This window comes from Quercus robur, chromosome 6 (assembly GCF_932294415.1).
Source record: "Quercus robur chromosome 6, dhQueRobu3.1, whole genome shotgun sequence".
Lineage (NCBI taxonomy): Eukaryota > Viridiplantae > Streptophyta > Magnoliopsida > Fagales > Fagaceae > Quercus > Quercus robur.
Window position 1 is genome coordinate 53,409,041 of NC_065539.1, and position 60,200 is coordinate 53,469,240.

The 60,200-nt window shown below is 36.9% G+C and overlaps 4 protein-coding genes across 5 annotated transcripts; all 4 read left to right on the forward strand.

Moving 5' to 3' along the window:
- The first annotated feature begins 24,746 nt into the window (after nucleotides 1-24,746).
- LOC126689492 (uncharacterized) lies at nucleotides 24,747-31,856 on the forward strand. Of its 2 annotated transcripts, XR_007644536.1 has the most exons (3): nucleotides 24,747-24,951; nucleotides 29,400-31,500; nucleotides 31,600-31,856. XR_007644536.1 is itself a non-coding variant. In XM_050384705.1 (2 exons), the coding sequence occupies exon 2, from the start codon at nucleotides 29,488-29,490 to the stop codon at nucleotides 31,432-31,434; it is 1,947 nt and encodes a 648-aa protein (XP_050240662.1). In that variant the 5' UTR covers nucleotides 24,747-24,951; nucleotides 29,400-29,487; the 3' UTR covers nucleotides 31,435-31,856. The 2 variants fall into 2 exon arrangements, 1 of the variants encoding a protein (XP_050240662.1); XM_050384705.1 differs by having other exon boundaries at nucleotides 29,400-31,856.
- A 9,113-nt stretch (nucleotides 31,857-40,969) lies between these two features.
- Nucleotides 40,970-47,507, forward strand: LOC126689493 (protein tesmin/TSO1-like CXC 2). The gene is made up of 10 exons (XM_050384706.1): nucleotides 40,970-41,341; nucleotides 42,746-42,903; nucleotides 43,046-43,808; nucleotides 44,374-44,858; nucleotides 44,967-45,041; nucleotides 45,810-45,990; nucleotides 46,075-46,170; nucleotides 46,251-46,317; nucleotides 46,722-46,878; nucleotides 46,959-47,507. Exons 1-10 carry the CDS (start codon nucleotides 41,291-41,293, stop codon nucleotides 47,302-47,304), a joined length of 2,379 nt encoding a protein of 792 aa, XP_050240663.1. The 5' UTR covers nucleotides 40,970-41,290; the 3' UTR covers nucleotides 47,305-47,507.
- Nucleotides 47,508-51,087: 3,580 nt separating this feature from the next.
- LOC126689494 (early light-induced protein 1, chloroplastic-like) lies at nucleotides 51,088-52,515 on the forward strand. The gene is made up of 3 exons (XM_050384707.1): nucleotides 51,088-51,332; nucleotides 51,491-51,541; nucleotides 52,038-52,515. Exons 1-3 carry the CDS (start codon nucleotides 51,174-51,176, stop codon nucleotides 52,380-52,382), a joined length of 555 nt encoding a protein of 184 aa, XP_050240664.1. The 5' UTR covers nucleotides 51,088-51,173; the 3' UTR covers nucleotides 52,383-52,515.
- A 4,232-nt stretch (nucleotides 52,516-56,747) lies between these two features.
- Nucleotides 56,748-58,538, forward strand: LOC126689495 (early light-induced protein, chloroplastic-like). The gene is made up of 3 exons (XM_050384708.1): nucleotides 56,748-57,015; nucleotides 57,154-57,237; nucleotides 58,040-58,538. Exons 1-3 carry the CDS (start codon nucleotides 56,851-56,853, stop codon nucleotides 58,382-58,384), a joined length of 594 nt encoding a protein of 197 aa, XP_050240665.1. The 5' UTR covers nucleotides 56,748-56,850; the 3' UTR covers nucleotides 58,385-58,538.
- Nucleotides 58,539-60,200: the final 1,662 nt, after the last annotated feature.

Here is a 60,200-nt window from a genome sequence, read left to right on the forward strand (position 1 = left end):
CCGCATTTATGTGGAGAAGATCTCTAAACAGTGCTGCCTTGGCTACTGCAACTCACAGAAAGTCAAATGGGGTGTCTAATAGGACAAGTACTCAAGTAGGGGTTTAGATGATTAATAAGTGTAGGATCAAGATGACCCAAGGGGAGTTATATAATGTGAGAGACCCTCCATGAGAAGGGGATCGAAGAATAGAGGGAGAAAATATTATAGCGATCTAAATCATCCTAGTGTCCAATAGTGATTATTATATACAAGCCTGACCTCCTCAGACTAAAAGTCCATTGATATCAACCTCCTTTATTTATGTTCGATTGTCATGCAATTAAATACTAGTTATTGTTCAACTCATTATAACCTAGTTCTTTGACCCATTCTCTACAAATTTTTTGTATTGGGCTCATTGGGCCAAGAATCCATACGTTTTGAGCTTGGGCTACAAATTGTGACCCTACAATTAGTGCCGTCTGTGGGGAGAACTTGTGCATCAATGAGTGCAACGGTTAAACATGGTGAGATCAAGTCCACACCAGGCAAGTCCACACCAAACAGAGCCTGCAAGTTCTCAACGGCAGGACAATTTTCTTAACCTTGAACGGGAAAGGGATCGGGAGAGATATCGAGAGGGTAGTATGCGTACTACCCATACAAGTAGAAGCCATTCTAGGGTGGAAAGTCACGTGTCCCAAAGGCAAGATGGTAATAAAGCCCTGCAGCAGGAGATTGATAACTTAAAAAAGAAACTACGTCATGCGCAACAGAAGCGGTCCCCTTCCAATTCTAATACGTCCTTTAATGATGCAGGGGACGACAATTATAGGCAAAGGTCAAGAAATCCACCAAGAGAAACCTTTTCTTATGAAGAAGAGCACCACCATAAACGCAAACACAAAAGCCCGTCTCGTAAAGGCCTAGGAAACGATGCCATGAGTAAGGCCTTGGATCGGATCTCTAAGTCACCCTTCACACGCAAAATAGAAGGGGCTAAGCTCCCTCGGCGATTCCATCAACCTACATTTACCATGTACAATGGTCAAACGGACCCCATAGAACATGTAAGCCAGTTTAATTAGAGGATGGCCGTCCATTCCAGAGACGAGGCTTTGATGTGCAAGGTATTTTCATCCAGCTTGGGACCAGTGATGATGAGATGGTTTGATGGCTTGATGCCAAATTCCATAGGTTCCTCTAAGCAACTCACTCAAGCCTTTGGATCTCGCTTCATCATGTGTAGCAGGGTTTCTCGGCTCTCAGATTCTCTACTGTCTTTATCTATGTAAGAAGGGGAGACTCTGAAAGCATACTTGGACAGATACTGAGAGATGTACAATGAGATAGAGGTTAACTTTGATGACGTCGCCATCGGCACTTTCAAGAGTGGCCTCCCAACCGAGCGTAGTTAAAGAAAGTCCCTAACAGGAAAGCCTGTCACCAGCCTACGCCAACTCATGGAACAGATTGACAAGTATAAAAGGGTTGAAGAAGACCAGCAATTGGGTAAAGGTAAAGCAAAGATTGTCCCTCAGGAGAGGAGGGACTTCATGTCGGACCGATTTAATAGTAATAACCGACCGAGGAGAGACTTTGCAGGGCAATCCGGATCTGTCGACGCACAAGCAGTTAATGCTGTGTTTCGAGAGCCAGTACATCAGGTTTTGGAGAAGATCAAGAACGAGTCATTCTTCAAATGGCCAAATAAGATGGCAGGAGACCCTATGAGGCGCAATCAAAACCTATATTGCCAATACTACCAAGAACTGGGGCACACCACCGAGGACTGCAAGAACTTAAGGAATCACTTGGACCAACTAGTCCGAGAAGGAAAATTAAAGCACCTCTTGCATCATTCCAATAGTCAACAAGGACGGGCAAATCCGGAGTCTCGGAGAGACACCTCCTTAAGACCTCCTATAGGCACGATAAATGTCATTCTTGCTGCTCTGGAAAGGACCGGCTCTTGTCCTTCCAGAGTGATGTCTGTGGCTTGGCTATCCATCGAGGACGACGATTGAGAGTCAAAAAGAGCCAAGAAAGAGGCCCCACCGGTGCTGGGCTTCTCAGACGAAGATAAAATCAAAACCATCCAACCCCATGACAATGCTCTGGTAGTCACACTCAGGATAGGGGGATATGATGTGAAGAGAGTGCTGGTAGATTAGGGCAATGCTATGGAGATAATGTACCCCAACCTGTACAAGGGGTTGTGTAGGGACACGTTCCGCAACGAACCGCAGTAGTGTAGGGTTCGCACGTGAATGGGCCCAAACAATATCATTTGTAGAGAGTGGGTTTGAAAGGCTAGGCCTTGGTTACCCGGTGGTGATTCTTTCTTTTTCTTTAGTGGTGTTCATGCATGGCTCAGGTGTTTCACCCCTGAAGTCCCTTTTTCTTTTGGTGGGATGGGAGGCCCTGGTTTTTGGCCATTTTTCCCCCCCTTATCCAGATTACTTACTTTTTCTTTTATACTAGCCTGCGTTCGCTTTCCTTCGTCCACGTGTAGGGTCGACCTTTCCAAGACTGATACTTGTCTCGTCAGTCCCCACCCAAAGTCGTTGGGGCTAGTTGAAAAAGCCCAAGAATACGGCTCTATTAGGTGCAGAGTCTTGTCAGGGAAGTGTTGTAAGGGCAGCTTTTCCTAGATATTTTTAGATTTTTTTCCAAGTTCATTCCTATTCCGTTTTTACCCCTCTTCTCGGTGGAATTTTGGATCTGCCGAGGACTGAACTGTCCTCGGCAACATCTCCGGACTTTTTTGGGTTTTATGTTATTGGGCTTGGGCCGTGGCTTTCTTTGACTTGGGCCTTTGGACTCCACATGAGCAAGTGGGCCTAGCCCGTAAATTATTGGGCCCCACAATAGCCCCTCAAAACCCTGTTGTCTGACCTCCTGGTTGGAGAGGGGGGTTTTGGTAATACCGAGTCGTTATTATGGCTCATTTAATTCAGCCTCTCACTGGTGTTGGCGATTTTCCACCTGCACAGGAAATGTACCGGTCTACGAGAGGTTCCTCTTAATTCACTCGCGATACGCTCATGCCATTTGGTTATCCGAGGCGTGTCTTTAATGGTTTCCCTTCACGAGACCTCTCAGATTTAACGGTTACTGATGGTGTGGGGGAGCGGAACGGGCATATTCTTGTTTGCAGATTGCCATGCAGATCTGGATGCATTAATTACCATCCTCTTCGTCCCTTATATAAAAAGAAAAGACAGGAGTTGTTTTTCCATACATGAATCCCTTTAATCACCCTGAAATTTGAAACCCTTAGATTCCTTCCAGAGTTTACTTTTACTCTCTGGTTATACCTTAACCTGAAATACGTTCACCACAGTAATAAGCAATGAAGAAACCATTCCCCTCCCAAAAACACCATGTTCTAATAAAGCTCGAAATGGCTCAGTCAGGGCAAGGATGGCGGAGACTCAAGATTTGTCTCACCTTCCTTTCAGCCAAAATCCGAAGCAGGAACTCGTCACGTCTTACTTTCGGCGTGATTGAGCCGAGGACACCCATTATCAGTATCACCCGCTCTCTCACGAGCATATCTAACATGGCACCAGTGTGTTAGAAGTCAGGACTGGGGTAGGGACTAAGTGCCCTTGCTTCTTCCACTCTTCGTTCACTGGCGCCTCCTTTTGCCTCTCTTTCTTCTTCTTTCCACCACCAGATCCGTCCTGGTGCTTTTCCTTCTCCCTCTTTTGCTCCTTTTTCTTTCTTTTCATCTCTTCCCTCTTCTTCTCCTCCTTCTTTTCATTCACCTCCTCCATCTTCCTCATTCATCTCCTCCATCTTCCTCATTCATCTCCTCCATCTTTTTCTGAAGAAGGCCCTTCTCTCAATATGGGTGATACCGAGGCAGAGTTTGGAGGGACTTCGGAGACGAGTTTAAAAGACACCTGACCATTTACTTATCTGTATTGCTAATGTTTTTTGTTTTTTTATTATTTCCGCAGTTCACCTTTTGTATAGGCTTGTTTAAGCCTCTCTTTGTACGTTGTAATACATCTTTACATTAATAAAAATTGTTATCATTTTATTTCGCATGTTCTATTTCTATGTTTCCGACATGATAACGCCATGCAGAGACATACAAACTTGTACATTCGTTTTATTTTTAAACCGTGACCGACGTCTAGGACCAAAGTTACAGTTAATAGAAAGATCTTGCTCGGCGTTTGTAAAAATAGTCCTGCTCACTAATGTTGAATCGAACGAAAGATACTTAGGGCTGAATCACTTGCTAAGAAAAAGATGTCACCATTACTTTAATAGAGTTGTTTGGCATAACAATGCCGACCCGTGAAGAACGATACTTACCCCAAAACTAGCCGAGATGAGAATTGAATGCTCTATGCGGCGTAGGAAGTAACCATCCGAGGACATATCACCCGAAGAATGAACAGCCCCCTTAGGCTAATGAATAGTGGGGTGTTTTCGCCATCTTCTTAACACTCTTATTGGCCTTAACCTTTTACAGTATTTGAGCCGAGGACTTTCCCCACCCAAGTAGTTGGTTTCCCTATAGGCTTGAGTCCGAGGACCTCACAACGCCTTGGTTCTGCCCCCGAACCCAGTTTCTCCCTTTCCTCAAGTATTTCACGAGGTGCCGAGCAGGAGGTTGTCCTCGGCAGTGGTTATTCCTCGGCGTGGGCCGTAGCCCCTGGGCTCCCACGCAGAACGGGCCTGGGCCACGAATTCACCAGCCCCACAAATTAAGAGGCATTTCTGTAGTCTTTGGTCACGCGGTATCCTTTGGCGTCCCAGTGTTCGAGGTGCGCCTTCACGAGAATCCTTTAATCTCATGGTTGCAGGTGGCGTTGGAAATTGAGTCGAAGCCATTTTGTCTGTAGCGTTCCTTGGGACGTTGCGTGAATTAAATGCCACCACCTTATCTCTTTAAATAAATAGGAGAGGAAGTTGCTTTACCTGCACACAAATCCTTCAGTTTCCTCCCAAATCACAACTCCCAGATCTGGTGCTATTCTCCCGTAGTATAACATGTTTGAGGCGCGGGTTGGGGTGAAGGAACTTTCTCCGCCATAAAGGCGCCGTGTCCTCCTGAGACTCAAAGTAGTGAGGTATGGGCAAGGGAGACATAAATTCAAGAGAATATTCCGTTTTGACAAAAGGGAAACGGTGTTTCTCCTTCTTTTAGTCAAAATCCGAAGCAGGTTCTGTTCATGCCAGAATTTTGGTGTGTCAGAAGAAAGATTCTCCGCCATCAGCGCCTCTGCCTTGTTGTAGGCAAATTTTTGGTGAAGGCTCCTCAACTTCCGGCTCCCTGCACCTTTCCTTCAACGGTGTGGGCCTCAAGTTAGGTTCCCTGCACCTTTTCTTCGGCTGCGCTAGCCCGAAGCTGGGCTCTCCCTGCACCTTTTCTTCAACGGTGCAGGTCCCACGCTGGGTCCTTTTACTGCTTGAGTGATGGGCATGTAAAAGTATTGAGGAAGAACCGAGTCTCGAATTAGCAGTAGCCAACCTCTCGTCTGTGCTACCTCCTCGGCTTTATCTTATTCTCTTGTATCTTTCCCTTCGACTATGTAGTTAGCTCTAATATAAGCTGATTCCAGCTCTCCATTGTACGCTGTACTATTTCTTTATTTTAATAAAAAGGGAAATTTAGTTACTTGTTTTGGATACTTTTCTTTTTTGCGGCACTATTTTGTGAATGGGTGTATTCCGGGTGTGTTTTTCCTCAGTGATACTTAGAGCAAGAACCCTTGAAACACAATCCAACTAATTCTAATTTACCGACACTACCAGTCATAATAATAATAATTCATAGTAAGTTAAACTTAGGAAACTAACCGAGATAACAGTTGAATGTTCTGTAATAAGTGCGAGAATACTGTCCGAGAACGATAAACTCTAAATAATTCATCCGAGGGGGTGACTGAGTAGTGAGGGACTTCGATTGTGTTTTTGACAACATATTGCTCCATATTGCATTGATCCCTTTGGTGCTGAAGATCCGAGGGCAGACTTGAGAATCCATGTAATTCAGGAATTAACCCAATTGTTAATGGAGAGTCTTCCTCGGATAGATTCTAAGGTCCATGTAATGTAGTTTTTCCTTTTAAGTAGTTGGTTTCCCCAGAGGCTTGGGTCCGAGGACCATACAAGGCCTTGGTTCTGTCCAAAACTTGTATTTTCTTTGTAAGTAGTTGGTCTCCCCAGAGGCTTGGGTCCGAAGACCATACAAGGCCTTGGTTCTGTCCAAAACTTGTTTTTTCTTTGTAAGTAGTTGGTTTCCCCAGAGGCTTGGGTCCGAGGACCATACGAGGCCTTGGTTCTGTCCAAAACTTGTATTTTCCTTGTAAGTAGTTGGTTTCCCCAGAGGCTCGGGTCCGAGGACCATACAAGGCCTTGGTTCTGTCCAAAACTTGTATTATTGTCGGTAAGTAGTTGGTTTCCCCAGAGGCTTGGGTCCGAGGACCATACAAGGCCTTGGTTTTGTCCAAAACTTGTATTTTCTTTGTAAGTAGTTGGTTTCCCCAGAGGCTTAGTACCATACAAGGCCTTGGTTCTATCCAAAACTTGTATTTTCTTTGTAAGTAGTTAGTTTCCCCAGAGGCTCGGGTCCGAGGACCATACAAGGTCTTGGTTCTATCCAAAACTTGTATTTTCCTTATAAGTAGTTGGTTTCCCCAGAGGCTCGGGTCCGAGGACCATACAAGGCCTTGGTTCTGTCCAAAACTTGTATTTTCCTTGTAAGTAGTTGGTTTCCCCAGAGGCTCGGGTCCGAAGACCATACAAGGCCTTGGTTCTGTTCAAAACTTGTATTTTCCTTGTAAGTAGTTGGTTTCCCCAGAGGCTCGGGTCCGAGGACCATACAAGGCCTTGGTTCTGTCCAAAACTTGTATTTTCTTTGTAAGTAGTTGGTTTCCCCAGAGGCTTGGGTCCGAGGACCATACAAGGCCTTGGTTCTGTCCAAAACTTGTATTTTCTTTGTAAGTAGTTGGTTTCCCCAGAGGCTCGGGTCCGAGGACCATACAAGGCCTTGGTTCTGTCCAAAACTTGTATTTTCTTTGTAAGTAGTTGGTTTCCCCAGAGGCTCGGGTCCGAGGACCATACAAGGCCTTGGTTCTGTCCAAAACTTGTATTTTCTTTGAAAGTAGTTGGTTTCCCCAAAGGCTTGGGTCCGAGGACCATACAAGGCCTTGGTTCTGTCCAAAACTTGTATTTTCTTTGTAAGTAGTTGGTTTCCCCAGAGGCTCGGGTCCGAGGACCATACAAGGCCTTGGTTCTGTCCAAAACTTGTATTTTCTTTGTAAGTAGTTGGTTTCCCCAGAGGCTTGGGTCCGAGGACCATACAAGGCCTTGGTTCTGTCCAAAACTTGTATTTTCTTTGTAAGTAGTTGGTTTCCCCAGAGGCTCGGGTCCGAGGACCATACAAGGCCTTGGTTCTGTCCAAAACTTGTATTTTCCTTGTAAGTAGTTGGTTTCCCCAGAGGCTCGGGTCCGAAGACCATACAAGGCCTTGGTTCTGTCCAAAACTTGTATTTTCCTTGTAAGTAGTTGGTTTCCCCAGAGGCTCGGGTCCGAGGACCATACAAGGCCTTGGTTCTGTCCAAAACTTGTATTTTCCTTGTAAGTAGTTGGTTTCCCCAGAGGCTCGGGTCCGAAGACCATACAAGGCCTTGGTTTTGTCCAAAACTTGTATTTTCCTTGTAAGTAGTTGGTTTCCCCAGAGGCTCGGGTCCGAGGACCATACAAGGCCTTGGTTCTGTCCAAAACTTGTATTTGCTCGTTTATTTATTTACTTTCTAAAGGTTAGCTCCTCGAATAAGGTGGGGGAAGCTAGCCTGATGTTTGAAGCCCCTAGACTTGTCCATGCCATTGGCATTGCGAGGCGTAGCCCCTAGTGGGGACTCATGTTGGAACAACGACAGTGTGTCGCCGGTCATAAAGGCATCCTCATAGACCCTTGCTCGACAAAAGCTTAACTCCACCGCCGCCTGAACCAACGCGCAAGCCTCCCCATAGACGGCGCCAATTGTAGGGACACGTTCCGCAACGAACCGCAATAGTGTAGGGTTCGCACGTGAATGGGCCCAGACAATATCATTTGTAGAGAGTGGGTTTGAAAGGCTAGGCCTTGGTTACCTGGTGGCGATTCTTTCTTTTTCTTTAGTGGTGTTCATGCATGGCTCAGGTGTTTCACCCCTGAAGTCCTTTTTTCTTCTGGTGGGATGGGAGGCCCTGGTTTTTGGCCATTTTTCCCCCCCTTATCCAGATTACTTACTTTTTCTTTTATACTAGCCTGCGTTCGCTTTCCTTCGTCCACGTGTAGGGTCGACCTTTCCAAGACTGATACTTGTCCCGTCAGTCCCCACCCAAAGTCGTTGGGGCTAGTTGAAAAAGCCCAAGAATACGGCTCTATTAGGTGCAGAGTCTTGTCAGGGAAGTGTTGTAAGGGCAGCTTTTCCTAGATATTTTTAGATTTTTTTTCCAAGTTCATTCCTATTCCGTTTTTGCCCCTCTTCTCGGTGGAATTTTGGATCTGCCGAGGACTGAACTGTCCTCGGCAACATCTCCGGACCTTTTTGGGTTTTATGTTATTGGGCTTGGGCCGTGGCTTTCTTTGGCTTGGGCCTTTGGACTCCCCATGAGCAAGTGGGCCTGGCCCGTAAATTATTGGGCCCCACAGGTTGAATTTAAAACCTGAGGACCTAACGGCGTATGATTCCCCTCTGGTAAGTTTCAAGGGAAAGACCGTTACTCCAAGAGGCCAGATTAGACTGCCCATACAAACTGGTTCGGACGTGGTGGAGGCGGATTTCATTGTGGTTGACGCTTATTCACCCTACACAGCTATTGTGGCTAGACCTTGGCTTCATGCCTTAGGAGCTATCTCTTCTACCCAGCACCAGAAGGTGAAGTACCCGTCGGAGGGCCAGGTTAAAGAGATTATGGGGAATTAGTCCATGGCCAAACAGTGCATGGTTGTTGCCATCTCACACTGACCCAACGTTGAGTCCTCAGCCTCCACTGAAAGGGGCTTATAGCAATCAACAACCCCGGCATTGCCCGGTAATGGATCAACCGAGGAAGCAAAATGCAAGGATCTTGAAAAGGTTACTATTGGCAGTGATCCGAAGAAGTTCTTTCAAGTCGGCTCGGAATTACCTCCCCATGAAAGAAAAGAGATAATTGGATTTCTCAGAGAAAATATGGACATATTTGCGTGGAATGCCTATGAGGCCTCAGGGGTTAATCCGAGCTTCATCTGCCACCATCTAAATGTTAACCCATTCATTACTCCCAAAAAGCAACCACCTCGGCGCCCGTTGAAGGAGCATGCTGACACCGTTAGGGATGAGGTGATGAAGCTTAAAAGAGCAAGGGCTATCAAGGAAGGTTTTTACCCTGAGTGGTTGGCCAATACTATAGTGGTGAAGAAGAAGAGCGGAAAGTGGCAAGTATGTGTAGACTTCACGAATCTAAATAAAGCCTGCCCAAAAGATCTGTTCCCTATGCCTCGGATAGATCAGTTGATAGATGCGACCACGGGCCATCCTCGAATGAGTTTCTTAGACGCCTTTCAAGGATATCATCAGATACCACTGGCCGTAGACGACCAAGAAAAAACAGCTTTTGTCACTCCCATTGGAAACTACCATTACAAAGTGATGCCTTTTGGTTTGAAAAATGCAGGGTCCATCTACTAGAGGATGATGACCAGAATGTTTGAGCCGTAATTGGGTAGAAGCATTGAAGTTTGTATAGATGACATGGTGGTAAAGAGTAAGGTGGTGTCCGAGCACGTGAGAGACCTCAGAGACATCTTTGAAATTCTGAGGAGACACAAGCTGCGTCTAAACGCTTCCAAATGTTCATTTGGGGTAGGATCAAGAAAATTCTTTGGCTATATGGTAACCCACAGGGGAATCGAGGTCAGTCCTGATCAAATTAGAACTGTCAACAATCTACAACTGCCTCAGAATCCTAAAGAGGTCCAAAGGCTTACCGCAATGATTGCTGCCTTAAATTGTTTTATTTCTCAGTTGGCAGATAGGTGCAGACCCTTCTTCCTCTTGATGAATAAATGGAAGGGATTTGAGTGGACTGAGGAATGTGCTTTGGCCTTCCAACAACTTAAAGAATATCTATCTCGGCCACCAATCATGTCCAATCCTGAGGCCGATGAAGTCTTGTTCGCCTACATTGTTATGGCCCCTCATGCAGTAAGTTTAGTGCTAATACGAGTGGACGACGGTGTACAACGACCAGTTTATTACGTGAGCAAATCGTTGCATGAAGCTGAGATCCATTATTTACAACTAGGGTAGGCCATCTTAGCGGTGGTTCAAGCTACACGAAAGCTTCCCTATTACTTCCAAGCACGCACAGTTATCGTTCTAACCTAGCTTCCGCTCAAGTCCATACTTTAGAGTGTTGATTATACGGGGAGAATCGCTAAGTGGGGTACGATTCTATGGGCTTTCGACATTAAGTACATGCCTCATACTTCTGTCAAGGGCCAAGTCCTCGTAGATCTGGTAGCTGAATTCGTTGAACCCTCATTAGAAGAGGTAGCAGAGACACAAGACATGGATGAAAAATCAGTTGGCACAATCTCTCTGCAAGGACTTATATGTTGGAAAGTATATATTGATGGTGCAGCAAACCAAAGGGGCTCCGGAGTGGGGCTAGTTCTAAATTCCCCTAAAAGGATTACCATTGAAAAATCACTAAGACTGGGCTTCTCGGCCACGAATAATGAGGCCGAATATGAGGCCCTACTAGAGGGGATGTCCATGGTTCAAAAACTGGGTGGAAAAGCAGTAAACATGTTCTCGGACTCAAGGCTGGTTGTTAGCCAGGTGAATGAGGAATTGGAAGCAAGAGACGAAAGAAAGCAAGGATATATAAGCCAAGTTAAGCACCTACGGTCACATTTCGATTCTTTTAGCTTACTGCATATCCTTAGAAATGGAAACACACATGCCAACTCCTTGGCCACGCCTGCCACCTCCTCGGCTTAAAGTCTACCCCAGGTCATCCTTATAGAAGACTTAGTGACAATGAGAGAAGTGATCCATGTCCACTAAGTTAGAGTAGGGCCTAGCTGGATGGACCCTCTAGTACTGTTTTTGAAGGATGACATCTTACCCGAGGAGAAGACCGAGGCTGACAAGATACGGAGAAAAGATTCTTGCTTCTGGCTTTCCGAGGACCAGAAGCTGTATAAACACTCCTTTTTTGGACCATACTTGCTCTACGTACACCCTAAGGCCTCAGAACTAATCCTGGAGGAGTTACGCGAAGGGATTTGTGGAAGCCACATAGGAGGCAGGTCTTTATCTCATAGGACCATCACCCAAGGCTACTGGTGGTCGAACATGCAGAAAGAAGCACATGAATACGTGAAGAAGTGTGACCAATGTCAAAGGTTTGTACCAAACATACATCAATTAGAAGGAATCCTCAATCCACTGTCCAGCCCTTGGCGATTTGCTCAATGGGACTTGGAGATCGTTAAGCCCTTTCCCATGGCAGCAAGGAACAAAAGGTATCTGCTCGTCGGCATTGACTATTTTACTAAATGGGTGGAAGTTGAACCTTTAGTGAACATCATAAATATGGACGCCAAGAAGTTCGTCTAGAAAAACATTATTACCCGGTTCGGGCTCCCTCATTCCCTCATCTCAGATAATGGTCTTTAGTTCGATAGTAAGTCCTTTAGGAGATACTGCTGTGAATTGGGAATTACGAATATATATTCTACCCCAGCTTACCCCCAAGGGAATGGGCAAGCCGAGACTGTTAACAAGGTCACAGTGAACGGACTTAAGAAGAGGTTAAATGATACGAAAGGAAGATGGGTGGAAGAACTACCACATGTCCTGTGGACGTATCGAACCACACCTTGCAGATTAACAGGGGAGACCCCCTTTTTGATGACCTACAGAGCCGAGGAAGTTATTCCTTTAGAAACAGGCTTTCCAAAGCTAAAGACCAACTCATTCAGTCCAAGTAGCAACAATGAGCTGCTAGAAAAGATCTTAGACCTTATTGAAGAAAGAAGAGAAAGTGCAATGGTCCAATTGGCGTACTACCAACACAAACTCAAGCAAGGTTATGATGCCAAAGTAAAGCTAAGGCCACTAGTGCCTGGTGACTTGGTGTTGAGGAAAGTTCTGAGCACTGCAAAAAACCCAGTATGAAGAAAGTTATGACCCAATTGGGATGGACCATATCGCATCGCCTCAGTGGCTGGTATAGGGGCATATTTTCTAGAAGATTTAGATGAGCATGTAATACCACACCCTTGGAATGTAAACAATCTAAAAAGGTACTGTTATTAATGAAAATTTCCTTTATCAATAAGTTCTTTTGTTGTATAAAGGCCTCGTGCTTCCTGTCGCTCAATCTATTCAAGTATTAAACAGAACCCAAGTCCTACATGGCTCCTCGGACCACAGGCTTTAGGGAAATTAATTACTTCTGGCAAATATTCAAGTATTAAACAGAACCTAGGTCCTGCATGGCTCCCCGAACCACAGGCTTGGGGGAAATTAATTATTTATGTCATCTATTCAAGTATTAAATAGAACCTAAGTCCTGCATGGCTCCTCAGACCACAACCTTAGGGGAAATTAATTACTTCTGATAAATATTCAAGTATTAAATAGAACCTAAGTTCTGCATGACTCCTCAAACCACAGACTTAGGGGAAATTAATTACTTCTGGTAAATATTCAAGTATTAAACAAAATCTAAGTCCTGCATGGCTCCTCGGACCACAGGCTTAGGGGAAATTAATTACTTCTGATAAATATTCAAGTATTAAATAGAACCAAAGTCCTGCAGGCTCCTCAGACCACAGGCTTAGGAGAAATTAATTACTTCTGACAAATATTCAAGTATTAAACAGAACCTAGGTCCTGTATGGCTCCTCAGACCACAAGCTTGGGGGAAATTAATTACTTCTGTTATTTATTCAAGTATTAAACAGAACCTAAGTCCTGCATGACTCCTCGGACCACAAGTTTAGAGGAAATTAATTACTTCTAGTAAATATTCAAGTATTAAACAGAACCTAAGTTCTGCATGGCTCTTCGGACCACAGGCTTAGGGGAAATTAATTATTTCTGATAAATATTCAAGTATTAAACTAAACCTAAGTCCTGCATGGCTCCTCGGACCACAAGCTTAAGGGAAATTAATTACTTCTGGCAAATATTCAAGTATTAAATAGAATCTAGGTCCTGCATGGCTCCCCGGACCACAAGTTTGGGGAAAATTAATTACTTCTGTCATCTATTCAAGTATTAAACAGAACTTAAGTCCTGCATGGCTCCTCGGACCACAGGCTTAGGGGAAATTAATTACTTCTGATAAATATTTAAGTATTAAACAAAATCTAAGTCTTGCATGGCTCCTCGGACCACAGCCTTAAGGGAAATTAATTACTTCTGGTAAATATTCAAGTATTAAACAGATCCTAAGTCCTGCATGGCTCCTCATACCATAGGCTTAAGGGAAATTAATTACTTCTGACAAATATTCAAGTATTAAACAGAACTTAAGTCCTGCATGACTCCTCAGACCACAGGCTGAGGGGAAAGTAATACTCAAGGGCATCTACATAAGTGTTTAAACAGATCCTATGATATGTTAGGTCTCTGGGGCCACATGTTTGGGTGAAATTAATACTTAAAGGTATTTGTGGGAGGACTTTCGTCTCGGCCCCCAATCAGGTATTATTCTATTTGGAAATGGCGTTGAGCCTTAGTCCTCAAAGATTTGTTTAATCCCACATCGAGGAGAGACGCCTCCCATTCATGCCTTATAAGCTTTTGGCCTAAGGATAAGTGTACCACTACTCAACGCTATTTCCAAAGAGGACAATACCTGATTGGGGGCCAAGATGAAAGTCCTCCCACAATTTGTATTACAATTTGAGCCCTCAAACAAAAAATCCTAACTACACTTCTAGATACAAGTCATTGTCTCTGCCCTTAAGAGAACTTTGAGTTCCTTGATTGTAAAATCTCAATGATTCTTTTACCAACGTGAATGTTTTCCAATGATCTTCCAATTCAATAGTGGATTTTTTAATCTGAACTAGCTCAAGATGGACACAAGCCTTTGGAAACTTTGATTTCCTTGACCACAAGATTCAACTGTCGAATTTCTATGATCTTTTATCCACATGAGCATCTTCGATACCCTTCAGATTGTTAATGCCAGATTTAGATGGCCAACACCCTAAACCACTTGATGCCTTGATGGTTTCTTGGTGAGACAAGTTGTGATGTGTGTGAATTGTGTGGACACTTAAGCGATGTGCACGGGTTAATGAGTCCATTTATTATTTCTCCATTTTATCTACGAGTTGCCACCAATCATATGGTTTTTTGATGTGATTGATCACATATGTCTAGTGGCTAACCTATTTTATCAAAGTGGCAAAATCTTGTAGGTCAATAAACGAAGCTTGCTTTTCTTTGTGAGGAGAACTTTGGCTCAAATCTCTTCACACCTACTTATTTACAAGAGGGGAAAAAAACTATGTCTAGTTTGATATATTTGTTGTTAAAAAAAAATAAAATTGTTTTTTCATTATATACAATAGTTATATAACAATACGGTAGAGGGATTTAATCCATTGATATCTCAGTTAGAAGTATTAAGAAGTGTCAATTGAGCCGTAGGATTTTGTAATGCATTTCCCTTAAAAAAAAAAATCAGCTTTAAATTTGGTATTTCAAATATACATTTCTCTCCACACACATATATATCATAAATGTTTTCATATGCATATTTCCACCAGAATAGGATTTTTTTTTTTTTGAAAAGTTCACTTACATACTAACTAAAACTAATTATGATTTTATTTTATTTAAAATTGATATAAATTTAACTGATTTTGCAATTTGGTTTTACTTTGTATTAAAACCGAAACAATTATGTGATTTCCAAACACCCTTCCCAAATTATTTTATTTTCTTAGGCAAAATTTAGGTACAGTCTCTTAGTACATTCACTTCTCCAATTAAATTCAAACAGATATTTGCATGGACCAATCAATTACAAATAGGAAAATGTTAACGAATGCCCTAAGGGCATTGGTTTAGGGACTCTTTTTTCAAAAACATTTTATGAGAAAATGATAAAGCAATTAATTATGTTAACAGCTTTTTATATTTTATATGAAAATGATGTTAAACTTTCCTAATATGATTTATTAACACTTGCCCTAAGGACATCCGTTAACATGATCCTTACAAATAATGTTATATTTCAAAGAACAATTAAATTCAATATAGTTATGTGTTTAAATTTATTGTATTGAATTTAACTAGGAATTACTACACCTAAGGAACTACAATTAATTTATCATTTGGAGTTGGGGGAATTTTTTTTTTGGTTAAAAGGTGGGGGGAAATTTTAGGTAAAGCTGTTGTACACTAGATTTTTCAATTAAATTCAAACTAATGTTTGCATGAACCAAAAACAATGATATATTTTTGAAGAACAATTAATTTTAGTTCAGCTATGTGTTTGAAATTCATCGAGAAACCTAATGTACAATACTTAAAGAATTATACATAACTGTTACCATTGGAAACAACTTAATTGCAGTTCATTGGGAGCAATATATTAGATTTCCCAATTAAATTCATACACATGTTTGCATGGACCAATGAAGCACAAACAATGTTTTATTTTCTTAAAACAACTTAGCTATTCAGTTCTATGTTTGAATAAAATTGAGAAATATAATGTACTACACCTAAGGAATTGTAAATATTATTTACCCCTTTTGAGGGCAAAACTTAGGAATTATACCATTTATGGGCATGAGCATTGGTGTGTGCCTTAGAGGATGGGTGTCCATGCACAATGGTGAAGTTGAGATCTCTCTATTTGAAATGGATCCATTCCATAGTTCATATTAAATATTATAAATCTATAAATGGACTCAATGCCACTTGTTTATTATTATTTTTTATATAAGTTTACAATTTTACATGATGTGGCATTTTGTACAATATCATATACAAGAAATAAAATTTTAACCATGAAATGGAGCCTCCACGTTTCAATTGAAATGATGAGGAACCTATTCCATAAATTTATGGGTGTCTAGCTCAAGTTTGGTCTTGTCGATCCTGAAATTGAAGGAAAAGTAAATTAAATGGTGAAAATAACAAAAAATAGTGAATAAAAACATGTAATGCATTTATAATTTATAAATTTAAATAATGCCCTTATATTTTTACTAAAAGTAAATTACATGTTTGGTCCCTAAACTTTGCATTGTGTGTTAATTTAATCCCTGACTTTTCAAATATGTCAATTTAGTCTCTAATCTTTTTGTATTATGTCAACATGGTCAATGCTGTTAATTGATGAATGAAAGATGTTGATATGATTATCGGTCAAAATAAAAAAGCCACATCATGTGACACATACACTACTACGTAGAATAAAATATAAAACCATTTTGCCTAACCATCCAATTTCAATTTCAATTAATTAATTAAATTAAATTAAAGAAAATTGAAGTCAGTCTTATATTAATTATAAGCCCTAGAAAATATGGAGACTTGGAGGATTGAGAATCGGTTCAGTTGTTGATGTTGTTGGATATAAGAAGAAATGATTTGTTAAAATCCACACTCAATAAAATATATATTGAGTGGAATTGTAATTGCTGGCTACAACCAAATTTTTACTTTTATTTTAAAATGTTATATATATGAAGACTTAACTTTTTCTTTTTTTTTGAGAAGGAAAACAACTAATATTATTAGCCAAAATCGGCGAACAGAACAAAATAAAGGTGGGGATGTGCATTCTCCATCCACATGGACAAACCTCTAATATGTCTAGCATGTCTAGCTAGGTTATGAGCAACTTTATTACCAAGGCTATAAGTATGAGAAAAAAGAAATACACTTGTTAGTGTCTAAGGTGGATTTAGCTAAAGAGATGATGTGACCGAATGAAGAAAGAGAGTCTTCTGCAGCCATGAAGGTTTTGATCACCACTTCCGAATCTCCTATATGAAGACTTATTTGATATAACTATTTTTGTCATATGTAAGAATATATATATATATATATATATCCCCCCAGCAAAAAAGAAGAAGTTTCGACTTTAACTTCAAAGCTCTTAAATAATACGGAGTATCATAATCTCTCTCTCTCTCTATATATATATATATAACCGAAGCCGTAGAAGCTCCCACAATTTTCCACATCATCATTATTTTTAAAATATCAGCATTATAAAACAAAAATTCTGATTTTAATAACTATTTCTCCTCGATACTCCTCCTTCCTTATAAAAACCCAATCAACTCTTTCCCCTCCCATCTTCCTCTATATCACAAGCACAGCACAATCCAAAACCAAACCAAAAAAGTAAATGTAAGCACAAAACCAAAGCACAGACAGACAGACCCAAACCAAAAGTTTCTCCAAAAAGAAAAAAAAAAAAAAAAAAAACCAAAATAATCCCATCTCCCATCTCCCTCTTCGTCATCTTCCTCCTTATTCCATCCACCCAGAAACTCCATTAAAACACCTCTGAAATTCCAACCACCCAAATACTCTATTAAAACACCTCTGAAATTCCAACCACCCAGAAACACCCACTAACAGCAAAACCCATGGCCATCCATGGCTACCCACGACCCCACGGCCACCCATGACCCCACGCCAAGCTGAAGCCACCCACGCTAGTTTGAAGCCACCCACACAGATCTGGAGCCACCCACGCTGATCGGAAGCCCACCCACCCAAAGCCGATCTTGAGAAGAGAGAGGCTTCATCGTGAGCCATGAGAGGAAGAGAGTAGAGAGTGTGAGAGAAAGAGATGAGAAAAAAAAAAAGAAAAAAAAAAGGAAGAGAGAGGTCAGGGGAGTCTGAAGTGAGAGGAAGAGAGAAGGGTAGAGAGAACGCAGAACAGAGACAGAGAGAAACAGTGAGAGAGGGATGACATTTATGACACCATCACATGCCTTATCATTCACAAAACTACCATTACATCATTTTATAAAAATATTTCTTTTAAATAAATAATCAGATAATCATTTTTAAATATATTAGCTTAACAATAACAGTAAATAAATTTCAACATAAAAAGGTAGTAAACAAATGACTTTATTTCAATTTAGGGAAGACTTTATTTCAATTTAGGGGGAAAAAAAACTTATTTCAGTCCAAAAATAGTAGAAGTAATAACCATATTATTATTGTCTAAAGTCTAACTGAAATGCACAAAAAAAATTGCATAGGTGATAGCTTAAACTCTTCATTCAATTTTTTTTTTTTTTTTTTTTTTTTTTTATAAGTAATAGCTTAAATTCTTCATTTATTATTGGATTTTTTTTCATAATCAATAGTTTTTCCGTGCATCGCATGGGTTAGCGACTAGTTAGTAATATACGGGAACAAAATAGATAAATTTATACTTATGTTATCCTACTATAAATTTTTAAGATGCAATAAAAGTTAAACTTGTTTCTTTTAATATGTATATACATAAAATACTTAACAAACGTTTAATATATACACATACACAAAATACTTAACAAGTTAAAGGGGATGATTTTTTGTATGTTCCTTCGTTCACTTATTTTTATTTTCGTAAATCTAATACTATACTATTATACATGAGAATAAAATATAATCATTTAAATTATATAAAAGTCTTAATAAATAAGGAAAACAAATAAATATTATAATAAAATATGAACAAATTTAATACTTAATATAAATATCAAATATGGAACTATAAATGACTTTGATTATATTATTGTCGTGTATAAGTATTGTAGAGTCTCGTTTTTTAGCCCAGGCCCAAGATGCATGGGACTTTAGACCAGTGAGCCCGGTATAATGAATTTGTAGAGAGTGGGCCAAAGAGCTAGGTTTTAGTGTATGGACAACGGTTAACACGGTGTTCTTCACAATCAAGTTGAGATGGATTGAGTTTACCAGAGAGGATTGGTCATCGGCATGGTCTGAGGAGCTTTTCTTGGTGCCTCTGGTGTGTTGGGGGGGTCTCAGACCCCTCTTCTGTCTCCCTCCACTCCCTTTTTATAGTAGTTTCCTTCCCCTTGAATGGGGTTCCTAAGGTAGGTACTTATCCCATCAGCCCTTCCCTCCAGTTGTTGGGAGTGGTTGTAAAGGCAGAAAAGCATGGCTATGTTAGGCACAAGGCACTGAATGCAATAATGTCAGCCTTTCCCTCTGACATTTCCATTTTCTCCGTTGTCCTTTTCTACTTTAGTACTTTTCCTGTTCCATGGAATAATCTGGAATGCCACTACCAGTAGCTGGTTACCCCCTTTGTCCTCGGCTACATCCCTACCGAGAAGGGTTTTTCCCATGGCCGAGGAGGGATTTTTCCTTGGACTGGACCCTTGGCCCAATGTAGACATTGACATGGACCTCGTGGTCTTTTACCCCCCACAATAACCCCTCAAAATCCTACTTTCCGGCTCCTCGGACGAAGATGAGGGTTTTGGTGACATCAGGCCTCTGTCATGGCTTGCCAGATCTTGTCCTCCATCAATGCCAAAGCCTTTTCGCTTACTTGAGGCATGTTCTTAGTTATGAGACATTCTTTTAGTTTATCCAAGCCGCGTTCCTGCCGTTTCGGTACACGAGGCGCGCTTTTATTAAGGTCTCTTCACGAGGTGACGTAAATCCAACGGCTGAAGATCGCTTTGGAAATTGAGCGGGATTTATCTCACTTGTAATTCCTTCTTGGAGATTGGGCGAATTGATTGCCATCAGGTTCGCCCCCAATATAAGACACATGGGGGGAGATCATTCTCCTTTATTCGCAGACCCTTGAGTTTTCCAGACTTTTAACTCTCCAAATGTTCCCAAAGTCCCCACTATGATAGTGATTGAGATTTAGGGAGTGAAATGGTCAAGGATAAGGGTGAGGGTGAAGGAACCAAACCCTCTTCAGAAACCACGAGTGTCTCCGAGATTCAGAATGACCTAGTCAGGGCAAGGGAGACAGAGGCCAAAGATATTTCTCCCCCTCGACTGGACAAGAAAGAAGTCTTTCTTCCTTCAGCCAAAATCCGAAGCAGATGTAGGTCGCATCATATTTTTGGTGCGACAAAATTTGGATTTTCATCCAGCGCCGTACGTCACGCGTGTGCGGGTTTGGATTTCTCATCGCCGGTACCATCCATACTTGCTCGATTGCTGCTAGAGCAATACTTGCTCGATTGTTGCTAAAGCAATACTTGCTCGATTGCTACTAGAGCAAGTATGTAGACTTGGCGTTCCTGCTTCTTCTTCTCTTCCACCGCCGGTGCCATCCATACTTGCTTGATTGCTGCTGGAGCAAGATCGTGGATCGGGCGTCTCTGCTTCTTCTTCTCTTCCACAGCCGGTGCCGTCCATACTTGCTCAATTGCTACTAGAGCAAGATTGAGGATTTATCATTCCCATGTATCGCTTTTCATAATTAGCTTCTGATATAGGCTTGTCTAAGCCCTTTTATGTAATTGTACTTCTTCTTTATCTAATAAAAAGATGATTTTAATTCATTTTGCGTACCTTTTCTTTTCTGCAATAATTATTTTATGAATGGGTGTGCTAGTCTCTTTTCTTTTGAATAGTACTTAAAATTGATGTCATTGATGGTAAAAAGTTGTCACCCTGAACTTATCAAAATTGATGGGCATACCAATGCTGACTTTAAGTAAATTAACTATATAAGACTAACCAGGAGAACAACTACAAGTTCTGCATTGCGAACAGGATGACCGCCCAAGGACGTGTAATCTAAAGTAAACTGTCCAAGGGGATCGCTGGGTACCAGGGTTCCTTTCCACGTTTCCGATGATATTTATAACTTAAACTTGCTTTAGGCGTCTGGTCTGAGGACCGAGGCATGATTGAACTTAGCTTAAATGCTTAGAAAGATATCGTCGCGTGCTAGTTTCCACAAAGCTGGAGGTTCGAGGACCACGCGAGACCTTTGTTCCGTCTAGGACTTACGTTTTTCTTGAAGTAGCTAGTTTCCCCATAGGTTTGAGTCCGAGGACCATGCAAGACCTTAGTTCTGTCTAGTATTTAGATTCTTCTTGAAGTAGCTAGTTTCCCCATAGGTTTGAGTCCGAGGACCATGCAAGATCTTGGTCTTGTCTAATACTTAGATTCTTCTTGAAGTAGCTAGTTTCCCCATAGGTTTGAGTCCGAGGACCATGTAAGACCTTAGTTCTGTCTAGTACTTAAATTCTTCTTGAAGTAGCTAGTTTCCCCATAGGTTTAAGTCCGAGGACCATGCAAGACCTTGGTTTTGTCTAGTACTTAGATTCTTCTTTGAGTAGCTAGTTTCCCCATAGGTTTGAGTCTGAGGACCATGCAAAACCTTAGTTCTGTCTAGTACTTAGATTTTTCTTGAAGTAGCTAGTTTCCCCATAGGTTTGAGTCTGAGGAACATGCAAGACCTTGGTTCTGTCTAGTACTTAGATTCTTCTTGAAGTAGCTAGTTTTCCCATAGGTTTGAGTCCGAGGACCATGCAAGACCTTGGTTCTCTCTAGTACTTAGATTCTTCTTTGAGTAGCTAGTTTCCCCATAGATTTGAGTCTGAGGACCATGCAAGACCTTAGTTCTGTCTAGTATTTAGATTCTTCTTGAAGTAGCTAGTTTCCCCATAGGTTTGAGTCCGAGAACCATGCAAGACCTTGGTTCTTTCTAGCACTTGGGCCTTCTTGAAGTAACTAGTTTCCCCATAGATTTGAGTCCAAGGACCATGCAAGATCTTTGTTCTGTCTAGTACTTAGATTCTTCTTTAAGTAGCTAGTTTCCCCATAGGTTTGAGTCCGAGGACCATGCAAGACCTTGGTTCTATCTAGCATTTAGGCCTTCTTGAAGTAACTAGTTTCCCCATAAGTTTGAGTCTAAGGACCATGCAAGATCTTGGTTCTGTCTAGCATTTGGGCCTTCTTGAAGTAACTAGTTTCCCCATAGGTTTGAGTCTGAGGACCATGCAAGACCTTGGTTCTGTCTAGCACTTGGGCCTTCTTGAAGTAACTAGTTTCTCCATAGGTTTGAGTTTGAGGATCATGCAAGACCTTGGTTCTGTCTAGTACTTGGGCCTTTTTAAAGTAACTAGTTTCCCCATAGGTTTGAGTCTGAAGACCATGCAAGACCTTGGTTCTGTCTAGTACTTAGATTCTTCTTTGGGTAGTTAGTTTCCCTATAGATTTGAGTCCGAAGACCATGCAAGATCTTGGTTCTGTCTAGCACTTGGGCCTTCTTGAAGTAACTAGTTTCCCCATAGGTTTGAGTCCGAAGACCATGCAAGACCTTGGTTCTGTCTAGCACTTGGGCCTTCTTGAAGTAACTAGTTTCTCCATAGGTTTAAGTTCGAGGACCATGCAAGACCTTAGTTCTGTCTAACACTTGAGCCTTTTTGAAGTAACTAGTTTCCCCATAGGTTTGAGTTCGAGGACCATGCAAGACCTTGGTTTTGTCTAGTACTTAGATTCTTCTTTGAGTAGTTAGTTTCCCCATAGATTTGAGTCCGAAAACCATGCAAGATCTTGGTTCTATCTAGCACTTGAGCCTTCTTGAAGTAACTAGTTTCCCCATAGGTTTAAGTCCGAGGACCATGCAAGATCTTGGTTTTGTCTAGCACTTGGTCATTTAGAAAGTTGTCAATGCGCATTAATTTTCCCGAAGCCGGAGGTCCGAGGACCTAACATAGCTAAGGTTCTATTTAACCGTTTTGAACGATTTTGGTTTAGCCCTCGGCTTTTTTCTCCGAAGGGAATTCAACGAACCGAACTACTAGGCCCGCGAGAATTAGCCCATTGACAAGTGCATGGGGCACACATCTGACGTCAGAAGCCCCTAGAACCGCGCTTTGTTTAGTAATCCTTCTCGCGTAATCAACGCTTCGAAGTGTAGACCTAAGTGGAAGCTGAGTAATGACAATGACAGTGTGTTCTTGGAAATAATGGGAAGGCTTCTGTGTAGCTTGTACCACCACCAAAATGGTCTTCTTGAGGGACTCCTGTTGATAGGAGCTTGATCCCTCCGTGATTATCCATTGTATTCGCTAATGCACAAGCTCTTCCCATAGATGGCGTCAATTATAAGGTCTTGTTTTTCAGCCTAGGCCCAAGATGCATGGGACCTTAGACCAGTGAGCCCGGTACAATGAATTTGTAGAGAGCGGGCCAAAGAACTAGGTTTTAGTGTATGGACAACGGTTAACATGGTGTTCTTCACAATCAAGCTGAGATGGACTGAGTTTACCAGAGAGGATTGGTCCTCGGCACGGTCTGAAGAGCTTTTCCTGGTGCCTCTGGTGTGTTCAGGGGGTCTCAGCCCCCTCTTCTGTCTCCCTCCACTCCATTTTTATAGTAGTTTCCTTCCCCCTGAATGGGGTTCCTAGGGTAGGTGCTTGTCCCATTAGCCCTTCTCTCCAATTGTTGGGAGTGGTTGTAAAGGCAGAAAAGCATGGCTATGTCAGGCACAAGGCACTGAATGCAATAATGTCAGCCTTTCCCTCTGACATTTCCATTTTCTCCGTTGTCCTTTTTTGCTTTAGTACTTTTCCTGTTCCGTGGAATGATCTGGAATGCCACTACTAGCAGCGGGTTGCCCCCTTTGTCCTCGGCTACATTACTGCCGAGGAGGGTTCTTCCCATGGTCGAGGAGGGGTTTTTCCTTGGACTAGGCCCTTGGTCCAATGTAGACATTGACATGGACCTCCTAGTCTTTTACCCCTCACAAGTATAATAAGTTTTTATTTTATTTTATTTTATAATCATGTATAAGTATAATAAGAGAATTGCTTATATGTGTTCTATATGTGTTTAATTATATAAGAACAAATTGTGGATTTTAAATGATAACCTAGTGGTAATGGTATATTTTATAGTTTCACACACACACACACACACTAACCACTAATCTATGCGATGCACCAGATAATTAGTGATTGTTAAATATATTCATTAAGATACTTTTGTGACATCTATTACCTCCATGGTTTTTAGACTCGATCTATTCAAAGATTTGGTAAAGGGAGAGTTCAAGGTTTTTAAGATTCAACTAAGGTTAAACCATAATAATATCATAATTAATTTAGTAATTAATTAAAATGAAAATAAAGGTATTAAATTTGTAAATATTAGCAAAATTAACTAAATATATCTAAAAAAATTGAAATAAGCTTTCAAATAAATTTTCATAATATTATAGGGTTAATAGAAAATAGTACATTTTAATGTTAATAGAAAAATAGTACAACATATATAAGCATAAAAAAAAAGTTCGTTGCTAAGTTGTAGTTGATTTAAAACTCTTCAGTTTGATAAGTAATAGTCTATGTAAAACTCTTCATGTTGCTGAGTAGTAATTGACTAGATGGTTTAAAACTCTTCAATTTGCTGGCTATATGTTAAGTAGTAGTTAATTTAAAACACTTCAATTTACTAAGTAGTAGTTGGTTTAAAACTGTCATTTTGACATAATAAATAAATAAATATAAAAATAATGATTGAAGTTTTTAATTTTGGCAATTGAATTTAATCCAAACTAGATTCTCAAAAAAAAAAAAAAAAAAAGTTTTAATCCACATTTTTGTTGTTTGGTCGCTTACATATGGGCCTTTCCAATAAAGTGGTGGAACTCAGTTTGGATAGACTATCACGGATATACGCAAGTCCCCAAAAGTCTAAACAAACAGAGGCTAGGGCAAACTTTGCAATCAATTTTTCATTTAAAACATTAAAAACTTTGCCAAACCCAAAACCAAAACCAAAACCAAAACCAAACCCCTCCTCTCTTCTTTTCTCGCTTCTCTCTCTCTCTTTGCTGGCCACAGCCATCACCGCCGGAATCCGCCACAATCGGTCACGATAAAGGCTTCTTCTCCACCGCCTTTTCGTGACCGTAAAACCCAAGTGTTTGCTTTCTGAAGCCTCGGCTATTGCAATAACTAAGGTAATAAAAATTTGTTGAATTTTCAATTTCAAGCTTGGATTTTTTTTTTTTTTTTTTTTTTTAGTTATAATCGATTGAATTAGAGATGGTTGTACTTGAATTTGATTGATTGATTGATTTTAATCGTGGGTTTTTTTTTTTTTTTAATGTGTTTTTTATGATTAAAAAAGGGATTTTGGGGGTTTTTGATTCTTTTTGGAATAGTTATTTTGTCTGTTTGTGCAATGACTCTTGAGGGTCCTCATATGGCTGAAACTCGAATGTTTATTTAAAAGGGGAACATGGGTTTTGTTCGTTTTGTTGTTTTGAGCTCTAATTTTGATGATCAATAAACTATTCGAATCATGTTAAGCTTTTATGGGGGTGGGAAGTGACTTTTGAGCTTAAGCTTTAAGCTTTTATGGAGAAAAAGAAGTGCGTTTTAGCTGGAGCTCATTGGTAATGATGGTATTAAGCTTGGCTTTGTGGATTTGTTCGGATTGGATTTTTGGATTTTTTAATAAGGATTTTGGGAATTTTATTGTAGCTATGAAATAGGTAAGGGACTACGGAGGCCATGGCATGATGACGAGTGACGACACTCTTTAGCACTCTTTGGAATATGTATAAAGCTATATTGTCTCTGAAACTTATGGGAAGTTGTTACTTTGGAATATTTATAAAGCTATGTTTGGTCTGAAACTTATGGGAAGTTCTTATGTGGTTAATTCAAGGGAAACAAGGCTTCCAAGTTTGATAAAATGGGATATTTGAGGGAGTCTTAACCTCCTACACTTAAGAGTTTGTTTAGAAAATAAAAAGGTGATACTTGTTATTCAGTTTTGTTGCCCTATATACAACTTGAATAATAACAAAGCAGAAAAAAGTAGGACATGTTAACTCACACAAGCTAGAGAATACAGACCACCTACCACTTAAGGTTTGTTGTTGATTTGATAGATTCATGTAATTTGCGTGAGTGATTGTATGGTCTCCTGCTGTGTACATCCTGTATTCTTGGGAGTTGGAGTCGATCTCGTCTTTCTTGTATCTACTTTATTTTACATGTGTGGTGTCATGGAGAGCATAAGCTTTGTTGGAAGTAATCTGCTCAGAAAGTATTCGAGATTAGATCTTATTATACAGCATCCCTATTGGAGCTGCGAAATTCCTTTGGAAAAGAGTTTGGAAGTCTATTAAGTCTCTAGATTGCTTTTTGGGAAAAGCTTATCTGCAAATAACCTGAGGAAGAGAATACTTACTTCGGTGAGTTGGTGTTGCAGTGCAATGGGGATGGGGAGACAGTTTGTCACTTGTTTCTTCATTGTCCTTTTTCCCGAGAGTTGTGGGATATGATTTTTACCTATTTTGGGGTTCAGTGGGTGATGTCTGTAGGGTTTGTAGACTTGGTAGCTTGTTGGCAAGGCTGATGTGGGTGGCATTGGAACAGTGAAATCTGGAAGGAGAAGGCCATCCCTCATTGTTGGAAAGAAGTGCCTTTGGTGGAAAGAATTGCTAGAAACTTTGAGGGGTGTGGGCGGACAGTTCTAGACCTGAAATTGCAGTGTTCAAAACCCTGTTTGAATGGTTGACAATGTTAGGATGCTTTTATTTTACTAACTTATTAGAGTTTATCAGTTATGTTCATCTAGTATATGTCTTGACTTGGGGCATTCAATTTTTCTAATAGAACTCTTTGTTTATCAGAACAAGTTCCCTAAGTCCAAACTCAACTAGATAAGTTCCTTGACAATTTCAAATACTTCATGGAGATAGATATCCTCCCCCTTAAAGTCAACCCCTGTCCTCTAAGGTATTATCTAGAAATTGTTGTTGCATTTGGGTTGATTAAGAGTTATTGGAAATTTTGCAAAAGTGGCATGAATATTCTTCTGCCTAAAATGTATCACTCATTCATCATTTGGCTTTCTAGACAACAAGACAAAGGTAAGTATGGGTACTTTTCTTTAGTTTTTAAAATGTCTTCTTTTTGGATTTGATCTGCTTCCCTTTCATGTGTTCTTCAAGCTTGTTATATTGCAATGACAAGCATTTAGCTTTCTTAGGTGAATGATGTAGAGGTTGGAACTTTTTTATTGATATGTTACCATACTTGTCCAGCCTTTAGAGAACTTTTTACAACTTTTTGTTTGTGCTGACCTGCAATCCTTGGAGGCTTTTTTATGCTTTTGGGACTGTATTTTCCCTACTTTTATGCCAGTATTTTGTGATCTTCTATGCCATTGTTCTTATAATGGTTGGCCATTGCATGAGCTTACAATGTTGAGCTTGCTAAATAGCTCAGTGATTCTTTCCAAGATCTGCTGCTGATCAGAGATGAGGAAGCTAACTGTTTTGCTCCTCTTGCTGGTCTATGCCCAGATTCTAATATCCGTTATTATGTGCACTAATTTTTACTGGTTGCTTGGAGGGAACCAAGGCCTCCCAAGTTTGAAAATCGACTGCTTCAAGGGAGTCCTAACTCCTAACCTCCTACACTCTAGTGTTTCTTCAGATAATAAATGCTGATACTTTTATTCAACAAGCTAGGATAGAGACCACTTACTACTTAAAGACTACACATACAAGTCATAACAAATTGGAACAAACTTGGACACAACAACTCACTAAAGACTCAGTAAATTTCCTAAGTCTAGGCTCAACTAGACAAGTTAATTGACATTTTCTAATACTTCATGGAGATAGATACACAATAGAAGTCAAGGGTTCTCATTTAATACGCCAAGCATCTCAAGCTTGATTTTGTTTCTTAGTACACTTATCAAGCTTATTTGCCTTTCTTTAAACAAAACCATGATTTCTATGTGTATTATGAAACAAAATAAAGCTTGCAATGCTTGGATAGAAAAGATATGTCATGGTAGACATTCAGGAGGGTCTCTTTTTAAAGTCTTTATTTCTTTGCGTAATTTTATAAATAAATACTGTGAGATTTAAATTTTGCAGATTAAATTGGTAAAAAAAAACCTATACCAGCAATCCATTTGGTCTGTCCAACTTCTACTGACCTTTGAATGATAAGGTGTTTGTGGGGAAGTGGGAAATGCAAGTCTTTTATTTCCTCTCCATTCCACATCCATCCAACCAAATAAAGCATGACCCTTCCTTCCGTCCCTCTTCCTTTCTTCTTTCCTTCTTTTAATGGAGGATTTGACTAATCTATTAGCAACTGTAACTTTAGTCCCCTCAGGTAGTGCTATGGTAGGTTTTCAAGTACCGTCTTCACTACATTTTAATTTTGAGTGTCAAATTCCAATGCTCTTTTAAAAAAAAAAAAATTTTATTTTAATGTGTGCGCATGTGTGCGTATGTGAAAAAGGCTTGCCTGCTATTCTTTGTTTTATGGTAGTTCTGAACTCTTTGGACCAGAGAACCTCTAAATGGTAGAGATGATTTTATTAGTAATCTTGAACGAGTGTTAGATTTTTGTGAGTAGGCTTCAGAACTAGCCTTGATATGGCAATGTTTCTAGTCTCTATTTTGCATAAAACTCAAAGTGGTTTGTAGTTTCAGCATGGTTGAAGATGCTAAACATGTTAGATTCTTTGAGGGTGATTCTTCTTCTGTCATCAAGCTTCTACAGGATAGGTGCTCGTCTCATTTCCAGGGAGGTCATATTTTAAAAGACATTATGTCTCATTTAGACTCTTCTGTGAGTTGTTCTTTCTCTCATGTTGGTAGGCAAGGTAATGCGGTGGCGCATGCCTTAGCCCAGAGAGCTAGATTATATTTTCCCTCTGAGGCTTGGACGGAGTATGTTCCTCCAGCCATTTCTTCTTTTGTACTTTCCGACCTTAGAGTCTAAATTTTATTGATGATTTACTTCTCTTTCTCAAAAAAAAAAAAAAAAACTTCCCACTTAAAGTTTGTGATGTGAAAGTGATGCAAGGAGCACTAAAATCATTTAAAATTTAATTTTTGATTTTGAATTTGGGTTTTTAGTGCTGAGGTTTTTGTGGGATTTAATTGAATGTTTCCATGAGTGTAATCCTTGAAACCCTATTTAACTAATGCTCTTGTAATGATGAAGGACATCAGAATTTGAATAAGAATTATATGAGTTGAGAATGTGTTTGTCCTTTGTTTGGTGCTGATTCTAGGGGTTTATCATTTTCCCCCTTATCCCCCCTTTTGATATTCTCCGGCATCAGAAAGGGCTGTAAGCATTGTCATTTTATGTTTTAATGTGTCTTGCCCTACACACTGCTCAACTTTGTCTTTTTTTTTTTTTTTTGGCTATTCCAGCTAACTGGCCAGGACTCAGGTTTTTGTGGGTTTGTAACCTGCTACTTACCTCCTTTTCCAATTATGTGCCTTAAATCATCTATATATGTTCCTGTTCTTCCACCAAACTGTCCAAGTATTATTGTTTCTGTACTGTTCTGACATGCTGCGTTATCTATATTTTTACATGAGATGTTCTTATAGAAGTTTTCTTTCTATTGCAGTGGGAGATTGTTAGAGTTCTTAATAACGGGATACTGAACTGAAGTGAAGCTATTTCTGGATATTGATATTGGCATCCTTGACAAAATCATGGCTGTCTGCAAAAACCTTCGGCTGATTGCATATTCGCAAGAGATTGTAGATGGACAGCCAATCTATGTTTCCTCTAATTGCCTTCCTAGCAAGGCTTTAAGATATGAACCAGCTGGGCATGCTTTTCATGCTGCTGCTCTTAAATTACGTGGTTATGAGGAGGAAGATGCAGATGTTGATGATAAAAAGGTGGTTGACGATAAGGAACAGATGTATTTGCCATCATCTGATTCATATAGCAGCAAAGGTAAAAAGAAGTCTGGTGATGGAGCAAAGCAACAAGATCACTATGCATTATTGGGTCTAAGCCATGTAAGATATCTTGCCACGGAGGACCAGATAAAAAAAAGCTACCGTGAGGCTGCTTTGAGGTTTCATCCTGACAAACAGGCGGCCCTCCTCCTTGCTGAGGAAACAGAAGCTGCAAAACAGGCAAAGAAGGATGAAATAGAGAATCACTTTAAGTCCATCCAGGAAGCATATGAAGTTTTAATTGACCCTGTCAAGAGAAGAATTTATGACTCCACAGATGAGTTTGATGATGACATCCCCACTGACTGTGCCCCACAGGACTTCTTCAAGGTGTTTGGTCCAGCTTTCTTGAGGAATGGTCGGTGGTCAGTTAGCCAGCCAATCCCAACTTTAGGTGACGACAATACTCCTTTAAAAGAAGTTGATAATTTCTATAACTTCTGGTACACCTTCAAAAGTTGGAGAGAATTCCCACATGCTGATGAGTTTGATCTTGAGCAAGCTGAGTCTCGTGACCATAAGCGGTGGATGGAAAGGCAGAATGGAAAACTTGCAGAGAAGGCTAGGAAGGAAGAATATGTACGGATACGTTCTCTTGTTGACAATGCCTATAAAAGAGACCCAAGAATACTGAAGAGAAAGGAAGTGGAGAAAGCTGAGAAGCAGAGGAAAAAGGAGGCTAAGTATCTGGCAAAGAAGTTGCAGGAGGAAGAAGCTGCCAGGATTGCTGAAGAGGAGAGACGTCGGAAAGAGGAGGAAGAAAAACGGGCTGCAGAAGCAGCTTCACTGCAAAAGAAGGCTAAGGAGAAGGAGAAGAAACTCTTGCGCAAAGAGAGGACTCGTCTTAGAACAAGTTCAGGGTCTGTTGTATCACAGCATTTGCTTGATCTTTCTGGGGATGATGTTGAAAGTCTGTGTATGTCACTTGATATTGAGCAGCTGAGGAGCTTATGCAACAGGATGGAGCACACAGAGGGACTAGAGCAAGCAAAAGTTCTCAGAGATGCACTAGGATATAATAGTGATTCTAAGGGTAAGAAAGTAGATGAGCATACTCCACAGCAGAATGGTTCTGTAGAGGCTAATGGTAAGGTTCCATTAAGTAGCTTTGAGAAGAAAGAGAAACCTTGGAGCAAAGAAGAAATTGAGCTCTTGAGAAAAGGTATGCAGAAGTATCCCAAAGGAACATCTCGGAGGTGGGAGGTTGTATCAGAATACATTGGTACAGGTAGATCTGTGGAAGAAATTCTGAAGGCAACCAAAACGGTTCTCCTTCAGAAGCCCGATACTGCTAAAGCATTTGATTCATTTCTTGAGAAGAGGAAACCTGCTCCGTCCATTGCATCTCCACTTACAACTAGAGAGGAAATAGAAGGTGTATCAACAACTCAGGGTTCTCAAAGCAGCAGTGCTTCAAAGATGGATAATCCAGAAGATTCTCCAACCAGAAGCACAAACGACCAGAATCCTTCTGATTCTAGTGCTGCAAATGGGGTTTCAAGTCCGGAGCACGATGTGTGGTCTGCTGTACAAGAAAAGGCATTGGTTCAGGCTTTAAAAACCTTCCCAAAGGAAACCAATCAGCGTTGGGAGCGAGTTGCAGCAGCAGTTCCTGGGAAGACTGTGAACCAATGCAAGAAGAAATTTACATCGCTGAAGGAGAGCTTTAGAAACAAGAAAACTGCGGTTTAGATCATTGTGTTTCTCTTTGATGGCGCAGAAAAAATTGACAAATGTGCATGAGGAGACTATTTTTGGGTACTTATCTTATTTAGTTCTTTCAGTGTAGGAATCACGCAGTAGTGAAGCTACATTCTGCTTAAGATGAGATAATTTCTTCTGGTTCCTGCTTTGCAGATTTTGTCGCAATGTCACATAGGCTTTACAGAAAATTATTTTTGGAGAGGGAAAGCCCTTAGGTCTTTCACAGAGTTCCAAATCCAATTCATCTACTACTACTCGAGGTGCTTTATGTTGATGGAGATCTATTTTGTACCGGTGCTTTCAGACCTTAATTTATATTACCATATGATACTATTTGCAATTCATGGCTTTGTATGGGGAGAGCTAATTTTATATGAAGTAGAGATAAATGATATTAATTTACTTGGAAATTGGTTTCTTGTAGGGGTTGATTATTTTTGTTTTATGTGAAAATATGATTATAGTTACACCAACTCCTGTTCAGATGTCTTGCTTTGATGATGTGGGATTGCCTTTTTGAAGACAACTCTCAATTAAAGTTATATTTTCTATTCCCTTAAACGCTATAAAGGATTTTGTTAATCGATTTATCATTTTTTACAACCAACCTTCATCCAGCAAAAGAGTTCAATGCTTTGAAGAAATTATATGTTTCTTCTGGTTTACAGAATTGGGCCTGCAAGCTCTTTCACACATTGAGAAACTTGACTCGTTTTAGGATTACCAAATTTGGACAGGCAGTTGCATCTGAATCTGCCCATCATACTTTGAAAGGACTCACATCTAAATTTCAGGGCCAATCGCTTATCTATGCTATTTATAATCATAATAGCCAAATAGTAATAAATTTAAATAATCTCTCTCTCTCTCTCCTAGCATGCACAAGGGTTTCTATATCTATGTAGACATGGAGTGGAAGTGGAAGACACACATTATTGGGCGAGTGAGGTATCATCGGGTGAACAGTCTTGGACGGACTTATTTGTATGTATGTTGAACGAACAAGTGGAGTTATGTTGGGTATACATATGTGAGTGAAGTCATGATTGAAAAATGAAGAAAAGAGTGACTAGTTAATATAGCACAGTTGGGTCCAAACTCATAGGCTTAAACCTTTTGGGTCAAGTGATGTTCCTTTATGTTATATTAACTACTCAATTGGAGATTCCTCAAGGTGCAAATTCCAACCAAAGTTCCCTACAATTTTACCTCCAAAAAATTATTCTCCTTACAATCTCCAACAAGCTCCCTCTAGCAATTTTCCTCTCTATCAAATTCGGCTCAAATGACTCTTTTGAACCTTAGTTTCTCTTTTATTTACTTAATTTTTATTGACACATCCTAAATTGTTTTTTATTCCTTTCCTTCAAGAGCTTATTTGATTAAAGTAATTTTACATGAAAGATTGAAGCCTAATCGGAGCCCTCAAATTCATTCAACTATGTCTTTCAACAATAGCTCCATCATGGTTGCAGAAAAGGTAATTGATAGGTAGTCTTACTCTTAATTTTCTTTTCTTTTAAACTGATATCTGGGCTGAAATCTACGCAATGTTTACTTTAGATAAAAGGCTCTTGCTATTGCACAAAGCCCGAACTCTACTCTAAAGACTATAGTGTAATGTCAAAAAACTGGTACACCTAATCAGGCGCAAAAGTCATTTGGTCCTCTCTTTGTAGCAATTTGAGTCAGGCAAGCAAAATAAAGTATAGCTTGGAACCAACACTTTTTTTTTCTTTGACAAAAGCAATACAGATAGGTAGTCTTCTTCAACCACCCAAGGGTCTAATTTATGCATATTTTAAGATTTGAGAACCTAACTCTTCGTCATCATAAAAGAAATGAGACAAATGACCTTGCATATTTATAATCCAAGAAGTTCCATGGAGCAACATAACATGAAGAAAAACAAAACCCCTCCCAAATCCCAAAAGCTATAATATTACTTGGTCACAAAAAAAAAAAAAAAAAAAAAAAAAAAAAAAAAAAAAAAAAAAAAAAAAAATCAAAGAAGCCAGAAAAAAGTGTCTAATAGTGACCCACTGCACAACATATAAATTGGCCATATTTCCATGTAGTATCTACACTGTTCTCCATCATTACTTTAATTCTGGCCTTTCTTTTGGTTACTTCCATGTTGCAAGAGCATCCTGAAATAAAGAATTAAGTCTCAAGTTCTTGGTCAACTACAATTTCATATTCTATTAATCCTCAAGCTGACATGCACAAAAGGTCTCGAAGACTTTACTCATTTCTAAATCACATATGGTTATCAAATTTCCAATGTAAAAACATAACCATATATTTTTTATTTTTTAACACCCTACATTTCATGAATTGTTATGTTTATCGAGGTCTCCGTATTTGTCGGCTAATCTTGTTATTTGTCAAATAATTATGCAAAAACAAACAAGTAATGCTAAAAATACTACAAATTAATGTCAGTCAATCACAAAAAACAATTCAAACATACATTTATTTATTAGACAGTAAAATATACATGTAAAATTTAAGTAATTTATAATACTTTTTAACAATTTCCAAACAAAAAAACCTCTTTGTTTTAGAAAATATTAACACTAAGACAGTCATGTAGGCACGTGATAAAGTACGCATGTATTCGACAGTATGATTAGGCATGAACTTTCCTCACTCAGAGGGAATGTGTGAAAGAAAATTTGGAAAAGAACAAACTGAGAGAGACAGAGTAATTATGTGCTGAAGCAGCTAGCAGGATTTTTGGTGTGTGAGTGAAACAAATAGAGATGGGTGTATCACGTGACACTTACATTTATATTGCTTAAAGGGACCACTTATCTAGCTGAATGGTCACTAATAAAAGGACATATATAGTGTATAGTAGTGTATTGCATTTACAAACTTTGGAAAAGTCGAAAAAAGTAGAAAGGTAAATGAATATGATATCTAGGACTTTGCATTGCATTCACATATTCTGCTATGCCATACTTACTTTTACAAAGAGGGACATAAATGATAAATGTTCATCTAAAAAAAAACACAAAGTGGGGCATTAATTTGAGTTGATGATGGGGGTATTATCACACCGTACACGTGTTATGGTGACTGATCATTAAATCAATATCCATCTCTATGTGGGTTTCATCATGGGTAACACCTAAGAGTTTAAAACTTTGAGGTAATAAAGGGTAATATAATTATATAAAGGAAAATATCAAAAGGACGACTTTGATGTGAATGGCCACCAGAACCAGACACAAACCATGTGAATGTCCTATGCTAATGTTGTCTTGTGTTTAACTTTAAGGAAATGAATATAAATTCTAATAGTTGAAATCCATGTTTTTGTGTGACTCCTAAATTCGATCACTTAAAATAATACTTCTAATAGAAAATTGAAATGTTGCTTAAAATATTGGGGTACATGCATGATTATGGAGCTCTTTTAACTTTTGGGGCTTAAAATATATGTGCCGTTCGAGAATTTGTTTTGAAGGAGTCATTAAGAAATTTAAATTAAAAAAATTTAATAAAAAGAGAACTTGAATATATTAAGTTATCAACAACAATAACAAAAACTACAAATACATAAAATTTTATAATTTTCTTCTTCAAGTTTTCAAAATTTGAAATCATTAAATGATAGTTCATTATCAATTGTTATTATTTACTAGTTTGTAACCCCGTGTATATGTATCAATATATTTAAAAGAAATACATTAAAATGTATAGTATAATTCTTTTATACATATATATATATATATATAATTTAAATACTATTGATATATAGTCATTCTTATATTTTGTTAACTCTTTAAAAAATCTTGTAAAAATATTATTAGATAGAAAATGTAAATTGTCTATTTTTTTTTATTAATTCTTAATTTTTGATATTGTGAAGCACTTTTTTTTTTATACAGTTCATTAATTCTAGACTCTTTGGTTTTTGTACTCAATAACTTACTTGGATTAATATTTATGATGCGGTCCCACATTTGGCTCCAAAATTAAGAAATAAAACTTTCTAAAAATAAATAATTTAGGATATATGACGCAAAATTAAACTTCAATTATAGAATATAATTGGATTTTTTTCTAAATTTTACCTATATATATATATATATATATATAGATTGCCAATATGGGTAGATGTGACCATTTTATTTTGTTAAGTTTGTATAAAAAATTTTATTTTTATGCAGATGTCATTATCTATTTGTCATTTTTTTTATAAAAATATTTTAAACTAAATCACAAATTTCAACCCACCTGACACTTTATTAATTATTGACCCGCATAGTCACACTCACATTCATACATAAATAATACACTAAGTTTCTACTTAACCAATCAAATGCTTGAACAATCATTAGTTTTATATTTTTTTTTCCTTGAATCACTAACTTTATAATGAAAAGTTATTATAACATGATAACTATACACAAGTATGTAATAAAATCTCTTTATTTCCTAATTATTAAATTATATAAAGTTATATTATATTTATATTGTACACTCACGCATCCACACACATCACAATTCACATAAATAATATTATAACAAAAAAATAATAAAAATAATGCATACAATCAGTATCACACACACACACACACACATATATATAATATAAATTTATGATAGAGAGACATTCACAGCTCACAAATACTTACTCTTTACTCTTAAAGTTGGAGATACCTGTGATCATGGAGAAATGAACCTCGGAAGAGAGTGTAGTGCTGCCCCTATATATATTAAAATGCGAGGATGAGAAATATCATAATAAATCTCATTGATATATGTAAAAGAAAGTTCATTGGTAGTTTGAAATTTATTAAGACTTGGCTTGGATCCAATGCTTCAATACATTAGACCATCAAGATCATAACATGTGACCAAAAATAGACACATATCATAATCTTAATGGGTCTAGTACTTAATTTTTGCCCTAATCATTATGTGTCAAAGTATTTTTTTAAGGCAAACTTAAAATTTATATTTATAAGATATTCATCTATTTTTCTTTTTAAATTAATTAACAAAAGAAAAAAAAATACAATTTTTATCATGTATGGCATGTTACGATGTGAAAAATGTGGTTTTATATATTAATCAATAGACTTGGATCGAGTTTAATGTTCATAGACCCATAAAAATCATGAAATGTGGCAAAAAAATGAACACATGTTATAATCTTGATAGGCCTATTATACAAGAGCAGTAGTGGAGCCAATTTTTGGCCTTAATCAAAGAAGTTAAGACGGTCCAATTAAAGTGATGCATGCATTACGTGGGTGAATACCCGTGGCTTGCGGTAGACCTCCAACGTACAAATCCAACTTTCAAAAGCCCCCGCGCGCCAAAAACAATGTACCTACTGGCTGTCATTATGTCACTCACATGAATATTTTCTAAAGGTAGGTGCTATTATAAAGTGAAATAAATTAGTAAACTGGAGTGGAGATTGCTTTATCTTAAATACCCTTGTATCATATCACACGGGATGTGGCTTAATGGTAAGAGTTTTTACTTTAGCATATAGAGATGAGCAGTTCAAGTGATAGTCCCAACAATATCAGTGTGGTACATGTAGTATTACAGATTACCGTAACGTGGCGTAAGGTTGATGAGTCCATATCGAATACCCCATTTTTTATTCAGAAAAAAAAAAAAAAAAAAAAAAACCTTTGTAGCATATTTATTTATATGGGGGTAGTTCTTTTACTATCTGCTAATTTATGGTTTCCAATTTCCAAAGCTAAAATAATAATGAAAGCGATACCTAGCAAAATGAAAGAGGCACTTGGGCTTATTTCAATTTTGCTCCCTAGTGTTAATGGGAGGTTAGGTCATAGCAATTAATCACTCCTTTATGTAATATTTATATGATCTCCTTGTTTTTAGCAGCACATGGTAAATATTTTCATACTAATGTGTCCAAAGTCTTATCCCAGCTACATTATTAATATTAGACTCTTTCACCCACTATTTGCTTATCTTTATTAATAAATAAATAAAAAATAAAATAAAAAAACTACTAATAAGGTACACATAATAATGTCATTGAAGCCAGATTCTTCCTATAGAAATTAAGATCTTTAATGCCATTAAGCTAAGGTCCCTGACATTTCCTGTGTCTTGTTATTTTAGGTACAAAATAACTTCTGTAATTTGATGTGGCTATGATGAATAATAACCATGTCATGTTATGGTCATCATATTTAATAATTTCTATTTTTTAAATTTTTTATTATTTTTATAATTTGATAGTTATAATTTGAGAAATGGAAATTTGAACCCTATGTGTCTTTGTCAAAAACACCAAAAAGTGTTGATTGAGGTACAAGATTCTTGGTTACCTCTCATTATTTTTAAAACATGTACAATATGATTTAACATGAATATATATAGGATCTATAAGCAATTTTGATCATGTCAATAACTTTAGTTAAAATGACACATTCTAGTATTTTCATAAAGACATTAAGGATTCAATTCACTCATCCCTACTTGCAAAGCATTAAAAAAGAAAAAGAATTTTGATCATGGCATTTATATTCACATCTGTAGTGAGAAAAACATAGCAGGTTCATAATCCAATACTCCCGAGATAACATCAAACGCATTGTAGTGATTATGGTAAATTTGTTACCTTGAGTTGTAAATTATTCTTTATTGCAAAATATGGAGACAAATGAGCAAGATAAATGATTAAAACTTCTATCAATAATTAATCTTTCATTTCTTTAATAATTTGTTAGCTAGGGACCTCACAATTTGGATGATGATAAATCATTCATGTTTAATTAGACGTTATATATGATTATGGGGTAATTACATATAATATATTAGAGAATTCAGGATTAACTTTTGCTAATGGTTTTGTATCTTTGGTGACCTCAATTATTAGTAATAAACTCCTTAATTTAGCATTTAATTATATCCGTGGTTTTCTACTAATAATTGGACAATTTGGATTAAACATTACTTGATCTTTTTATTTATTTTTGTAGAAAAAATATTACTTGATCAGTTACTTGTCATCTTTTCTCCCAATATCCGTGATTTTATTGTAATATGTAGCCAAACTAATTCTAAGTCTACAGTGTGTTAGAACAATTTTCCCTCTCCCTTGTGTGTGTTTGTTTCTAAAAAAAAAAAAATATATATATATATATATATATATATTCTGGGTCTACAGTTTTGTGTTTTGTGTGGGACAACAATTTACCCAAATAAAAGTTACGATTGGAGATCTACTTTTTTTTTTTTTTTTTTGGCATAAAGTAAGAGTATTATATGATATCTAAGGATTGAAAGATTTTATTGAGGAATTTTGTGGTTCTATAGTTAGTAAAATGCACATATTATACAGTATATTTATGTGCTTTTTTTAATTATAAAAGTTCCCCTAATTTAATGTATGAACAGAGATAATATGAAAAAAAAAAATTTATATGATTAAAAGCATTAAAATATTTATTATTTATTTATTTTTGTTTGTGCGAAGAAATGTGTTAAAATTTCCGCTATTATACTTATACAAAAATAATATTTTTAGTTTCATGTTTCGCTATTTACGTTAAACATCAATAATTTCATATTTTTATTATACTTTTGAATTTTTTATTTAATCTATTAAGATTTTCTATAAATTGAAAGGTCTTATTTTATGGTCATATATATTATATGTGTTATAGATATTACATAAAGAAAAATAAAATCATTAAAATATAATGATGTGAGACAATAAAAACTTTTTGTTATTAGATTATCATCTTCTTCATTCAAGTGTTATTTGCTTAAAAATTATAAATATATATATTTTTTAAAATAGTAAATATACGCTTAATTAGGTTTTTTTACAAGGTAATATGAAATTATAATAAGATAACTTAAACATGCTACTAAATTAGGAATATGATCAAAGAGATAATAATATATAACTATTTGTTTAGTTTCAATTTTCTAAAATCTTAAACATAATGAAATCCATACATATATACTAATATACTTACTTTGTACGATATATATATATATATATATATATAAATATATATATTACTTACTATGCCTGATTATTAAAAAAAAAATCATTCTAATATATTTGCATATCACTACGATGTAGGTGACAAATTAAGTTGTAGTGGGCCCTCCCCTTAAATTTGCTGCAATCCTATTTAACCCACCACCAAAAACATGACAAAAAGTGGCTGAAATATAATTTTTAGTTTGTGGTGATTTTAAACCCCCATTATTCCAATCAACAGAAAGAAGATAATTAAAAAAGGGAAAAATAAAAAATAATAATAAAAAGACACATACAGCCTGTAGTATTTAGATGTAACTGGCCAGGAATTAAGATCAAATAACCACAAGATATCAGCTGGTTGAAAACAGAATCTGAGAAATTCAATGAGGACAACTATTACAATTATGGTCTTTTTGTAAGTTTTCATTCTATGCTCATAAAATATCAGAAAATGGTGGTTAAGTTAATTAAAAACTTGCTATGTGTTTACTATTTGATGTAATCAGTGTATGACTTTTATTGCTTAATAAGGCCACTCATATTTGGTAGTCTCAACTATAGTTGATTTTTGTGTATAGTTGACCAGGGACAAAATCAACGTAAACTAAACTCACCAGAAATAAGAAAAGAAACTTACCTATCAGGGCAAAAAAAAAAACAGCTTAAAATGGAAATAAGTGATTAACAGTGAAACACAAGGGCATTTTGTTACATATAGCCCCCAAATGAAGAGGTTTGTTTTGGAAAAAGCAGAATATTACAAGATCCTAAAAGGAGGATCAAGACCAATATTCAACTCTCATTACGTTACTTTTGTAAAAGCTAAGGATTTGGCTTTTTTTTTTTCTTTTTTTTTTTTGGTTGAGAAATTCAGAGGGTGTGCCTTTAGAATTAGAACACTAACTAGAATTAAGCTTGATACATCAAAATGGAGAATCTCAAAGTTAATGACTAATATGAAAACAACTTTAAGATTAGTAGTAGAATTTAATATTTTATTTTTGACCCCACACAAAAAAAGAAAAAAGAAAAAAAAAAAGAAAAACTACATGATTCCATAGTTATAGATAAGAACATTGAATCATAATGTTATCTAGGGCATTCGTTACACTCTCCTCTCACATACATATGGACCTCATGCATAGGTTCGACACATAAAACCCATATCCTCTCCACATACATATGAACCACGACACATAAAACCTATATCCTCTCGCATACATATAGATCTCATGTATAGGTTCGACACATAAGACCTGCCTTTTATATAAAAGGAAGGTAAGAGTCTGCCTACCGACTATACCGAATAATTTCATGCCACGACTTTTTACTAGCAATATTCAACTCCTACGTTACTTTTGTAAAAGATAAGGGTTAGAAAATAACTGCCTACAACTATATATTAGTAGACACAACTAAAAAGAAAAAGAGAAAAAAAAGGAAACACAGAGACATAGACATAGAAATATTGTCTAGGACTAGGAGTAATTTATATACGTAGTCCCTTCCTATAATAATAGACAAAAGTGCTTTGGGAGTGTGTGTGAGTGAGAGTGTGGGGTGTGGTGGTAGGGTCAGGTTATCCCCACGAGAAAATCTACTTCCACTCCCGCCTTCCCGCTTCTTCTTGAATCTCATTCTCTCATCTTCTATACTATACCCCATTTGTTTTGTTTGTACACAGAGAGAGAGAGAGAAAGAGAGAGAGAGAGAGGCAAACAAAGTCATGGAAAAGAGAGGGAAAGTTATAGAAAGTACAAAGAGATAGAGAGTGAGTGAGAGAGAGAGAGAATAGTTGTAGCAGTTGAGGAATGTGAAGGAGTTTCTTCTCTGGACATGGACACCCCAGAGAGGAACCAGATCGGAACTCCCATATCTAAATTTGAGGTCAGATTCTGTGACCCATTTGGCTTTTCTCTTTTGGGTGAATTGGGTTTGGTTTTTTGGTTTTCTTGGTGATGACAGGTTTGGATTTTTAATTTTGATGGGGTTGACTTGGTTTTTTTTCCATTTGGTTTGCTTTGCATCACTCTTCACTCACTGCATGTGTTTGATTTGGCTTCTGTGTGGTTTGATCTTTGAGTTCAGTAGGGTTAAGGATTTTTCTTTGTCCAATTGAGTGTTTTTCTTTTACTTTAAAGTGATGCATTTGATCATTTTGTTTTTTGAAGTTAATTCTGGACTTTTTTTTTTTCTGGGTTTTTAATTTTTGGAAAATATGTTTTGAATTTAGTCCACCTTGCCTAGATCTTCATGTTCACTTCAGTTTTTGTAATTCTACTGGTCGTTTTTTTGATCTCTGGTTTCTGGTTTTTTTTTGTACGTTTAAAGTTTGGTCTGTGCTTATAATCTAACAAAATTAGTTTCTAAAAGTCTCTAGAAAGACAATTAATTCACTTGTAAAACTTAATTTTTGAGATTTAAGTTTATAGTGTTTATTTTTCTTAAATTTGCCCTCTTTTTTGTAAAATGTATGTGTGTTGGTTGTGTTTAGGTTCAATATTTCAGGAAAACTTCTATTTTAGGTCAGTTTTTTGCAATTTTAATGGTCATTTGTTTGATTTCTGGGTTATTTTATGCTTTTCAAGATTGGTGTATGCTTATAATCTAACAAACTTGGTTACTGCTCGTCTCAAAGATAATTAATTCACTTGTAAAACTTAATTTTTTAAGATCTACGTTTCTATAATTTGTTATCATAAATTTTCCCCCCTTTTTGTAATATGCATGTGTGGTGATTGTGTTTAGGTTCAATGGATCAGGAATACTTCTAATTTAGGTCAGTTTTTAATTCATAAACCATTTTAAACAATACAAATCATACTCCTCAGAAGGATTTGAGGTTGTATGAGGGGAGGATTTTGTTACACTGCAGTTCTAGTGAAGCTTTTAACAAATATTCTTTGTTGTTTCTTGTAGTATAAATAGAAAGTCTTGTAATTTGGACTAGACGTTCATCTTTTCTGACCCTTGATTTATTGCTAATATTTACTTGGCCGAAAATTTTGCATGTAACTTATTGTTGGTTTTGTACTATATTTTAATTTCCATGGGCAAATCTTTGTTTGATCTAGTGCATCTATGCATTTGTTTCTTTTTCCTAGTTTCCTTTTATGTTTGGGGGGGACAAGTTTTGATATGTATGTATCTAGGGCATTTGATTTAGAGAAAAAGGTGTGTTGTTGGTAACAACGGCTGATGTTTGAGGACATTTGAATGTTTATTTTTGAACTTGAATTGATTCACTTTCTCTGTTTATTTCTCTGTTTAATGCTCCAAGAAATTTTGCAGGATTCCCCTGTCTTCAACTATATCAATAGTCTTTCTCCTATCAAGCCAGTTAAGTCCACACATATCACTCAGACATTCAACCCACTTAATTTTTCATCTCTTCCATCTGTTTTCACTTCACCCCATGTCAATTCTCACAAGGAATCTAGGTTGAAAAGGTAATTAATTGTTTATCATTACATCTTTCATTTTTTTTTAAGAAGAATGTTTTATTTAATTATTCCTGCAAACTGTAAGGTATGCTATCTGAAATTTCACTTTATTGGCCCATTTCTTTGTGTTAATGATTCTTATTTCCAGGCATAACTGTTCAGATCCATCAAAACCCGAGTTTTCTTCTGAAAATGGGAATAAAGTCTGTACAAATGAAGGAATTGGTGTGGATGCTACTCAGTTGTATGATAACCCAGCTGAGCTACAGGATAATTTTGATTCAAGGGTTTCTGATGGAGAAGCTTCTGTTGAGCCATCTAGTGAACATTCAAAGTTTGCAATTGAGCTACCACGAACCTTAAAATATGATTGTGGCAGCCCTGTCTGTGACCCAACACCTTGTTGCGGTACTGAGGCAGGTTGTATGCCAACATCACTTGTTCAATGTGGTCAAGAGGCCTCTGCAAAGGGTTCATCTGAAGGTGAAGTGCATCTCTCTGAGATGTGTCGAACTGACCAATCAAAAGAAGGGTTAGAATGTGACTGGGAGAGTTTGATTTCTGATGGTCCTGATATATTAATATTTAATTCTCCCAATGGCTCTGAGGCTTTTAAAGGGCTAATTCAGAAATCAGTGGAGCCCTTGACAAGATTTTGTTCTTCTCTTATGTCACAACTACCTCGAAATGAGTTTAATGATGTACATAAAATGCAAATTGTTGATCCAGTTGATTCTGGTGAACTAGAAACAGAAGATCTTTCTGCTAAACCTGGAGAAGCCATTGAGCTTGAGGAAATAGACCAGTTGCAGAACAACCCTGCTGATACAGTTCTATATAATGGCATGTCCAGCAATGCAAGTGAGAAATTGGATAATGAGGTTGGGATGTATATGCCACATGGGTCTAAGGTAAGAGACACCACTACGTTCTATTGCCAACTTCTGCAGCATTAGTTGCATGGCTTTTCAATTCATTTAGTAGCCTAGTTTTTCGGTTATATGTTCTCTATGTGCATGCATGAGTGTGCATGTGTTTTCTTTTCTCAGCTTTACCCTTTGGTTTGAAAATCAATACCTTGAAGTTATGCATGAGTGTTATACATATCATATGTAGTTTACTTGACAATCATTAAAGTTATAGGTTTCCATAATGATGAAATATTATAATTAAATTGAGATTTTGACTGTGTACTATAGCTTACAAGCATAGTTCTTTTCTTCTCCTTCTTCTTCTTCTTCTTTTTGATTAGTTCAATTATGTAATTTCCATGTCATCTAAAATTTTGTTGCACATGCAATTATTTAAACACTGGTAAATTAAGGTAATATATACTTTTTATAATTCTATACATTCTTGTTTAGCCAATTACATAATGTTGTTACATCATTTGTCTTTTCATATGACTTAATATATTTCTATTTAAAAAGAAATCTGGATGGTCCAATAACCATACATTGTTTTGTCCGTCTATAGGCTGTCACTATTTTGCACCGTGGTATGCGAAGGCGCTGCCTAGATTTTGAGATGGTGGGAGCTCGTAGGAAGAACTTAGGTGATGGGTCAAATTCTAGTTCTTCTATGCTATCACAATCTGATGAGAATATTGCCTGTCATGATAAGCAGCTGGTACCATTCAAGCCTGGGGGAGATTCCTCTCGGTGCATCCTACCTGGAATTGGTTTGCATTTAAATGCTCTTGCAACAACGTCAAAGGATTACAAAAATGTCAAGCATGAAGATTTGTCCTCTGGAAGACAGTCATATTTGCCCAGCTCCACAGCTTCCCTTCACTCCCCTAGTAACAGTCAAGAACCTTTTCTTCAATCCCTGGCTACAGCCTCTTCTGAAAGAGAAACAGATCATGGTGAAAATGGGGCTGCTCCTGTTGAAGATGCTTCTCAGGCATCTGCTTATCAAGTTAGCGATGATTTCAATCAGAATAGCCCCAAGAAGAAGAGGCATGTGCACCTTCTTAGATATATATATATATTATTCATTTCATTTTGAATTTAGTTTAGTAGATTTTTGGTTTCCTTGTTATCTGATAATATGTACTGGATTTGCAGGCGTAGGTTGGAACATGCTGGAGAAAGTGACGCCTGCAAGCGTTGTAACTGTAAGAAATCAAAGTGTTTGAAACTGTAAGTTATATATAACTCTCTCACAAATGAAATCTGGAATGTAATATTTTCTATGCAAGCTGATAGGTGGTGACTGGACTAAACTTTCATTTTTAAGTCCTAGTATATCTGATTGATTTTGTTTGTTCGGAATCAAGGTGAGAAATATTGTCTAAGTTAATAATATATCAAATTAGTTAAGTCGTCAGTGATGGCATGATTTAAAATTAAGCTTCCAATGTTGTTTTCTGGAGCTTTGAGGGGCTGCCCTGGACAGGAAAGTAATGGCCCAAATGGCCAAATTGGGCTACAAAGGCCACAGGAGATCCCAAAAGGGCATACCAGTGGTTTAATATTCTTGGAAGAAGTTGATTTGTTTTGAAGAAGGTTAAGTGGGGAAAAAAGGGAAAAGAAGAAGAAGTTCAGTAATGACTAATGAGGGAAAGTAAAGAGAAACTAGGGTTCAATTGATAGCCTAGTAGTAATGGCATCCTTCGTGGTATCCCAACTCTCATGTCTATGGTTCAAACCCCACCTCTTCTTTCCCCGCTATCTACCTGTCTCATACTGTTGTAATGAATAAAGTAACTCCACAAGAACCCTTGTTTTCAATGCTTCCCTTCCCCCCTCTCCCCCCTGCCCTTTTCTTCTATTCCAGTATTGTTGTTTATATTTTGCATTCAGTGTTAATATATATATTTATCATAAATGTTTTAATAGAAAAGAGTGGGTTTTATATTTTATCATGTGTCATGCCTTTTATTTTGCTCTTCATACTTTTCCATGCAGTTACTGTGAATGCTTTGCTGCTGGTGTATACTGCATAGAGCCATGTTCATGTCAAGATTGCTTCAACAAGCCTATTCATGAAGATACTGTTCTTGCAACTCGCAAACAAATTGAGTCTCGCAACCCTCTTGCATTTGCTCCAAAAGTGATAAGGAACTCTGACTCTGTAACTGAAATCGGGGTTAGAGAATAAGTCTGACCTTACTCTTTACTTGGTAAGCAAGCTGGCCTGCAATGTAACCTGCAATTTTTTTTTTTCTTGCAGGATGAATCCAGTAAAACCCCAGCTTCAGCACGACATAAAAGGGGATGCAACTGCAAGAAATCAAATTGCCTCAAGAAATACTGTGAATGCTATCAGGTTTTTTCCCTCAGCAGAGTATGTATTCTTTTTTAGTGTCCTGTATAGTATAATTCATATATGGTGGTTTCCTTTTGAAGGGTGGTGTTGGCTGCTCGATTGGCTGCAGATGTGAAGGGTGTAAGAATGCATTTGGTAGAAAGGATGGTGAGCTTTACCTTAATATATTTGCTACTTTTTTTTAATGAATGATAATGATTATATAGAAAGGAAACAGAGAATGGTCCCAACCCATCTCAATCTTCAGGGGGAAAAACCCAAGGAGGAAGAGAGGAGATGGAAATGGGTCCATCCAGTTACAAAAAGCAGTCCAGCGGGCTAAATTGTGTGACAAAAAATTTACATTTCTGTAAACAAAGGAGAAATCCCAACAAAAGAGAAAAATATACATATTTGTAATCTATATTGCTACTTACAACCATCATATACCCTTTTTCCCATGATTGTTGTCTTATTTCTTAGTTTATCCACCAAAGTCCTGTAATTGTGCATGGTGATGTTTTTTTATTTTTATATTTCCATGTCCTTAGTTTATTTCTTTTGAAATTCAGGATCTGCTCCAATAGGAGCAGAAGCTGAACTAGAAGAAGAAACAGAAGCATGTGAAAATAGTGCGGTGGACAAGGTTTTACAGAAACCTGAAATTCAGAATAATGAAGAGCAAAATCCAGCTTGTTCACTTCCCATGACTCCATTACGGATTAGCAGGTTTAATTTTTGAACCTTTTGTTGGCTAATGAAGTTCACGTTCAAGTTATTTTATCTAAAATGATAAATTTATGTGCTAGATCAATGGTTCCACTGCCCTTTTCTTCAAATGTCAAACTGTCACGAGCTTCTTTTATTACCGTGGGTTCCTCTTCGGGATTGTATACCAGCCAAAAACTTGGAAAACCAAGTATTCTCCGATCTGTACCCAAATTTGAGAAGCATTTCCAAACAGTTCCAGAAGATGAAATGCCAGAGATACTTCGCGGCAATTGCACTCCTAGCACTGGTGTTAAGTCATCTTCTCCAAACAGTAAGAGGGTCTCTCCTCCTCAGAGTGACTTTGGGGCATCTCCTAGTAGGAGGAGTGGCCGGAAGTTGATATTACAATCTATTCCTTTATTTCCTTCTCTCACTCAGCACTAAGATGTTGATTTTCCCATGAAGTTTAAATTTATTTTTCTTCCAATCTTCTTTCTGTTGAAAATATGTTTTTGTAGTTGATGTCATATGAGCTTGCCTAGTGTACCTGTGTAATAATATGGTATCTTCAATCTTGCCCTCATAATGTATACTTCTCTTGTATGATATGGTATTTCAATTTAGTGCTTATGTTTTTCCCAAGCTAATCTGGTAGTTTTTGTTCAGTTCCTCACCATCTTTATGGATTTTTCTTAGCACTACTTAAATACTAGCTGCTTATTCATTACACATGAATCCCATCACGCCTTTCTATTTTTTATTTTTATTCCTTTTAAGTGGAGGGGAGGACATTCAAACCCTAGACGACTATATGTCTTTGTTGGAAACATCAGAAAACACCACGGAGAGTTGGAAACATTAGGAAACACCATGTGCATTCTTGTGCGTGTGAATTTGACCTCTTTTACTTCGTAACTCTTTTTTTTTTTCTACTTTTACATCTAGTTGTATTTGGGCCAGTGATTTACTAGACTAATTATTTTATTACCATTTCTATTTGACCATTGGACTTGGGCCCGTGCCACTTATGCAGCTTATTTTGTGAGTTAACATCCCTGCCTGCAAAACCTAAGTGCAGTTTATAATCAACATAAAAGATAAATTACTCTTTCTTCATCTTTTTCCTTGAGTTATGTACCTTGAATTATTCCAACAGCCAGCTCTGTATTTTAAAGTTTCTCTTGTGGTAAGGAACCATCAGAGAAGGATAGTTCATTTAAACTTTCATACCTGGAAGTGCATCCTTATAGAGGTAGTCTAATCTTGAAGGTTGAATGTCAAGAAGCCTAATCTCATCTTGTTAATAACTTGGGTTACGATATCAGAATGAATGATTTTATAGCATTGAGAAATCATAACTCACCCTTATTATTACTTTCGAGACTAATATTGTTTAATTAGTAATAACAAAATTTTCACCATCAAACTATTTTCTCAAAAAGAGCGACATTGCCCTGGCTTCATAATGTAAAGATAAAAGTGAAATTGCCCAACAAAATCGAAAGATGATTCAACCATAGCAATATAAGAACAGTGTTGCCAAGATAAATGGTGTGTTTGGACTGGCTTTTTTCCGTTAATAATTTATTTGCTTATGTAAAAGGTCTGTCCAAAAAAGGTTCAAAGTTTAACACTCAATTTGTCCATTTTCATCAAAAAGAACGCAACGGTTCTGGGGATGTAACAATTAAGCATATATGTAAATGATAATTTGCTCTAGTGTGCTGTAAGTTACTGCAGTGGGGTTCAATTATATTCTTAACAAGACATCTCTTCCAAAAAATATGACTATGAGTAGCTTCCTCAAATCTGCAAACTCTTCCTATTAGGCATCAAGGTCCACGATCAATACGAACGACTTTGATGCTGATGGATTCAAGCCCTGAAGCTAACCAAATCGCATCTCTTTCTGGTATTTTCCTTTATATTCACTAGCTTCTTATCTTTTTAATATTTAAAATTTATGTCCTTTTGTTTTTATCAAGGATGTAGTTTATTCATGTCTAAATTAGGGAAATTAATGATACTTTTTTTGCAAAACAAAAGCATTACCTATTTATAACTGAATGTGATATTGTAATAGATGTCCATAAAATAGTACAATAGCCTATAGGAACCTCTCGTTTTTCTTGAAAGTGAAGAACTTACATCAAAATGTTGATCAAAGTGAAGTCAGTAATTGTGAATTCTTTTTCCCCCAGTAATTGTGAATTCTTTTTCCCCATAGGTAATAATTATTTTATTGAAAAGAAATGTGGGTGAAGCTTTGGTACGGTAAGGACTATTTATTTATAACGCCGAACCTTGCTAAGGCTTAGAGCTATCCTTAGGGAGTAAACCATGGACACATGACCCTATCTGTCATAACTATATATTAAGTAATCCACGAGAACTATTAGTAGAGATCATTATGTGTAAAATATGAAAGACATGAATACTGTCCAGAACCCCTTTATAAAACTAAACTATATAAAGGGGAATGGAATCAATGTATTGTTAACTAAAGCAGGTGATATATATAATTTTCGGTGCAAAATTGACCAAAGAGTGATAGATACAGGTTCTTTCTAAATCACACTGGCAGCTTCAACCTATCAAACCAACGTACTAGACAAGTGAGCAAATTAAACCTATCATGGGAGTAAAGAAAAATGAGACAGCCGTCCCCTGCACCCCAGTGGCAGTGTCAAAATAGATCTAAAGAACAATAGACCAACATCAATTGGGAATTGACCAATGAACAACTTATGAGCAAGTTATAACATTCAGAATCTTGAAAAAGTTGTGCAATGAGAAAATTATGGCCAACCAAATCTGAATTAAAATGTGTTTTTTTTCCCCAATAAATTCTGATCCCAAATTTATCACTTTATATATAAGAGAAAACTCATATTTATCAACTTTAATAAAAGTAGAGAGCAAAAGCGATTATACTCAAACGAAATAGAGAAAGAGAGAGATTAGTGAGATTATACCCATTTCCATCTTTTAGATTTGTAGACTTTTATATACACACACCAGATTAAGAGACTAAATTAGGCAAGCTTAGTTCCAGTAGGTCTGCATTTCTATCAAATTATGCTCTTTTCTATTGCCCCTTCATCCCTTCTGATCACATCTGCTTAATGTGCAGACCCCATCAAGAGTCTTGGAGTGGTCCTTTGGCCTCCCCCAAATGAATTTACTAAGCATGGAAGTGTAAATAAGGCAATTGTTGTTTGATTCATCAAGTCAAATAGGCTAGTCTAAACCTCACTTGTTATAGATGAGTTGAATTCAAATTGACTGTATTTTATGCGGAGAAAAATCAAAAAATGAACTTAATGTGGATTCAAATTTTCAAGACGAAAACAATAATTTAACTAAAGATGTGTTAGTTTAAGTAACGCATAACATTCAAACCACCACTCCCCTATACACAAAATTTATAACATATCTATTGAAAAAAAAAAATTTTAACATATCTCGGTATAATCAAAATTGGCTAGGACAGTCATATTCGAGCTTAATTAGGAATGATGACACTATGGTAAAAGAAAATGCATATTCATTAACATTTTGAACTATGAGTTATGCAACCAAAAGAAAAAAGGAAAAAGATAGATTCCAATTAGTTCAACTGGTAAAATTTTTGATAGTTGTATAAGAGATCTTGGGTTCAATTCCCCGTCTATACCAAAAACTCATTGATGTCTTGATATGATGATAAGGAACTATCATTATAAGCGAACATCATAGATTAAAATTCTAAAAAAACAAAGAAAAAATAAAAAGAAAACGGTGAGTTCTTACAAACTTTTCCCATCAAACAAAAACGTTGGTATAGTCTAACCCAATCAATTGCATTTGCGTATCAAACTTTGGTAGTGATCAAAGTTAAAATCCGTGGCACAATGTGAGAGGGGAGTCGTACGTAGAAGATAGTGGAATGGTATTAGTCTCTTCAAAAATCAAAGAGTGAAAACCTCGAACCATTTGGGCCATAAACTCACTGATGGGAAGTTCTGATGAGCCCAAAGTGCCACGTCCATTACGTACCGACACCACCATGTGTGGACAACTGAGCCCATAATGCCTGTTGTAACAAAAAAAAAATCTTGATGCATGGGCAGTAAACAGTACACTGCCATAATATGCAAGACGTGGATCCTAAATATCCACTGCTCTACTTGCTTCTCCTCCAAAACTCTCTATATATATCACTCCGAGACCAAACATAGATGCCACAACCACTTACTACTTCATCTTCTACTACCTTCTTGATCACTCATAGCCTATTAGTGAGTTCCATTTATAAAAGCTCTTTGGTAATAATGGCAGCCTCATCTGCAATGCAATCCATCTTCGCAAGCCCTTTGACCCGTGTAGTTTCAAACAGGTCTACTAGGGTAAACCAGTTTCTAATTATTCCCACTAGTTATGTGTCACCTGTGCCAAGAAATGCTATCATGCGAGTGCGTTGCATGGCAAAGGTAATGAAATCTATGAACCATGATAAATTTTTATTCTTATTTTTGTCGAAAACTCAAAACCTGATGGAAATAATTTAATATTTATATGATTATGATATGTTGATTTATTTCTAAGTAAAGTTCATGACCGTAAGATTCATTTTCTTTGCACTTTGCAGAAAGAGCAACTAGAGTCTGAGACAACTTCTCCACCTCAATCAACACCCAAGGTAGCTACCCTTAAACCAAGAGATACTTCATCTCTTTTTTCTTTTTCTTTTTTTCGTTCACTAACCCTAGATATACAATGAAAATATTTCTTGAAAATCCATATTTTTAACAATTAGTTTAAGCACAAAAAATTATTCATTAATTTTTTCACAACTTTCTGAGCAAATTATAACTAGAGCCAAATTACTTTAACATAAATTTATTATCGATCCAAATTTAATTATACATAACTTAAAATGTGTCACCTTGATTTTGTGAAAAAAAATTCTTTTGAGTTTATTTATTTTTTACTTTTTTAGTAATACTATGGACACAATAACCAGTAACATGACTCTTCATATGGAATTAACATAATTCTTAATTGGGTCTACTAAATGATCCTACTTTTATTAAATACTAAGCACAATAAGTTATTTTAATAGTTATGAAAAATGTTATTGACGTACGACATTATTTAAGATTGTTTTTTGACATGTGTTTCACTATGATTTACAGGTCAGCACAAACTTCTATGACCTGTTGGCGTTTAGTGGACCTGCACCGGAGAGGATCAACGGCAGGCTAGCAATGATTGGGTTTGTTTCTGCAATGGCAGTGGAGTTATACAATGGGCAGGATGTGTTCGCCCAGATATCCAATGGTGGGATCCCATGGTTCTTAGGAACTAGCCTTGTGCTCACTTCTGCATCTCTGATTCCTTTGTTTAAGGGAATTAGCGTGGAGTCCAAGTCAGATGGGTTCATGACCTCAGATGCTGAGATGTGGAATGGGAGGTTTGCCATGTTGGGTTTGGTTGCACTAGCCTTTACCGAGTATGTTAAGGGTGGAACCCTTATTTAGGTTTTTGATGTGCTAACTCAGGCCAACTTGTGTAAATGAATAATTTCCATGTAATTTGGAAAGCAGCTTATGTAATCTATTTTTCAATAAATTTTATTTCAATTTTATAAAGGAATGGTAGCTTATATGCAAATGAGTCTATCAAAAGTAGTGGTCTTCTCTAAATATGTTTGTCTACTCTCGTCATTGCTGTATTACATTGTCAAATAACTCTGTCCAACTTGTGCCTCATTAACCATATATCATCACTTAAATATAAAAGGACGTGGTAAAGTTGTGGTTTTTCTTGGAAAATTAAGGTATAAAAATGGAATTGAGCATCGTCTTTTATTCATTACGTTAAATATTTCAAATTTATGTGTGGGAAAGGTCTCTGCAGTGTAGCAAACATATGAACAGAATGAATTTTTTTGATGAATATGAACAAAAAGAATTAGAAGCATACATTTACTCTTTTATATGTTTACATATGCACCAAGAGCATGAATCTCTCTGGTCTTAACATCATGCACTGCACCTATTATGGATCAAGTAGAAGTCCATGCATACATGCTCAAATCACCATTGTGGTGCTTATGGATTAGCCCTTCATTAGTGTCTTGTTTCTGCAACTAAGTAAAGAATTGTGTTATTGAAAATGATAATCACTCTTACATTAGAGAAAGCAAATCACAATATTATTTGATATTACTAATATTCCCTTGCACCTGGCCATCTGCTTCAACAACTAGTTAGACATAATTTATACTAGCTAAAATACCATGCATCACACTTCCCTAGTGAAACAACATATTTAAAGAGCTTCTTGCTAAGAGTGGATCAGGACAAACCAAATACAATTGCCTCCTCAAGAATTAATGACCAAACACTGCAAGGTTGGACTAAATCTAATTTAATACTCTATTTCATTACAAATAAAATAAAATAAAAATATATTTAAATAGGATAACTGAAACTTGTGAATACTATTACATTCTATATTTCATCTCCAAAAAAAAAAAACTGTTACATAATATATATATATATATATATAACGGGAATATTTATTTGTGACTTATTATTTTATGAATATTACAATCTATATTAACATAATTACAATTACGTATACTAGTTGAAGCTAAATTCAAATGAATTTGCTCTTGGATGTCCTGGGCTTGCTGGAGGTGGTGATCTGATAAGAGATCATCAAGGGAGATGGGTGAAGGGTTACACTAGATTTATAGGCTGGGCTAACAGCATTGAAGCTGAGTTGTGGGCAGTAAGGGATGACCTAATCCTATGCTTGCAATTACAAGTCCAAGTTGTTGAAATTGAGTTTGATGCTAAATCTGTGATCCAGCTTCTGTCAAATAATGATGTATCTTTTGCTGACTATGCACCTATTACTGATGACTGCAGGAACCTTCTGAACCGGCTGCCTTTCTAGAAAATCCAACACTGCTTTAGGGAGGCGAGTGCCTATGCTGATGCTCTGGCTAGGAAAGCTGTATCCCTTCAACAAGATTTTTGTATCCTAGACTCTCTGCCTGTGCAGTTATCTTACCTTTAATGCACAACCTCTCTAGTCTTTTTTGTAATATATATACTATGTAACACTTCTTCCACTGTGGCTAACTCTTGGTTTCTAATATATATCCTTTTAACCAAAAAAAAAAAAAAAAAAAAAAAAAAAAAACCTATACTAAGCAAAAGTGGGGAGTTGGGGCTGATTGCTGGTTTAGTCAAATGTATGGGCCATATTAATGGGTTTTGTTTGGGACCGAGACTGCTGGTGCATGATGCTTATGGGCTTGAGTTATTAATGCATAATATTCATGGGCTTTGGGTTGATCACGCAAGACCAAATTTATGGCTAAACCAATGGATTTTCGGCTTTGTCTTAAATTTGGAGCCGAGTGATAGAGGCTTCACAGGAAGAAGCTCAATGAGGACGCTGACAAATTATTGGGCCGTTGGTGATGAATGATGATGGGAACGGTGGTGTTCGACAAAATGCCACAGAGAATGAGAATGTTGGTGTTACAGAGTGACAAGTCAGTTGAGATTCACAAACACTAACCAAAAAACTTCTTGATTATAATGATTTGATCACTAATTTATTGACAATTATAAAGAGAAGAAAAGAGAAGGCTGTAGTGTTTATATGGAGTTAGGAATACTATCTTGTACATCTAAGCAAACAAAGGGCTTGTAAAGCCTCACATTTCCTTCTCCTACCACTTCATCTGGTGCCATGATCATCTTCTCATCCTCAAAGCACCAAAAGAAAGCAAGAGAAAACCGGTTTGCCGCCCTAAAAATCTCATAAACCAATAGTGTGATAGATAGACTCTGAAATCTTTGAGTTTACATCATGCCTCAGATTTATTAGAAAAACAGTTTTGTTTTGGAGTCTCACATTCTCTAATGCCTCACTTGAATCAAATCAAGTGTGAAAAATCAGTTAGACAATAAACATTTAGAAATACATTATTATAAACTTTCTTCTTCTTTTTTGAAAAATTAGTTTAACTTTAAATATTTATAATAAAACCAAGTTTGTGCAATCATGCAATGTACCAAAGTTTAACTATCTAGGATTAGTAAAAACATAGCTAATAAATTTTGAATAAAATTGCAAAATTTATCAAGTACCAAATGAAAAATCTCTCCACAAATGTTAGGGAACAAGAAATAGAGAAAAATTAATTCTCGGTCCTTAATAAGGTTCTTTTAGGAGAGTAAGTCTCATATTTATGACCTGTTGCTTTTGGTGAAAGATACATTATCATCGCATCAAGGCTTGACTTCAACATATATATATATATATATATATATATGTTAAGCCCAAACTCAATAGGTTTACTCTTTCATATATTTACATATGCATCAAGAACATGAATCTCTCTAATCGTAACATTATGCGCTGCTCCCATTATAGATCAAGGAGAAGTCCATGCATGCATGATCAAATCACCATTGTGGGGCTTATGGGTTACATGTTTGAGCAGATGATAGTCATTCTAGGATCCTCTTTTCTTCTTCTTTTCTCGATGTATTTGATACCTTGTTTGTTGGGCTTCAAATTTTGATCTTTTTTAATTTAATATTGAATTATTGGGCTGGTTTTTACATCGTTTATGATCTACATATCCTTTAGTTTTACAACATCTTCAGAAAAATCTTACTAAAATTCTTCTTTTTCTACGAAGAGTACATGTGAGAAGGTAAGTCTTTTTAAAATTAAGAGAATAAGATTTGATTGTCTCATCCTTTGATTTATCTCTCTCTCACACACACACACACACAAAAATTGTAAAGGTTTGAATAGTTTAAGTGAAGAAAAATAAATTTCTTGCAAATTTTAAAGAGGAAAACAATAGTTTAACTTTAGTCTAAGATGACACGGTTAAAGTAATTCACATATCTCTTTATCATTAATGATGTCATTATAGACCATTTTGGATATACACTACTGTCAATTTCTTTAAAACCTTCTCTCTTCTCCCCGTATGTGTGTGTGTGTTAAAATACTTAGTATTTTAAAAAAAAAAAAATTTAATGATGTCATTATGATAAAAGGAAATGCAAGTTCATTAAAATTTTGAACTGTGAGTTTAGCAAAATTATATATATAAAAAAAATTAAAAAAATGAGTTCCTTTGAGTTTTTTCTACCACAACTGTAAACTAGTATCTACCCAAATGATACGATATTCAACGAGAAACTACACTCAAACAATGGCGTAGAAAAGAACAATGAAATAGATGATGGACTAGCTAATTGACAGAATTTTTATACATTAGTCTTGCCCAAATTTTGTGTATGAAAAGTATTTCTGAATGTTTGTCATGTAAGCACCCTTAGAAAGCTTTGTAATAAATTATGTGCTCTCTTAAACTGTTTATTTGATTAAATAAAATTTCTCCTTTATACCAAAAATAATAAAGAAAATAATACAAATAGTCCACGTTGCTTGTTTAAACGAATCAAATGGTATATCTTTGGGGGTCGGTGGCACAAAGTTTGGTAGTGGTATACCATTCCACATTTCAATGTTCTAAATCACCTCTAGAACCGTGGCACAATGTGAGAGGTGATTTAGAACATTGAAATGTGGAATGGTCTAGTCGGTCCCTTCCCTTCCCTTCAAAGTGAAAACCTCGGAAGCAATATGGGCCTCAAACTCAGTGGCAGAAAGTTATGGTGAAGGAGAGCGCCATGTCTATTGCTTACACCACCATGTGAGGACAAATGAACACACGTGAACCAATATCCTTATGAAAATATATATGGAAAGACGTGGCTCCTTAAATATCCACTGCTCTGCTTAGTGCTTGCCCCTCCAACACACTCTGTCACTCTCTATATAATGTCATTTCGAGGCCTAACATTAATGCCACAACAACAACTTTAGTACCTCATTTCCTGGTGCTTATAGCTAATTGATCATCAATAGCCTACTCCATTAAGCTAGCTCTAATTGGCAATGGCAGTCTCATCTGCAATGCAATCCATCTTAGTAAGACCACCTTTGAATCGTGTAGTTTCAAACAGATCTACTAATAGGGTGAACCAGTTTCTAATTTCCACTAGTTATGTGCCACATTTGCCCAGATATGCTAGTAGTATGCGAGTTCGTTGCATGGCAGAGGTAATGAAAAGTCTAGTTTGTTTTTCTTTTTGTGGAAATCTCAGAAGTTAGATAGAAATTATTTAATAAACATGATCTGCTAATTGATTTCTATTTATAGATTTTGACTGTATGATTCCATGGCATTTCACTTTGCAGGAGGACCAGCAGGAGCAGCCAAAGCCTGTTACAACTTCACCTTCACCACCTCAGCCCCAACAAACCCCTCGTCCTGCACCCAAGGTATACCTACCCTTAACCCAAAAGATACTTCTTTCTTTGTTTTTTTGAGTTAGAAACCCTAAATATATATGACTATTTACCAAATAGTTTAAGCACACAAAATTATTCATGAACTTTTTTGACCTCGCTCAGCAAATTATAATTAAAGCAAAATTGATTTCACATAAATTTGTTATTGATCCTAACTCTATTATACACAACTTAAAATATCTCACCTTGATTTTGTGAAAAAATTGTGCCTAATTTATACATTTTAAACTTTTTAAGTAATGTCAGAGACTTAATTATAACCGTTAAGGTATCTCTTCAACTAAGAAGTAGAGATAAGTCTTCAGGTATAGGTAGGCTACAACATGCGTGATTCTTTAAATACTAAGATAAAATACAGCATTCCCTAAAATTAAATATATAAAAAATACAATATAGCATGTATTAATTAATTATTAAATATATTTTTACTTATATTTTTTATATATTGTTAAGTGAAATTTAATTTAAGAGGAATAATGAAAATAGTAAATAAATAATAAACTAGATAAGTGTTCATCATCCATTGTCAAGGGATTGAAAGTATCGGGTATAGATTCAGAAATTAGGTATTTGATAAAAAATGAAGTATCTACACTTTCTAGCTATTAACATGACAACATGCCACAAAGTAACATAAATTTTACTTGATTCACTAAAAAAATTGCTTCTATTATGCTAAAGTCGTGTTAATTGTTGTGAGAAATATTGTTCTACTTATAACTATGTTTTACAACATTGTTAAGAGTATTTTGACACATTTCACTATTGGCAGGTCAGCACAAAGTTCTCAGACGTGTTGGCATTCAGTGGGCCTGCACCGGAAAGGATCAACGGCAGGCTAGCAATGATTGGCTTTGTTGCTGCATTGGCAGTAGAGTTATCCAACGGCCAAGATGTGTTTGACCAGATATCCAATGGTGGGATCCCATGGTTCTTAGGGACTAGCATTGTGCTCTCTCTTGCATCCCTAATTCCTTTGTTCCAGGGAATCAGTGTGGAGTCCAAGTCAAAGGGGTTGATGACCTCAGATGCTGAGATGTGGAATGGGAGGTTTGCCATGTTGGGTTTGGTTGCACTAGCCTTTACTGAGTATGTCAAAGGTGGAACCCTTATTTAGGTTTTTGATTTGCTAACTCAAACCAAATTTTGTAAATGAATATTTAATTTCCATGTAATTTGGAAAGCCACTTATGTAATCCATTTTTTAGTAAATTGGATTTCAATTTTATAAAGGAATAGAAACTTATATGCAAATGAGTCTTATCAAACAAGTGGTCCGCTCTAAATATATTTGTCTATTCTTGTCGTTGATGTATAACATTGTCAAATGACTTTGTCCAGCTTGTGCCATCACTAACCATTAATTATCGCTTAAATATAAAAGGACAACCCAAATTAATTACTAGACATGGGAAAGTTTTGGTTTTTCTTGAAAAATTATGGTATAAAATTGGAATTGAGCATCGTCTCTTATTCATTACATTGAATATTTCAAATTTATGTGCGGGAAGGACTCTACAGGTAGCAAACATATGTTACCCCTCTTTCATATATTTACATATGTGGGAATGACTCTAGTGTAGCAAACATATGAACAAAAAGAATTAGAAGAATACATTTACTCTTTCATATATTTACATATGCACCAGAAACATGAATCTCTCTGGTCTTAACATTATGCACTGCACTGTCTGCACCCATTTTGGATCAAGGAGAAGTCCATGCATGCTCAAATCGCCATTGTGGTGCTTATGGGTTACCCCTCCATTAGTGTCGTGTTTCTGCAACCAAGCAATTAAAGAATTGTGTTATTGAAAATGATAATCACTTACATTAGAGAAAGCAAATCACAATATTATTTGATATTACTATATTCCCTTGCACCTGGCCGTTGGCTTCAACAACTAGTTAGACATAATTTATACTAGCCCAAAACACAATGCATCACTCTTCCCTGCCTATAAACAAATTGAAACAACATATTTCTAGAGCTTCTTGCTAAGAGTGGTTCAGGACAAACCAAATACAATTGCCTCCTCAAGAATTAATGACTAAACACTGCAAGGTTGGGCTGAACTAATTTAACACACTATTTCAAATAAAATAAAATAAAAATATTAATATATTTAAACAGGATACCTGGAACTTATAAATACTGGTGTGCCACTACTTATTACTTTGTTTGCCCAATACCATATATATATATATGTATGACTTATTATTTTAAAAGCAAAAATGGGAATATTTATCTATGACTTATTATCTTATGAATATTACAATCCATATTACCAAAATTACTACTACGTATAAGCAAAAGTGGGGAGTTGGGGCTGATTGCTGGTTTAGTCAAATGTATGGGCCATATTAATGGGTTTTGTTTGGGACCGAAACTGCTGGTGCATGATGCTTATGGGCTTGAGTTATTAATGCATAATATTCGTGGGCTTTGGGTTGATCACGCAAGTCCAAATTTATGGCTGAAGCAATAGATTTTGGACTTTTACTTATATTTGGAACCAAGTGAAAGAGGCTTCACAAGAAGAAGCTCAATGAGGACGCTGACAAATTGTTGGGCCGTTGGTAATGAATGATGATGGGAACCGTGGTGTTCGACAAAATGCCACTAAGAATGAGAATGTTGGTGTCACAGAGTGACAAGTCAGTTGAGATTCACAAACGCTAACCAGAAAACTTCTTGATTATAATGATTTGATCACTAATTTATTCACAATTTTAAAGAGAAGAAAAGAAAAGGCTGTAGTGTTTATATGGAGTTATGAATACTATCTTGTACATCTAAGCAAACAAAGGGCTTGTAAAGCCTCTCATTTCCTTCTCCTACCACTTCATCTGGTGCCATGATCACCTTTCTCATCCTCAAAGCACCAAAAGGAAGCAAGAGAAAACCGGTTTGCCGCCCTAGAAAATAGAAA

What these genes read in the sequence shown, in the direction of transcription:
- LOC126689492 (XM_050384705.1), top strand. Translation starts at nt 29,488, where the DNA reads ATGGCTGTCTGCAAAAACCTTCGGCTGATTGCATATTCGCAAGAGATT.
- LOC126689493 (XM_050384706.1), top strand. Translation starts at nt 41,291, where the DNA reads ATGGACACCCCAGAGAGGAACCAGATCGGAACTCCCATATCTAAATTT. An exon ending in CTCCCATATCTAAATTTGAG is followed by an intron (nt 41,342 to 42,745) that starts GTCAGATTCTGT and finishes GAAATTTTGCAG; the next exon opens with GATTCCCCTGTCTTCAACTA. An exon ending in ATATGCCACATGGGTCTAAG is followed by an intron (nt 43,809 to 44,373) that starts GTAAGAGACACC and finishes GTCCGTCTATAG; the next exon opens with GCTGTCACTATTTTGCACCG.
- LOC126689494 (XM_050384707.1), top strand. Translation starts at nt 51,174, where the DNA reads ATGGCAGCCTCATCTGCAATGCAATCCATCTTCGCAAGCCCTTTGACC. An exon ending in GAGTGCGTTGCATGGCAAAG is followed by an intron (nt 51,333 to 51,490) that starts GTAATGAAATCT and finishes TGCACTTTGCAG; the next exon opens with AAAGAGCAACTAGAGTCTGA. An exon ending in CACCTCAATCAACACCCAAG is followed by an intron (nt 51,542 to 52,037) that starts GTAGCTACCCTT and finishes TATGATTTACAG; the next exon opens with GTCAGCACAAACTTCTATGA.
- LOC126689495 (XM_050384708.1), top strand. Translation starts at nt 56,851, where the DNA reads ATGGCAGTCTCATCTGCAATGCAATCCATCTTAGTAAGACCACCTTTG. An exon ending in GAGTTCGTTGCATGGCAGAG is followed by an intron (nt 57,016 to 57,153) that starts GTAATGAAAAGT and finishes TTCACTTTGCAG; the next exon opens with GAGGACCAGCAGGAGCAGCC. An exon ending in CCCCTCGTCCTGCACCCAAG is followed by an intron (nt 57,238 to 58,039) that starts GTATACCTACCC and finishes CACTATTGGCAG; the next exon opens with GTCAGCACAAAGTTCTCAGA.